Source organism: Argopecten irradians, unplaced genomic scaffold (genome assembly GCF_041381155.1).
Source record: "Argopecten irradians isolate NY unplaced genomic scaffold, Ai_NY scaffold_0017, whole genome shotgun sequence".
NCBI classification, from domain to species: Eukaryota; Metazoa; Mollusca; class Bivalvia; order Pectinida; family Pectinidae; genus Argopecten; species Argopecten irradians.
In genome coordinates, this window is record NW_027187484.1 from 4,684 (window position 1) to 76,351 (window position 71,668).

General features: G+C 36.8%; 2 protein-coding genes and 1 long non-coding RNA gene across 6 annotated transcripts in view; 1 reads left to right on the forward strand and 2 right to left on the reverse strand.

Annotated features, from left to right (window-relative positions):
- The window catches only part of LOC138311329 (uncharacterized), a 10,575-nt gene extending 3,608 nt beyond the window's left edge, over window positions 1-6,967 (forward strand). For 2 of the 4 annotated variants that reach the window (XM_069252752.1, XM_069252755.1), the window contains exons 4-5: window positions 5,668-6,444; window positions 6,678-6,967. In XM_069252752.1, the coding sequence (XP_069108853.1) occupies window positions 5,892-6,444; window positions 6,678-6,790 (666 nt within the window). In that variant the 5' untranslated portion in view covers window positions 5,668-5,891 and the 3' untranslated portion in view covers window positions 6,791-6,967. Of the gene's footprint in view, window positions 1-182; window positions 352-577; window positions 606-5,667; window positions 6,445-6,677 lie in introns of those variants that run through there. The other 2 variants (XM_069252754.1, XM_069252753.1) reach the window with 2 other exon arrangements.
- A 6,659-nt stretch (window positions 6,968-13,626) lies between these two features.
- LOC138311325 (uncharacterized) lies at window positions 13,627-21,935 on the reverse strand. The gene is made up of 4 exons (XR_011206584.1): window positions 21,722-21,935; window positions 20,259-20,419; window positions 19,554-19,676; window positions 13,627-13,795 (listed from the first exon to the last, which is right to left on the reverse strand). It is a non-coding gene; the product is annotated as an uncharacterized lncRNA (long non-coding RNA).
- Window positions 21,936-32,158: 10,223 nt separating this feature from the next.
- Window positions 32,159-35,726, reverse strand: LOC138311338 (uncharacterized). The gene is made up of 3 exons (XM_069252760.1): window positions 35,403-35,726; window positions 34,250-34,407; window positions 32,159-32,774 (listed from the first exon to the last, which is right to left on the reverse strand). The coding sequence occupies exons 1-3, from the start codon at window positions 35,578-35,580 to the stop codon at window positions 32,604-32,606; spliced, it is 507 nt and encodes a 168-aa protein (XP_069108861.1). The 5' UTR covers window positions 35,581-35,726; the 3' UTR covers window positions 32,159-32,603.
- Between the last annotated feature and the right edge of the window lie 35,942 nt (window positions 35,727-71,668).

Below are 71,668 nucleotides of genomic sequence, written 5' to 3' on the forward strand. Positions count from 1 at the left end.
GCAGTTGTTTGATCTATGACCAGGTTATATAAAGGCAATAGTATTCAATATAAATGAAATGAAACATATGAAATGATGTCCTGTTGCGTCTTGTAGAATTCTACTTGCATTTCATATGATGGTTTTACAAACATTTCTTGTTTAACAATTTATTCCGGTTGATATCAATTTGCAGATGTGGGTCTGGGCCTACCGAGGGGATGAACTTACTCTGGTTGTCAATAGCAACAATGGTGTGGAGGCACAGAACAAGGTTTTTAAATATGAATACCTGTCATCTCTCCCTATGAAGACTGTATCAAGCCTCATGACTCTGCTCGTGGAGGACTTCTTTGTGGATTCCTATCGCAAGTATGTTATGATATGAGTATAAAATTTCACACATTTGATTCATTAAGTGAACATAACTGAAATATGGTTTAATATTTTCAAAGATGACATGTGTAAATCAACTTTAAAACATTGCATATATTTCTAAAAAAAAATTTAGTTATTTTGTTATTGATTGGTAAACTGTGGTTTTTCATCATTTTATAAGAATATGAAATAATTTCAAAACTGCTTTCTTCACATTCAGGCTCAAAAATTATTGATTTTATTGGTATGTAAGTATAAGTATTTTGTGTGGCTTGGTGTTGGTGTCAGCTTTGCTTTGATGTCTGGTACAATATTACACTAATATCCATTGCATGATTGTAAATATCATTTCTCCTCTGCATATCCCAATTCCATTATGTCAGCACAATGCATGGTAATTGACATATTGTGTATGACCTATAAAATCCAACTAATGATTTCTAATATGTTCTTCTCCAACTTGCAGCACTCTAGATCTATCCTCTGCACTGTCATAGAAACTCACTAACTATTTAGATTAGATCCCACACCTAAAATCATTTCTTTTTTCTTAATTTTCAAACATATTATTATGTATATCTATGTATTTTTCTCTAACAGGGCTGGGTTGATTTTCAGCAATTTCGTATCCTGTAGGCATGATTGTGACAATGTCATTCGACAAGAATTGGTTAAATTTACTATAATTTTGGTAATATTTTCAGTACATTTTTCTATCATACATATAGATAAATACATACAATAATTGGCTGTTTCATCCAATTATATTTTTCACTAAACAAACGTATAACTTTTATTTTCACAATTTATTTTTCACCCTTATTTAGCCCACCATCATCAGATGGTGGGCTATTCAAATCGCCCTGCGTCCGTGGTCCGTCGTCTGCCGTCCGGCGTCCGGCATCCGGCGTCCGGCGTCTGTCCGTAAACAATACTTGTTATCACTATTTCTTAAAAAACTACTGCAGGGATTTTGTTCAAACTTCACATGGAGGGTCCCCTTGGTCCATATTTGTGCCATACAGATTTTGTGGCTGATCGGAAAAACAAGATGGCCGCCGGGCAGCCATCTTTGATTTTGGCAGTTGAAGTTTGTTATCAATATTTCTTGAGAACTACTGAAGGGATTTTGTTCAAACTTCACATGGAGGTTACCCTTAGTCCCTAGTTGTGCCATACAGATTTTGAGGCTGATCGGAAAAACAAGATGGCCGCCAGGCAGCCATCTTTGATTTTGGCAGTTGAAGTTTGTTATCGATATTTCTTGAGAAATACTGAAGGGATTTTGTTCAAACTTCACATGGAGGTTACCCTTGGTCCCTAGTTGTGCCATACAGATTTTGAGGCTGATCGGAAAAACAAGATGGCCGCCAGGCAGCCATCTTTGATTTTGGCAGTTAAAGTTTATTATCGATATTTCTTGAGAACTACTGGAGGAATTTTGTTCAAACTTCACATGGAGGTTACCCTTGGTCCCTAGTTGTGCCATACAGATTTTGAGGCTGATAGGAAAAACAAGATGGCCGCCAGGTGGCCATCTTGGATTTTGATAGTTAAGGTTTGATATCCCTATTTATCACACTTTTGTCTTTGATAATGAACGTTTTGCCCATTCGATACTAGTGCTGTCCGTGCGGTCATATCAGCGCCCGGGCTGATATCACATTATGACGTCATAATTTGATATCAGCCCGGGCTGACCGGGCTGATATCAGTTATCGGCCCGGGCTGATATCACGTCATCCGGGGTTTTCAGTCCGGATTTTAGAGTTGCTGCTTCCATTCAGTTTCCTACAGACGATAAGTTGAATAACGGATACAATTTTCAATTTCAAAATAACTCTCGGATAAACGTATTGAGAAAGATATCAGAAATCAGAAATGGTCTGTTTCATATTGATTTTACTGGAGATATTGTCTTAACTAAGATCAGGTTGAAATGAGTTAAAAGGTCCACTGTGCCGAAAACAAAGCATCGCAATTCACATAATTATAACACAAAAAGAATGTATTCAGTATAAATAAAATCAACGACATAAATCAACGACATGCGTTTGTCAACAAGAAGAGACACAGGAATAAATTAGACAGTTTAATATGAGTAGTTTAATTTTCCCGTCGAATTCATAATTCCTGTCCGTTGTAAAACTGATCATTCTGAAATGAACCCGCTTTGCCGGAATTTGTTGAACATTATCATTTTGTTTTAAGTGATATAGTTAGCCTTCAATAGGATCTTGTTAATTTTGCTTAAAATTTGTGTTTCAACTCGTTCATTTAACCGGGGATTATGTTTTTGTTAAAAACATATAGATCTACATGTACATGTAATGAAGTTTTCCCACTGTTTCAACATCAAATTGACCTACATTATGACCAGTGGAATATCGGTCACAGTTGTGTAGGAAGATGAAAGGTAATGGGGGGGCAAAGGTCCTCAATATTTTGTAACCCCCCCCCCCCCCCCCCCCCCCCCCCCCCGCCGCACCTACAGGAGGAGATTCATTCAACTCCCAACCATATATGCTTTATGTACATTTTTCATATCTCATTAAATTTAATCCTTGTACACGTTTATAAGCAGTGGGGTCACTAAAAGGAAATTAACGAATATGTAAATTGGCTAAATTGGCGTGTGAGCGTCAAAGGCGTGAGATTTTGGTGTTTTAGGGGTCTGAGGGTGACCCCCGGGAAAAAATATTGAAATTTAGAATGGCTGAGATGAGTTTTACAATGTATTTTGATTTTACGAGTGCCCGAAAGCGTGAGATTTTGGTGTTTGTGGGGTCTGGGGCTTCCCCCGGGAAAATATTACGATTTAGAATAGCTTAAATGAGTTTTGATGAATTTGCGAGCGCCCGAAAGCGTGAGATTTTGATGTTTGGGGGTTTTTAGATTTAGAATGGCTTAGATAAGTTTTACGATGCATTTTGATGAATTTACGAGCGCTCAAAGGCGCGGGAATTTGGTGTTAGGGGGGTCCGGGGGTGGGTCTCCCCCGGCAAAAAAAATTACGATTTGGAATGGCTGAGATGAGTTTTACGAGGTATTTTAATTATTATAAAGCGTTCTTAACATGGTAATTTTTCAATTTAAAGCTACCTGCATTTAGAAATGATAATTGTGTCGCCATAACATTATGCAACCCTACTCGATCTGAATATACCGGCTTCACACCATCGGCACATTGTTGTGTAACATAAAAAAATGAATTAATTGTCTCGACATATAAACAAATTGATCTTTTTCAGAGATATTTTTTTAAATAGTACATATAATCCCTTGATGGACATTTTAGTCTAGTTCGTGTGTATTGAATTTTTACTATTTAAGGTTTGACATTATATGCTTGAACGTTTTAGGAAATGCGCCGCGCAGCGGAAAATTTTCTTGAATGAAGTACGAAAAATGTGCAGGAGGACCCTTTTTTCTTTCAAATAAGCATTTTTAGAAAATTTCAGTCGGCGAAAATGGGGGGGCAAAAAGACATGTTTGCCCCCCCGTCCTGGGGAACGGGGGGGGGGGGGGGGGGGGCCCCCCCTGCCCCCCCCCCCGCTTCCTACGCCCCTGGGTCATTGATCAATACATTTTAATACGTGTATTTAAATTGTTAAAATTTCTTTCTTTTTTTTCCCAAAATGTGTGATAAAAAGGTTATGATATGTCAATTTTGATATCGCACCCTTTATCAGCCCTTGACCCGATATCAGCCCTCGGGCCTGCGGACCTTGGGCTGATATGGCGGTCTCGCGCTGTTAAATGGTGCGATATCAAAATTGTTATATAATAACCTCTAATTCTCAAAAAGTGCTGAAGGGATCTTTCTCAAATTTAATATGTAGGTTCCCCTAGGGCCCTAGTTGTGCATATTGCATTTTTGGACCAATCGGTGAATAAGATGGCCGCCAGGCCGCCATCTTGGATTTTGATAGTTAAAGTTTGTTATCGCTTTTTCTCAGATAGTAATGAAGGGATCTGTCTCAAATTTCATATGTAGGTTCCCCTAGAGACCTTGTTGTGCATATTGCATTTTGGGACCGATCGGTCAATAAGATGGCTGCCAGGCAGCCATCTTGGATTTTGTTGTTCAAAGTTTGTTATCGCTATTTCTCTGAAAGTACTGAAGGGATCTGTCTCAAAATTCATATGTATGTTCCCCTAGGGCCCTAGTTGTGCATATTGTGATTTGGGACCGATCGGTCAACAAGATTGCTGCCAGGCAGCCATCTTGGATTTTGTTATTCAAAGTTTGTTATTGCTATTTCTCAGAAAGTACTGAAGGGATCTGTCTCAAAATTCATATGTAGGTTCCCCTAGGGCCCTAGTTGTGCATATTGCATTTTGGGACCGATCGGTCAACAAGATGGCCGCCAGGCAGCCATCTTGGATTTTGACAGTTAAAGTTTGTTATCGCTATTTCTCAGATAGTACTGAAGGGATCTGTCTCAAATTTCATATGTAGGTTCCCCTAGGGACCTAGTTGTGCATATTGCATTTTGGGACCGATCGGTCAACAAGATGGCCGCCAGGCAGCCATCTTGGATTTTGTTATTCAAAGTTTGTTATTGCTATTTCTCTGAAAGTACTGAAGGGATCTGTCTCAAAATTCATATGTAGGTTCCCCTAGGGCCCTAGTTGTGCATATTGTGATTTGGGACCGATCGGTCAACAAGATTGCTGCCAGGCAGCCATCTTGGATTTTGATATTCAAAGTTTGTTATCGCTATTTCTCAGAAAGTATTGACTGGATCTTTATCAAATTTCACATGTAGGTTCCCCTAGGGCCCTAGTTGTGCATATTGTGATTTGGGACCAATTGATCAACAAGATGGCCGCCAAGGAGTCATCTTGGATTTTGATAGTTGAAGTTTGTTACCGCTATTTCTCAAAAGGTACTGAAGCGATCTGTCTCAAATTTTATATGTAGTATGTTTGAAAAAGTTTAAAAAGTAGAGAAAAGATCCATCTTTCCTTTGTCAGATATAGATCATTCTTTGGTGGGCGCCAAGATCCCTCTGGGATCTCTTGTTATAGTGGGAATGAGTGTATTTAAATGTAAATATAAGCATTGGTTGTCATACTTTTGACATGCATTGGTGTGTAACATACCAATGTTACTAGCATTGGCTATGCTAGAACACCCAATGCATGTCGAAATATGACAACCAATACTTAAATGATTTATATATCATACTTGATGTTTACATTCTATTGTATATAAGGGAGATATTTCGATTCAATCAGTGATGCAATCCACTTTATTTTCAAATTTAACAAATTTTTACTGGTAAATAATTACATTTTCCCCAGGTACCTGGAGAGCAATGTCACAATGTCAGCTGGTTGGAGGGAACCATCAGGCTCTGTTCCAAAAGAGCTTCATAACCGGCCCAAATACCTTGTACAACATATTCGTGAAGCAACGGTTAGATGTTCGGACATCACTTCAGACATGGTCACAATGGTAACTGAGAAAGAGTTTCTAGTGCAGTCATCTAACCGCCAGTCTCACTTCTATCGTATTAACCTAGGTGATGAATCCAGTCACACCATGCCATCTTGTGACTAGGGCATTCAAGAAAACACATTTCCCCTGTAAGCATTTCTGTGCTTTGATATGCCACATCAATAACATCACATGGAACTCTTTGCCAAACTTCTACATGAACAATCCTCATTTTATCATTGATGAGGATTGTGTCAAGCTGCCGAAAGATCAACTTTTTAACATACAAGAAGTGGAGCATTCTACAACATCATGTGCACCTTGTAAAGACCTAGATAACACCATCACAGAGCCACAGCAGCCGCAAGGTCCTTCTCTTTCTGACTCTGCCAGGAAGGTCAGGGAAATCTTGAAAGATTTATACAATCTCACGTACATTGCTGATTCCGTGCAGGCTATGGAAGAGGCAAGAAAACATCTGTCCTCTGCAGCAGAGCAACTCCGAGAAGGTTGCCCTGCCAATGGTTCATTGCTGTTGGAGAATATTCCTCCAAAGAGACCATCCAAAAAACGAAAATTGTCCACTGGACCTCTTCTTAAGAAACTGCCAACAAGAGCCAAGAGGAAACGTACAATCAAACGTAAGGAGTCATTAAAAGTATATTTTCAAGACAACATACACATATATGATATGTTTTGTATAACATAAAAATGCCAGCCATTAACAGTAGGATTAGGATCTGGTAAAAATCCAACCATTAACGAGAATATATACTCCTTTCTACTAACGTGGGAAATATATTGGCGCATTTGCAAACAGTACCAGTTTTATTGCAATTTGTTAATTAATGAATGGGAATTAATCTATTTTCAGACCAATTCCAGAGAATTTCTGTAAATGACGGTGAGTATTTAACATTACATTTTGGAAACTGCTTTCAATACTGTGACATAGGCTCAAGTAAACAAAATGTTATCTGCATATGAAGCATTCAATACTGTAAAATGTATTGGTTTGTTTTTGTGACACACTTTGACCTTGTACTTAAATATATATCTTTAGTGTTAAACAGTTGTCATGCGCATTATTCGGCCATGATAATTGATTATGACTGCATTTTTAGCCCACCATCAACAGATGGTGGGCTATTCAAATCGCTTTTTGTCCGTCCGTCCTTCCGTCCGTCCCTCGTCCGTTAACAATTCTTGTTACCGTTATTTCTCAGAAAGTACTGAAGGGATGTTTCTCAAATTTCATATGTAGGCTCCCCTAGGGCCCTAGTTTTGCATATTGTATTTTGGGACCAATCGGTCAACAAAATGGCCGCCAGGCAGCCATCTTGGATTTTGATAGTTAAAGTTTGTTACCGCTATTTTCAGAATGTATTGGAGGGATCTTTCTCAAATTTCACATGTAAGTTCCCCTAGGGGTCTAGTTGTGCATATTGCATTTTGGGACCAATCGGTTAACAAGATGGCCGACAGGCCGCCATCTTGGATTTTGATAGTTTAAAGTTTGTTACCGCTATTTCTCAGAAAGTACCAAAAGAATTCTTCTTAAATTTCATGTACAAATTTGCCTAGGGCCCTAGTTGTGCATATTGCATTTTGGGACCGATCGATAAACAAGATGGCTGACAGGCCGCCATCTTGGATTTTGACAATTGAAGTTTGTTACAGCTATTTCTCAGAAAGCACTGAAGGGATCTGTCTCAAATTGCATGTGCAGGTTCCCCTAGGGGCCTAGTTATGCATATTGCATTATGGGACCAATTCATGAACAAGATGGCCGACAGGCGGCCATCTTGGATTTTGATAGTTAGAGCTTGTTACCACTATTTCTCAGAAAGTACTCAAGGGATCTGTTGTGTATGTATACGTATCGGGTCCGTATATTCGGTCTGCATCCGGCTCCTATTTAGTCTATGACCTATAGTGGAACTCTTCACTGTTTTACGGTAATAAAATCATTCCAGTGTTGATCTCAATGGCGCCTGATGTGTTGTTCGTCAGCAGACACACACACCACACTACAAACACGACAAATTGGCGACGAGAACTTAAATGAACTGTAGTTTAGTTTGTAATGGATTTTGGAAGAAAATCAAGGTGCTAAAAAACTGTAAGTTGAGATCATTTGTTGGCATAGATGGGCCGCAATTACTTCATTCGATGAAAACACGTGTTCGTGTAAACGCTGGAATCGAGGAACATTGTGAACTGTTAAAACTATCTTTTTAATTCAGCCGATTATTGTGTCAAAGATGGCAGGGCGAATAGGTAGAATTGACACGTTCGATCAGTGTACTGAATCGTGGGATTCTTATAGCGAACGCCTAGTTCAGTATTTTTTATGCAATGACGTCAAGGACGAGAAGAAAGTTCCCGCGCTTTTAAGCCTCGTGGGCGGAAGTACCTACCAACTTCTCAGGGGTCTTACAGCCCCACGGAAACCCTCGGAAGAAACTTTTGATAGATTGTGCGAGCTATTAAAGAGTCACTTCAACCCCAAACCGCTCGTTATTGCAGAACGTTTTCGTTTTCATAAGAGAGAACAGAAGGAAGGGGAGAGTATCCGAGATTACTTAGCATCACTCAGAAAACTGTCGGAACACTGTGACTTTGGTGAATCACTGCAAGACTCACTTCGAGACCGATTAGTATGCGGATTGCGGAGTGAAAACATCCAACGAAAACTATTATCCGAAGAAAGTTTGACGTACGACAAAGCAGTTGAGTTATCTATAGCAATTGAGATGGCCGAAAAAGACTTCACCGAGTTAAGAGGAACTCACAAGGTGAGTGTGAACAAGATTCATGCCCAGAAACCCAATAAACATAAACATTCTTCTCGTGCACCTAAGCAAGGGGGACATGGACAGTGTCATACCAGCACTGGCAGCGCTAGTAAATGTTACAGATGTTTAGGTAACCATCATCCGAATGCATGTACATGGAAAAATGAGACGTGTTTCGCGTGTAACAAAAAGGGTCACATCAAAAAGGCGTGTAAGTCATCGCAACAGAAAAAGGTTCACCACAATGACTGCAAGTATGACTCTGACATTCAGATTGCTAGCCTGGATATTCATTCAACAAGTGTTCTTAAGGAAGGCACTATCTGGCTTTATCCGGAGATTAATGGAATCCGACATAAAATGGAACTAGACACAGGATCTGCTGTATCTGTGGTCACCGAGAAGGTATTTAAAGAACAGTTAGCCGGACGTTTGACAGACTTATCTAATACTCAAGTCTATTTGAGAACTTTCTCAGGTGAAAAGTTAAAACCCACAGGAATTGCTCATGTGAAGGTTGACTATGAGGGACAGTGTAAGGACCTAAAACTGTATATTGTACCCAAAGGAGGAACATCCCTGTTTGGGAGGGATTGGCTAAGAGAAATCACCCTAAACTGGCCAGCCATTAAAGCAATACGAGCACCTGAGTTATCTACCAAGGCGAAAGTAGACAGCATCCTTGACAAACACAAATCGGTGTTTAATGAAGATTGGGGCACCCTCAGGGATATTAAAGCCACGCTGCATTTGAAAGCAGACGCGACTCCAAAGTTTTGTAAGGTGCGTACAGTGCCATATGCAATCAAACCCAAGGTTGGAGAGGAACTAGATAGACTTGAACAGGCAGGTGTTCTGACAAAAGTAAGCCATAGTGAGTGGGCTACACCCCTAGTTCCAGTGATCAAGCGCGATGGATCGGTTCGCATGTGTGGCGATTTTAAAGTGACCGTAAACAAGGCACTTAAGATTGAGCAGTATCCGTTGCCTCGTGTAAATGACATTTTTGCATCACTAGCAGGAGGTCAGATGTTCTCAAAACTAGACCTTCAACATGCATATCTTCAGATGGAAGTCAGCGAGGAGTCGAAGAAACTGTTAACGATAAACACCGAGAAAGGTCTGTATCAGTTTAACAGGTTAGTGTACGGAATTGCGTCAGCACCAGCGATCTGGCAACGCGCGATGGACACGGTTTTGCAGGGCCTACCAGGAGTTAAATGCATCATTGATGACATGCTTGTAACTGGACGCGACGACGAGGATCACTTGAGGAACCTTGAAGCAGTTCTTGGTCGACTTGATGAATATGGACTGCGAGTCAAGAAAGACAAATGTCAATTCTTTATGAAGAAACTTTCGTTTTGTGGTCATGAGATTGACGCTGAGGGATTACATAAATCCGACAAGAAGGTGAAGGCTGTGTTGGAGGCACCAGAGCCTACCAATGTGTCAGAGCTCCGAGCATTCTTAGGTTTAGTAAACTATTATGGCAGGTTTTTGCCAAATTTGTCAGCTACCCTGTTCCCACTACATAAGTTACTAGAAAAGGACAAAACATGGGTGTGGAATGAGAGTCATCGTCAAGCTTTTGAGGAAGTCAAAACACTAGTGACATCTACTGAGGTACTTACTCACTATGATCCGGACAAACCGCTGCGACTTGCTTGTGACGCGTCTCCCCGTGGACTCGGGGCAGTCCTATCCCACATAATGGAGGACAAATCAGAACGACCTATCGCGTATGCCTCAAGGTCTTTGAACGCAGCAGAACGGAACTATTCCCAGATAGACAAGGAAGCCTTAGGGATAGTATGGGGTGTAAAGCACTTCCATGACTACTTGTTCGGACGTAAATTCACATTGATCACCGATCACAAACCACTGGTCGCAATTTTTAGTCCAGAGAAGGGCATACCGTTAACAACAGCTTCGCGTATGCAGCGTTATGCTCTCTATCTGTCTGGTTTGACATATAACATTGAATATAGGAACACTAAAGCTCATGGTAACGCGGATAGTCTGTCACGTTTACCGCTAAAAGATGAAGGTCCAGACGATGAGGAGGAGGACAAGACTATTAATGCTGTCCACGTGTCGCAACTAGGTAAGCTACCAGTTACGGAGGGACAAATCCGTAAAGAGACTGCGCGAGATCCGTTACTCTCAAAAGTGTTTCAGTCGATAATGCATGGCTGGGAAGAATCAGTGGAACCTGAACTAAAACCCTACGCGATACGTCAAAATGAACTTACTACACACCAAGGATGCCTTCTTTGGGGTATACGTGTGATAATACCGCCAAAACTACGTTCTGGGATCCTGAGTGAGCTACATCAAGGCCACATCGGTGTGGTTAAAATGAAGGCCGTGGCGCGCAGCTACATGTGGTGGCCTGGAATAGACCACGATATTGAACATATGTGTAAATCTTGTGTGGGATGTCAGGAGGTGAAAGGAGCGCCCCCTAGTGCACCTATATCTCCATGGGAATGGCCATCACGACCATGGCAGAGAGTTCACATTGACTTTGCCGGACCATTCCTGGACTCCATGTTTCTGATTGCTGTAGACGCACACTCCAAATGGCCAGAGGTAGTGCCAATGAGAACTACATCTTCTGAGAAAACTATTGAAGTATTGAGAACAATTTTAGCGCGCAACGGAGTCCCAAGGCAAATTGTAAGTGACAACGGGCCTCAATTCAAGTCAGAGTTGTTCGGAAATTTCATGGCAGCAAATGGGATTAAGCACATTACTTCGGCGCCATATCACCCTAGTACGAATGGGTTGGCTGAACGTTTTGTTCAATCATTCAAAATGGCTATGAAATCCAGCAGGAAGGATTCAGGGTCGATTCAACAGAAACTCTCAAATTTCTTGCTAGCCTATCGAAATAGTCCACAATCAACCACCAACGAAACGCCAGCGAGATTGTTTATAGGGCGAAATTTTCCCTCACGTCTTGATCTATTACGGTCAAACACAAAGGATCGTGTTGAAAACTTGCAGGAAAAGATGACTGAAAAGAGACACACTCAAACTCGCATTCTCAAGGTCGGTCAGAAGGTCATGATCAGAGACTACAGAGGAGAGAGGAAATGGTTGTCCGGAACCATTCATTCTACGACCGGACCACTGTCATACTGCGTTGAAGTGTTGCCAGGAGTCTACTGGCGACGTCACATTGATCAAATCAGGGATGCAAACATACCAGTCGCTTCAAACATTGAAACACCACTTCCAGTACTCATTCCGAAGCCAGCAGTGTTAAATGTGCCACACAATCGGAACAACTCCAGTAGTTCTGACGGTGACGCTACCAAGTCAACTAATGACACTATCTGCCAACCGGAACCGGAAGTCACACCTACGGTTGTTTCCAAGGCAACAGCGCCCATACCCATGACGACTACAAAGACTGACGCTTGATCTCAAAATTGTGAGTCAAGGTATCCAAAACGGGCATCACGTGCACCCCAGAAATTCAAAGATTATGTTAAATATTGACATTTTAAGTATGTTAAATTTATTGATTATATTAAGTCAGTGATCACACGTGTAAAAGGGCACAATAATCCCTGTGTGTTTCACCAGAGCCACGTAGGTTCTGAATAATGTAAGTTTCAGTATTGTGTTCTTATTGAGTTTAGTATGATTGTTTATTAACAAGTTATGTTCATTCATTTACAAGTTTATTTGAAGTATGTAAAGACAATAAGATATAATCTAGATTTATTCTAGTAGTGAAGAGACTCTTGCCTCAGAGGTATATGAACTTTGATACTGGTCAGGGAGAGATGTTGTGTATGTATACGTATCGGGTCCGTATATTCGGTCTGCATCCGGCTCCTATTTAGTCTATGACCTATAGTGGAACTCTTCACTGTTTTACGGTAATAAAATCATTCCAGTGTTGATCTCAATGGCGCCTGATGTGTTGTTCGTCAGCAGACACACACACCACACTACAAACACGACAGGGATCTGTATCAAATTGCATGTGCAGGTTCCCCTAGGGGTCGGAAAGATAATATATACTAATGAATCTGATCCTGTTTTTGAGAAATTAAAATTACCATGCGTTGGAGGTGAAGAATCTTTAATTCTCCTTTTGTATATATTAGTATGTTTGCTTGTTGTTTTTGTATCTTTAACAGCTTCCAGGTACTTAAGGATTATTCTCAGTATACGTATCTTTTGGGCTTATGAAGTCATAGACAAACAAGAGGCCCAAAGTGTCTGTATCACTCACCTGGTTTAATTTCTAAGGCCAAGTAATGTTCTGAATACAGGATTATTGTTTCTTTTCTGAAGGAATTCAAAGGATTTACCTCTAATTTCCCAAAGGGCCCCACTCTTTCTCCTCAAAACAACATTGGTAAAGTACAATTTACCGTTGTTTAATCCCAACATCAGGTGATTATTACGATACCATTTGATGTGAGTTTCGTGACGTCATAATCACCAGAAGATAGGACTAATCGATGGTAAATTGTACTTTACCCACCTCATTTTGGGATCTTGAAACCCCTGTATTGGAAGAACTCTAGGTACCAAGAGAATCAATATATAAAATTTCAGAGAGAAACTTTCAGTAATTTTTCCAGAAATATTAACAACAAACTTCAATTGTCAAAATCCATGATACCTACTGTTGTACATCTTGTAGAAAGATCAGTCCAAAACGCAATATGAACATCTAGGATACTACACATGAAATTTGAAACTTTAGTACTTTCGGACAAATAGCGGAAACCTTCTTAAAATATTGTAATCCAAAATAACTCCTTATCAGCCATCTTGTTGACTAATCTGTGCCAAAATGCAATATACACAAAAAGGGCCCAAAGGAAGCCTACATATGAGATTTGAGACAGATCCTTTCAATACTTTCTGAGAAGTAGCAATAACAAATTTCTAAGTTGACTGCCTCTTGTTGATTTTCTGGTTCCAAAATGCAATATGCAGAACATGGGTGATGTGGGAAGTTACTTATCCCAAATGTGAGAATAATGATTAGACTTTATTACCTGATCACATAATTTCTTAAAAGCTGTTCTTCAGATCCCTCAAAGAGTCTGGTTTGTCATTTCTGGAGATCCAAGCAAAAAGTTTAGAAATATCAGCAGAGTTGACATGTGATATAATATGGGTATCTGGGAGACTTCCTTCTTGTCTTCAAAGAGGCTGACTGAAATAACAAGGAAAAAATACACATTGTGCAATAAGGTTTTTGAATTGCATTGTCAAACTCAAAATTATAAATAACCCTTTTCATATTAGTCACAAAATAAAAAGAGAACCATGGGCCTTAACATTCAAATCAGGTTTGATACAGAAAGTCACATAGATATGCTTAGACTATTTCGCTCCATGCACCAATCAGCCTCATTTGATGTCATTGAAGATTAATATGAGCGCAATAACGTTTTGTAAAATAATAAAGAGAAAAATGAAAAATTTTATTATCTAGAGAACCACTATAACTGGTTGCATTGACTTGACTTCTCACACTATGAAGAGTACTTTCCATCACATCTGTGAGTTGAGGTGATTCTTGTTATTTAAGTCATTTTGTCATTTTTAGCTCACCTGGCCCGAAGGGCTGGTGAGCTTATGTCATGGCGCGGCGTCCGTCGTCCGTCGGCGTCCGTCTGTCCGTCAACATTTCCTTTAAATCGCTACTTGTCCTAGAGTTCTGCATGGATTGTAACAGAACTTGTATAAATTTTGGCTCTGACCCCCGGGGGCAGGAGGGGCGGGGCCCAATAGGGGAAATAGAGGTAAATCCTATAAATCGCTACTTGTCCTAGAGTTCTGCATTGATTGTAACCAAATTTGGCCACAAACATCCATGGGTGAAGGGGAACAGAACTTGTATATAAATTTTGGCTCTGGTCCCCCGGGGGCAGGAGGGGCGGGGCCCAATAGGGGAAATAGAGGTAAATCCTTTAAATCGCTACTTGTCCTAGAGTTCTACATGGAATGTAACCAAATTTGGCCACAAACATCCTTGGGGGAAGGGGAACAGAACTTGTATAAATTTTGGCTCTGGTCCCCCGGGGGCAGGAGGGGCAGGGTCCAATAGGGGAAATAGAGGTAAATCCTTTAAATCACTAATAGTCATAGAGTTCTGAATGGAATATAACCAAATTTGGCCACAAACATCCTTGGGGGAAGGGGAACAGAACTTGTATAGATTTTGGCTCTGACCCCCGGGGGCAGGAGGGGCGGGGCCCAATAGGGGAAATAGAGATAAATCCTATAAATCGCTACTTGTCCTAGAGTTCTGCATTGATTGTAACCAAATTTGGCCACAAACATCCATGGGGGAAGGGGAACAGAACTTGTATAAGTTTTGGCTCTGGTTCCCCGGGGGCAGGAGGGGCGGGGCCCAATAGGGGAAATAGAGGTAAATCCTTTAAATCGCTACTTGTCCTAGAGTTTTGCATGGAATGTAACCAAATTTGGCCACAAACATCCTTGGGGGAAGGGGAACAGAACTTGTATAAATTTTGGCTCTGGTCCCCCGGGGGCAGGAGGGGCGGGGCCCAATAGGGGAAATAGAGGTAAATCCTTTAAATCGCTACTAGTCATAGAGTTCTGCATAGATTATAACCAAATTTGGCCACAAACATCCTTGGGGGAAGGGGAACAGAACTTGTATAAATTTTGGCTCTGACCCTCTGGGGGCAGGAGGGGTGGGGCCCAATAGGGGATTTAGAGGTTAATAAATTCCTTCAGAAAAGAAACAATGAACCTGTGTGTTCAGAACATTACTTGGCATTACAAACCAGGTGAGCGATACAGGCCCTCTGGGCCTCTTGTTTGTTCGCCCATTAATCCCCTGGGGTTATTTTGGTCCAGTTTGACTATATGTTAAATTTCATTTTACCATGTTCGACATATTTCCTATGGAAATTGAACAAATCATGCATATTGATATGCTTTCCCTATTATAATAAATAATATCCACAGAGAATAAAATATGAGAGATCCCAGGACCATAAAATCCACATTTTTAGGTCATCTGACCCAAAGGGTCAGGATGACCTATAGTCATCATGCACCGTCCGTCGTCGCCGCCGCCGTGCGCCGTTCGTAAACTTTTCATTCAAACAACTTCTTCTCAATAACCGTAAGGCCCACAGTACTCATATTTGGCCTGTAGCATACTTGGATGAAGGGCTATCAAAGTTGTGAAAATAAATGACCTTGGCCTGCTTTCAAGGTCACAGGGGTCAAATAGGCTAAAACCTTTGAACGACTTCTTCTAACTAACCAAAAGGTCCAGGGTACTCATATTTGGCCTGTAGCATGCTGGGATTGAAGGGCTACAAAAGTTTGAAAATTAGTGACCTTGACGTACTGTCAAGGTCACCAGGGGTCAAATAGGCTAAAATTTTTGAACGACTTCTTCTAATTAATCGAAAGGTCCAGGGTGCTCATATTTGGCCTGTAGCATGCTGAGATGAAGGGCTACAAAAGTTGTGAAAATTAGTGACCTTGACGTACTGTCAAGGTCACCAGGGGTCAAATAGGCTAAAATCTTTGAACAACTTCTTCTAACTAACTGAAAGGTCCAGGGTACTCATATTTGGCCTGTAGCATGCTGGAATAAAGGGCTATTAAAGTTGTGAAAATAAATGACCTTGACGTATTGTCAAGGTCACCGGGGGTCAAATAGGCTAAAATCTTTGAACGTATTCTTCTAACTAACCGAAAGGTCCAGGGTACTCATATTTGGCCTGTAGCATGCTGGTATGAAGGGCTACCAAAATTGTGAAAATAAATGACCTTGACCTACTTTCAAGGTCAAAGGGGTCAAATAGGCTGAAATCTTTGAACGACTTCTTCTAACCAACCAAAAGGTCCAGGGTACTCATATTTAGCCAGTAGCATGCTGGGATGAAGGGCTACAAAATTGTGAAAATTAATGACCTTGACGTATTGTCAAGGTCACGGGGGGGTCAAATAGGCTAAAATCTTTGAACGACTTCTTTTAACTAACCAAAAGGTCCAGGGTACTCATATTTGGACTGTAGCATGCTGGGATGAAGGGCTACAAAAGTTGTGAAACTTAATGACCTTGAAATATTGTCAAGGTTACCGAGGGTCAAATAGGCTAAAATCTTTGAACGACTTCTTTTAACTAACCGAAAGATCCAGGGTACTCATATTTGGCCTATAACATGCTGGGATGAAGGGCTACCAAAGTTGTGAAAATGAATGACCTTGACCTACTTTGAAGGTCACAGGGGTCAAATAGGCTAAAATCTTTGAACGATTTTCGTTAACTAACCCAAAAGTCCAGGGTACTCATATTTTGCTGGTGGCATGCTGGGATGAAGGGTTACCATAGTTATAAAAATGAATGACCCTGACCTTCTTTCAAGGTCACAGGGGTCAATTAAGCTAAAATCTTTTAACTACACCTTTTAATTAGCCAAAAGGTCCAGGGTATTCATATTTAGTCAATAGCATGCTGAGATAAAGGGCTATCAAAGTTGTGGAAATGAATAACCTTGACCTACTTTCAAGGTTACGAGAGTCAAATATTCCAAAATCTTGAATTTTGAACTTCTTCTCAAGTTCTAGCAGTGTGATTAAGCTGAAACCTGCATGAAATGATCCTGACATGGTCCCGACCAAGTGTTGTTATATTTTATGTTGATCCAAAATCCAAGATGGCTGCCACAGATGATCCAAGATGGCTGCCACAGATGCCATCTTGAAAACACATTTGAACTTCTTCTCAAGTTCTACCAGTGCAATTTAACTGAAACTTGAAACATGAAATGCGACTGATATGATCTTGTCAAAGTGTTGTTATATCTCTGGTTGATCCCAGATTGGAGATGGCTACCATGACACCATATCTAATTATTTTCCTATACAGCTATTGCCAAGATAGTCAGATGACCGTTAAGGCCCTTGGGCCTCTTGTTTGTAAAGGACCTTAGCTTAATTAGACCAGTCAATTTTTAAACAGTATTGAATTTCATCATATTTGTGAGTTCATAAGAAGAGTTTTGAAAATTTATTCAATTTTATCCCCTTTGGCCCATCTCACAGCTCCATGGGGGTTTGAACCAACTACAGTAATTCAAAATATTGATTGGCTTTTTCTTTATAGAAGGTTTTAGTGAAGTTTAGTGATTTTGCCTCAGTACCTTTGGAGGAGAAGTCGAAACTGTAAATTGTTTACAGACACACAACGGACAACGGATGACCACAAACAAAAGTGATTGTCGACTCAGGCCTACCAATTGCAAGGGTTGCAATATCTTTGACCACTTGACAGATCCATGTTTGATTCTTTTTCTCCCATACTAAGTAGATAAAATATGAAATTTTCATGGCTTTCTAGCTTTTTCATTACGCCATTTTAACAAGAATGTCGTTTAGGTATCAAAATATATGACATCGACAATGCACATCGCATGCTTTGATGACGTCACGTAATTGTCTAGTTATCTTCTTCCAATCAACCATGGGATATCCTTGTGATTTATGCATGGGAGAAATATTTATTCATTATAGATGCAAAATCTCTTGCCATTCATACTCCCATAATAGCCAACTGAATACAGTCCGATACTCATTCAATCCTGAAAGTTCACGAACTGTTTCAGTTTTTTTAATTCAAAGCATTCAAATGTGTCTTCAGTGGTGAATGAGCTAAAAGTCACTTAAGCATTGAACATCTAGTGCTTCATGTTGAATTTGCCTTTGGCCAGTTTCCATTCATATTGGCTATGAACGCAAACTGAAAGACGTTAAATGCTTATATTACATTTGGTTACAATTTATGATGAAATCCCAAGGAATTTTGCATCTTTAATGAAATAATCATTGGTTATTGTCATGGATGGAACAGCCATTTGAACTGCCGTCTTCCATGATCGCTGGCACTGCAATTGTGATGTCACAATGATAATGACGTCATGATTAGCGCTTGAAGTTCATTGTCTATATGACTGCCAACTGCGTTTGGTAAGGTTACATAGTGGGACTGCAGTGAAAATGTAAATATATGGTAATGAACTTCACTTATCTGACTAAACACTGTACTGTATATTTGTACACAGTGATATGGACATATCCTAACTTTAATTGGCATTAAGAAGATCCTCCCCTTAGAGTCGGTAGCTTGACCAGTAACTAGCTTAGGCCTATAGAGCATAGTGTGCCTCAGAAGGAATCAAACCTGTGACCTCCGCCAGGCGTACTGGTTGTTTCTCTACTGACTGAGCTAAAGGAAATTTCCTCCTAGTGAAAAGCTAAAAAGCAACTCTAACCTGTATCTCTACATGCCTATTTACATTTAAAACGTGTTACACTACTTAACAATTTCCCCTTTGAAATGTGTTCACCCTAAAACACACACCAATCCAGGTTATCTCTCTCTTCTTACATCTAATTTGAGTGTTCTACAGCACCCCATGTAACAATGCCAGTTGGGATCAAACCCTGAGCTTAACGGTGGTCTGCTACACTACTAGAACGAAATAGTAACCGGCTTAATATACATTTTGGTCAGACACAAAATGGTGCCTATGTGCCCTAGTGGAGCACTGTCTGACAATCAATTGGGCAATTTCCTATACATTTTGTATAGATTTCCAATTATTTTATGTGTATATATATATGCACATGTATTAATTTTGTACAAAACAAGCATATTGATCATGATTTAATGATATCTACATAACTGATTACAAGATGTCATGTTCACAATTTGTAGACTGTATGATTTTCCTTTATAACATGTGAACTAAATGATGTCTGGCTGTGAACTTGATATATGTACACTATAACTAAATCTACTACTAGCCTTGGGGACTTAAGAAAGAACCTGTATTGATATGTGTACATAGATGAACAATGAAATAACTGATGTGCCCTTCAGTCATGTTAAAATAAATTAATATAATAAATTAACATACCCTGCCTTCACTTTAATTTGTTCATGTGACGAAGATAGGCCAGAAACTATCCATCCATCGTCCAGAACTCCATGTGCATACATTGTTGTCTAAAAATATATTATTGCAGACAGTGGGTAAGTCCTGTAAGTAAAGAATTAAAAACAAGTGCTCATGTTCAATCCATATATAAAAGAATTCGAAGAAATAGAACTGCCTCCAACACATAGATTTTAAGTTTGATTAAATAAAAATAAATGGACAATTTAGTAAGGCTAACTCTGTTATAATAATTACAAGGTTCTACAAAGCAAAATTCAGTAAATCACGGATATAAGGAACTTCTATGGACCAATTAAATAATTCTGTTGTAATTATAAGCACAGTTCGCTATTCTATTACAGACAACAATGAATTTGCTATAAGTGTGTTCATTACATGTTTTACTGTGTGACCAAACCTAATGTTGTACATTTTTTATTGACCTAATTTTAATTAATACTGTGAATATTCCAAAATGTATATCTATAGGTTTATTAATTAACCACTTTCATATTGGTAACAATACAAATATGCACAGCGAGGGCCCTAGGGGAACCTGCATGTGAAATTTGAGACAGATCCCTTGTTGACTTAATTACTGGTTCCAAAATGCAATATGCAGAACATGGGTGATGTGAAAAGTTACTTATCCCAAATGTGAGAATAATGATTAGACTTTATTACCTGATCACATGATTTCTTAAAAGCTGTTCTTCAGATCCCTCAAAGAGTCTGGTTTGTCATTTCTGGAGATCCAAGCAAAAAGTTTAGAAATATCAGCAGTGTTGACATGTGATATAATATGGGTATCTGGGAGACTTCCTCGTTGTCTTCAAAGAGGCTGACTGAAATAACAAGGAAAAAATACACATTGTGCAATAAGGTTTTTGAATTTCATTGTCAAACTCAAAATTATAAATAACCCTTTTCATATTAGTAACAAAATAAAAAGAGAACCATGGGCCTTAACATACAAATCAGGTTTTTATTGACCTAATTTTAATTAATACTGTGAATATTCCAAAATGTATATCTATAGGTTTATTAATTAACCACTTTCATATTGGTAACAATACAAATATGCACAGCGAGGGCCCTAGGGGAACCTGCATGTGAAATTTGAGACAGATCCCTTCAGTACTTTTAAGAAATAGCGGTCACATACTTCAATTATCAAAATTCAAGATGACGGCCTATCGGCCATCTTGTTCATCGATCAGTCCCAAAATGCAATATGCACAACTAGGGCCTTAGGGGAACCTGCACATGAAATTTTAGACAGATCCCTTCAGTGCTTTCTGAGAAATAGTGGTAGCAAACTTCAACTACCGAAATTCAAGATGGCGGTCTGTCGGACATCTTGTTCACATATAGGTCCAAAAATGCAATATTCACAATGCAACTAGGGCCCTTGGAGAACCAACATATGAAATTTGAGACAGATTCCTTCAGTACTTTCTGAGAAATAGCAGTAACAAAACTTTAACTACCAAAATCCAAGATGGTGGCCAGTTGGCCATCTTGGTAACTGAACGTTCCCAAAATGTAATATGCACATCTAGGACCATAGGGGAACCTACATGAAAATTTAGAGACATATCCCTTCAGTACTTTCTGAGAAATAGCGGTAACAAACTTTCACAATCAAAATCCAAGATGGTTGCCTGGCAGCCATCATGTTGACCGATCATTTCCAAAATGCATTATGCACAACGAGGGCCCTAGAGAAACATACATATGAAATTTGAGACAGATCCCTTCAGTACTTTCTGAGAAATAGCAGTAACAAGAATTGTTAACGGACGGACGAAAGGACGACGGACCACGGATCCCCGGACGAAAGGCAATTTGAATGATGATGGTGGGCTAAAAATGTAACAAATGGGACGCTAGGTTTAAAAGGAAACCAAAATGTAAGTTGTGGACGAAATTAATCTCACAAAAGGTCATCCATACATTTATTCTTTCTGTACTCATGGCACATGAATCTGTCACTGTAAACTTGCAAATGCTTTTCATCCCTTGAGATGCATTGGTGAATATGACAAATACCCTGATACAGATGCAGTGATCTTTTTAGCATTTATTCTTTCAGCAAGTGTTTATTTATATACTGTGTGTGTATTTGTATATATCCAGAGGCTTACACAATTAATAGTTGGGTGGCCATCGCTCTACTTGTCGCAGCGGAATTGCCAGGAAAAGTACTAAGCATCCTGTGCCAGAGTTACTTTGCCTGTGCACTGTAATAATGCTCCAGCGTACTCCACACTGTGTCAGTTTCTTCCTCGTTCCTTCACGCTTAGTTTCTATGACGGCGGCAATTCTGTCATCACAAGTGAAATGTGGACCTTTGACACTGAAAATATAAATATGAAACAGTTACCTATGTAATATAAGCTTTCGTTCTTGCTCTTCGATCAATTCCATTGGCTTTAACTGGAAATAAGAGAAAAATAGCAACTACAGGCCTAAGCCTTTATGTAATAAACATTACCCTAAATAATCCACTCTTATATATATGGATGATACAGGCTTGATGTGAAATGTATAAGATACGCATAATTTGATATGCATAATTACATGATAAGAATTATTGGTGTAATCTAATCGATCATATTAAAGCCTTGAAATGACTGAGATTTATGCACATGTAAACTATACACACATAATATAGATTACAATATGATATATATCATAGCTAAATATAGATAATATATGTTTGTTTGTTTGTTTGAGTTTTACGGCCCATGATCCAGACTGAATATAAACAATGATTAGGTACTGATCTACAGGCCCTTACTGGTCAGCGACCATTTCTCGACAAGTACCAATTCTCTCCATCGCATCTGTATCTGTACGATTAGCCTGTCATGCAAATTTACATTGATAAATTAATACGAGTGTAACAAAATATTGGACTATCCATATATTGTGATTGTCTATTCGATTAATCAATGGAAAATTCAATAAGTCGATAACAACAGCTGGAAGTGTGCTAATAAGCTTTCAATAGTTTTAATAGACAGATATTTTCATGTAGCTAGATGAACTCAAGAGATTTGGTAGTCTTCCAGTAACAGGTTAACAGTGTAACAATCACGATAAAATGCATACAATCAAACAGGAAACACGGTTACCGATACTGCTCTCAATCATGATCTATCGCAATAGTGCTTTCCCCAATAGCATTATATTGCAATGGTTAAAATTATAGGCGATAGTAGTCACTCCCATAAATTAACAGGTTCCATCTGAGTAACAGTTTTGCAATTGAGTAAAATGCTGATGTAACCCTGTGAATACTATCTGCAATATACCGCTTTACTAGAGAGTACTTCTCTTTAGCTCAATCTGTTGAGCATCAGACTAGTAACCCTGAGGTCCCGAGTTCAAATCGTGGCAGAGGCATTGGCCGTCAGCTGGCCTTGGCATATGGTTACATACAGAGATGGGGAAAGAGTGTATTGTAACGGGTTGTACAAATGTGTTTTCATATCTGGGTAACTGTTACTCAAATGCAGGATTATATCCATATGCATATGCAGGATTGTGCCCAACCTGAGAAAAGTAATCTTCTAATAGAAGACACTCTAGATCTTCTTCTGTGGCTTTCACGACGCCGTCAATATAATGACGATTAAGTCGAGGTTGATATCAAGGCGTGCAAGACTGTGAATGAAATTAATTGGCGATTTTTTTATTAATAAAGATAAAAGATCAGTGCAAAACCAAGGATGCACGAGAACTTCAATGGTTACTTGAGAAATGATGTGCCTTGAAGTCCTTGAGTGTGGTGCAGTGTACATGCTTTTTCCACTAAACAAATCTGCAAATTTGTGTGCACGTATTGACAAGAAGGTCTACACATGCGATGACGAGAATGGAAATACAGTTGCTAGTAGACTAAAGGTTACACCCTTTTGCACACGGAGTGCACAAGGTTTAGACTACAGGTAGACACGGAGTGCACAAGATTTAGACTACAGGTAGACACAGAGTGCACAAGGTTTAGACTACAGGTAGACACGGAGTGCACAAGATTTAGACTACAGGTAGACACAGAGTGCACAAGGTTTAGACTACAGGTAGACACGGAGTGCACAAGATTTAGACTACAGGTAGACACATAGTGCACAAGATTTAGACTACAGGTAGACACGGAGTGCACTACGTGTGATCACAGTGTCCACGACAAGTGGACATGGTGTCCAGGTACATTCAGACCTAGACAGACATGGTGATACGCTACAGCTAGGGATCGGGGGAAGAATACATTCTTAAATTTGAAATAATACGTAATTATAATTTTTTAGTGTTTAATTTTTTTGATTACAATATCTAATAAGTAAGTGTACAGTACATATAACTATACAGTATTTTTCTTAGTAAATATATCTCTGCTACATAAATAAAACCTTTTCACTGCAAAAGTAACAAAGATTAATTTATTTTCATTAAGTAAATGTCTACTAGTGGGCGACACCTGAAGGAATGTCGCAGATGAAATGAAGAGAATTGCGAACGGGATTTAACTCTAGCTTAGAGAGCAATTTCACTAGCTCAGGAAATAATATCCCACATTTTAAAGTCATTTTACGATTTAAGTCTATTTCACCCTTGTGACTGTGACCTTGAATGAAAGTCAAGGTCATTCATTTGATCAAACTTGGTAGTCCGTCATCTCGGACTACAAACTTATTATCATGGCTACAGATCTGTCAGATATTGATAGAGGAGTCATTTAAAGATTTTAGCCCATTTGACACTGACCTTAAATGAAGGTAATTAGGGGATTTATTTAAACAAATTTGGTAGCCTTCCATTTCAGCATGTTGCAGGCCCAACATCAGTTCTGTTGACAATAACTCACTCATTGCAGCTAGAATAAAACTAGTAGTAATTCTTTTATGACTTAGCCTAATCTTCGGAATTAGTCCGTTTCCTTAATGACTGTCACCTGATATTTCATAAAAATTAGTCATTTACTAGCCAACTGATGTCTTTTGTTCACGAAATAGGAAAATATATCCAATAGGTCTACATACAAAGTTTCATTAAGATTGGTGCATATTAACTCACATTATCGTGTTCACAAGTTCAATAATTATTATCGCAAAGGGCAATAACTCCATAATTAAGTTAAAGTTGAATCAAGCAGATTTTCAAACTCGTCCAAGATTATTCCGATGTTAGTCTACATACAAAGTTTCATTAAGCTCGGTTTATATTTACTCAAGTTATCACGTTCACAAGGTCCAATTACAATTATCAGTGCAAAGGGCAATAACTCCGTAAATAACAAGCAAATCACACTGATTTTTGAACCTGTCTGAGATCTTTCCAATGTTAGTCTACATGCAAAGTTTCATTAAGCTCCATTCATATTTACTCAAGTTACCGCGTTTACAATGTCCAATAATAATTATTAGAACAAAGGGTAATAACTCCGTAAATCACAATCGAATCATGCTACTGTCGAACTTGTCCGAGATCTTTCTAATGTTAGACTACATACAATGTTTCATTAAGATCGGTTTATATTTACTCAAATTGTTGCGTTCACACGGTCCGATAATAATTATTAGTGCAAAGGGCAATTACTCCGTAAATTACAGTCACACTAGGTCACCATAACCTACAGGTGACCTAATAAAAATGTATAGTAATTAAGCTTCTCCAATGAAATAAAGCAAAAAACAATGATTACATAGTATTTAACCCTGACATATGACTTTAATTCATAATCACTTAAAAGTGACAATTCTGAATATGCATTAAATGTTAATTTATATTGGATTAAACCAGTTCTTCTGAAAGGTGAAATTGTAATTGGTATCACTGTGATCTGCCTACAGGCATGTACTGTGGAGTGTTCCGTGTTTGTAGTGCAAAGAAATAAAGAATATAAGCTGGACATAAATTAATCAAACAAACAAGTTCGCCAGCCGAACTTGAACCAAACCACATCAGTGGAGAAAAGTTCAGAACTACTCAAATCACTTTTATTTTGTCTTAAAAGTAACTTTCCCTAATAAAAGTAGCATCAAAATGGCTATCAAATGATTTTATGTATCCCTTGTGAAAATCTGCCTTGGTCTGTGAAATTATTTTTTCATGATTTCTATGAATTTAGGGCCCCTGGGGACAATCCGACATGCATTGTTTATTATACCGAAAATCCGCTAATTTATTTAAGTTATAATTTTACTTAAATCTGTGGTGATCGATTAAATGTTTCCGTGTTAAGTATATAAGCTTTGTCCGTTATCGTTGTGCAATTGGAAGGGGAGATAACTCTGTGTGAAAGATGAACAGTCACTATTGGGACATGCACCTCAGGGAAATATGATGCTTTATTTCTCTCGATGGAAACACAATGTCTTATTTCTCAGCCATGTGATATATTTCAACTAATCACACACTGCTATATATTTAGCATTATACTTTGAGACACTCTATAGCTCAAAAATGACTAAAATAGAAAATTACCTCCCTTTATTCAGTCCCACTGTGATTTCTGTAATAATAAATATGGAACAGCCTACCAGGTAATACTTCAATTATAAATAATAATTAAAGGTACAATTCAGCCTAAGAGTACATTAAAATTTGCACATATACCAGAAACAAACCAGTTCTAATATAAAGATATTACCTGGGTAGATTAGTTGGTTTTACTGTGATATGCCAGAAAAGCCCACTGTAGTGAAATGTATGTAAATGTTCAAACTCGCTTACTGTCCGCCATTACACATATAGTGGTCAGATGTCTTGTATGCAGAACACTGGCCCTTGCCAGTGCAGTAAAGAATTTTTGTCCAGAACTACCCAAATCGCTCGATTTTCAGTAGTGTATTTACTTTATTAGATACATGTTCTTGTCTAAAAATAATTTCATCAACTACACAGTGGTTATGTATTGCATTTGTTTAATGTGCGTGACTTTGGCTCGGGTATGGGTACAGTGTACATGTTGTACCTGCTTAACAATGTCTTGGAATTTGTCGATATTTCTTGTTATATGTTAAATAAGGAATGTTGAACAACACATTTATGTAATAGTGGTTATGTAACAGAATTAGCCTCACTGAATTGTCCATCTCAGAATTTGGTAATTGAAAGCACACCCTTTCAAAGTCAGTTTTCAGTAGTAATGGAGAAATTCATTGTTTTTAATTTCATAATTGAATCAATCTACTTATACCATCTTTTCCTATTAGGGCCAACTTTACATTGCTTTAACAGTACTAATCCATGAAGAATGTTTGTTTTCAGCACTGTAAGTATAGGGCCAAAGTGGCCGACATATTACCACAAGCCCTCCACCTCTGGGATGCGAGTTCAAATCCCATGTGGGGCAGTTGCAAGGTACTGACCACTGGTTGGTGGCTTTTCTCAGAGTACTCCGGCTTTCCTCCACCAACAAACCTGGCATGTCCTTACATGACCCTGGCTGTTAATATGATGTTAAACTAATAAAACCAAAACCATAAATACTCAATGACATCACCAATATCAGCACAAATCCTACTGACACTGTTGTTCTGCAATAGATAAAATGCATGGGGGTAATCGTGGTACATCGGTTTTTTAATTCCGTCAGAGTGGTACAACGGTATTTCAATTCCGTCAGAGTAAAATGGTGGCTACAAATTCCGTCAGAGCAAAATTGCAGGACATGTGTGACTTTTACTACATGTAGAAAGATTACTATTGTGAAAACATGCTGCGATTATTGCGGTATGTCACAACATTACTATTTCGAACACTTTATTATTTCATTTTTGGCGAGTGTGAATATATAACTCCAGATAAATGCATCTTTGTAAAGAAAATGTGTCAATTAGTTGAAATTACGTTTTGGATACATAAAAGAGTTCTGAAAAGTATTTTGTTAAACAAACAATATAAGGATATGATCATTTGATCATTATAACAGATCAAAGCCGGCGAAAAAGAAATTTTATGGCGGTTTGCTTTGATCAAAATAAAGTATTTGAAACAATGATACATTTTCCGTTCACTACTGATACAATTTCCGTTACCTACTGATTGAGACGTGATACAATTTCCGTTCATCTTAAATTAAGAAATAAAAAGTTTTATTACCGTTTCAATCGGGAAAATGTACATAAAGTACGTATGCGAAGCACAATAAACATCCTCACTAGATTAAATATTATTGGTATTCATCAAGAAAGAAGGAATATTCTATTTATTACAAACAAGAGGCTCAGAGGGCCTGTATCGCTCACCTGGTTTGTAATGCCAAGTAATGTTCTGAATACAGGTTCATTGTTTCTTTTCTGAAGGAATTTTAATATTAACCTCTAAATCCCCTATTGGGCCCCATCCCTCCCGCCCCCAGGGGTTCAGAGCCAAAATTTATACAAGTTCTGTTCCCCTTCTTCCAAGCATGTTTATGGCCAAATTTGGTCACAATCCAAACAAAACTCTAGGACAAGAAGTGATTTATAGGATTTACCTCTATTTCCCCTATTGGGCCCCACCCGTCCTGCCCTTGGGGGGCCAGAGTCAAAATTTATACGAGTTCTGTTCCCCTTCCCCCAAGGATGTTTGTGGCCAAATTTGGTTACAATCCATGCAGAACTCTATGACTAGTAGCGATTTAAAGGATTTACCTCTATTTCCCCTATTTGGCCCCGCCCCTCCTGCCCCCGGGGGGTCAGAGCCAAAATTTATACAAGTTCTGTTCCCCTTCCCCAAAGGATGTCTGTGGCCAAATTTGGTTACATTCCATTCAGAACTCTATGACAAGTAGCGATTTAAAGGATTTACCTCTATTACCCCTATTGTGCCCCTCCTGCCCCCGGGGGACCAGAGCCAAAATTTATACAAGTTCTGTTCCCCTTCCCCAAAGGATGTTTGTGGCCAAATTTGGTTACATTCCATTCAGAACTCTATGACAAGTAGTGATTTAAAGGATTTACATCTATTTCCCCTATTGGGCCCCGCCCCTCCTGCCCCTGGGGGATCAGAGCCAAAATTTATACAAGTTCTGTTCCCCACCCCAAAGGATGTTTGTGGTCAAATTTGGTTACAATTGATGTAGAGCTCTAGGACAAGTAGAGATTTAAAGGATTTACCTCTATTTCCCCTATTGGGCCCCGCCCCTCCTGCCCCACGGGGGTCAGAGCCAAAATTTATACAAGGTCTGTTCCCCCTCCCCCAAGGATGTTTGTGGCCAAATTTGGTTACATTCCATTCAGAACTCTATGACTAGTAGCGATTTAAAGGATTTACCTCTATTTCCCCTATTGGGCCCCGCCCCTCCGGCCCCCGGGGGACCAGAGCCAAAATTTATACAAGTTCTGTTCCCCTTCCCCCAAGGATGTTTGTGGCCGAATTTGGTTACAATTCATGTAGAACTCTATGACTAGTAGCGATTTAAAGGATTTACCTCTATTACCCCTATTGGGCCCCGCCCCTCCTGCCCCCTGGGGGTCAGAGCCAAAATTTATACAAGTTCTGTTACCCTTCCCCCAAGGATGTTTGTGGCCAAATTTGGTTACAATCCATGCAGAACTCTATGACTAGTAGCGATTTAAAGGAAATGTTGACGGACGGACGGACGGACGGACGGACGGACGGACGGACGGACGGACGGACGGACGGACGACGGACGCCGCGCCATGACATAAGCTCACCGGCCCTTCGGGCCAGGTGAGCTAAAAAGTATATTTTTTCTCGCTCTCATCTAAAAAAACAATACTACTAGATTCGCCAAAGGTTATTCCGTCATTGAATTAAAACAATTATTTACCTTTTCGATTATTAACTATAAACTAATGACGTAATAATCAATATGGTATTTTCACCGTCAATGCTGCATTCATATTGGTGAAAAGCGAGTGAAAACATAACTATTGATATTTTCACTGGAATGAAGTATATCGTTTTTATGTTCACCTTATATTTTATTGCGGAAAATCCACTAAAATGGTATAATACCTTTTAAATTAAAAGTCAATGAAAAGTATCAATATATGCTGACCAATGGAAATAATAGACATTGCTGTGCAGGAAGAAGAAGTCCAGGTGTGTCAGGATGCATTTAACACAGTACTCTAACAAAGATCATCAGAGAGGCCAAGAAAAGGAAAGGGGATCTGGCTGTTATGTGGTTAAACCTGGAAAATGCATATGGTTCACGCTGTAGAGTTACCATGTGCCGGGGAAGATAAGCTATCTCTGCTTAAGGATTACATTGACAGACTTCAGATGAAGTTTACAGTGCTGGATTACACAACCACCTGGTAGTGTCTAGTAGCTGGAATAGTTACCGAATGTACTGACGTGTCAGTAATTTTGTTCTCTATGAACCTAATGGTTAAATCTTTTGAAAAGATGAGTAGAGGGCCATGGATGAAAGCAGGTATTCGACAACTTCAGTAAAAGTTTTCTTGGGCGACATGCCGGTAAGCACAAAGACGGTAGTCGAAGCTATGTGGAGCATGGTATCGAAAAAAGGAAAAGTTACCAACATACATTTGAGATAGAAGAAGACACTATTCCAACCGTGTCCAAGAAGACAGTGGAATGCCCTGGTAAATAAATACTACAACGGCTCATTGAGTGACACCAAGACCATGAGTGAAACCAAACAGCTGAAGAAGTGGATGGACACAATAGAAAGAATCGGTCTACCTGGGAAATACAAGCCCTGGATTTATCAACACGGCGTGCTACCTCAAATCATTTGGCGTCTACTAGAGTACGAAATGAAAATGACGGCAGTCGAATGGCAGTTCAGAAAAAAAAAATACAACTTCCCCTGATGTCACTAACAGAGGAGTACACGGTCACCAAAGTCAGACAGCTACTAATGTTTAGGGACAGCAGAGATGCTAAGGTGGGAGGAGCGAAGGAGGACATCACATCACATCTGGGAGAAAATGGTTAGCAAAGAGGACAATGAATAGAGTAGAATCATGTTTGAGGCATGGTGACATCGTGTGAAGTGTGGCAGTGGGCAGGCAAGCACTCGATGTAACAACTAGAGCAAGATGGGGAGAAGCTACGGATGAGAAGAGACAACTTATATAGAAGGAAATCCGCCAGATGGAGGAACACACAAGAACGGTCCGGGCAACAAGCTTGACGCAGCAGGGCAGTTGGTTAAATTGGGAAGGTACTGGTCAAAAGAAGTTAGCATTGAGCGATATCTGCTCTATGGACGCGCAGAAACTGCAGTTCCAGCTGATGTCAGTATATGATGTTTTGCCCTCACCAACAAACTTCGTAACATGGGATATAAGAGGAACCAAATTGCAAGCCCTGGGGAAAAACCAGCAAATGAAGAGCACATCCTGTCTTCATGCTCAGTAAGGTTGGCGGATGGACGATATACATGACGTTACAACAAGGTTATATCTGTCCTTGCAAATGCATTAGAGAAGAACAGGAAGAAGCCAGAGAAGGGCAAAAGGGTATGAAACTTGTCACATTTGTCCGAACAGGAGAGCAGATTACGAAAGGCGGTGTGTAAGGAAGTGGGCTTCTTTGCGAGCAAATCTAGAATGTCGAATGCAGTTTCCACCAGAGATAATGTACACGTAACAACGGATATCTGGTTGTATCTGTTGTGGTTTAGTAAATGACAACAGATAGGACCAGAATACAAGGTGTAGAGTGTATATCTGGTTGTATCTGTTGTGGTTTAGTAAATGACAACAGATAGGACCAGAATACAAGGTGTAGAGTGTATATCTGGTTGTATCTGTTGTGGTTTAGTAAATGACAACAGATAGGACCAGAATACAAGGTGTAGAGTGTATATCTGGTTGTATCTGTTGTGGTTTAGTAAATGACAACAGATAGGACCAGAATACAAGGTGTAGAGTGTATATCTGGTTGTATCTGTTGTGGTTTAGTAAATGACAACAGATAGGACCAGAATACAAGGTGTAGAGTGTATATCTGGTTGTATCTGTTGTGGTTTAGTAAATGACAACAGATAGGACCAGAATACAAGGTGTAGAGTGTATATCTGGTTGTATCTGTTGTGGTTTAGTAAATGACAACAGATAGGACCAGAATACAAGGTGTGTAGAGTGTATATCTGGTTGTATCTGTTGTGGTTTAGTAAATGACAACAGATAAGACCAGAATACAAGGTCTTGGGTGTATATCTGGTTGTATCTGTTGTGGTTTAGTAATCGACAACAGATAAGACCAGAATACAAGGTGTTTGGTGTATATCTGGTTGTATCTGTTGTGGTTTAGTAAATGACAACAGATAGGACCAGAATACAAGGTGTAGAGTGTATATCTGGTTGTATCTGTTGTTGTTTAGTAAATGACAACAGATAGGACCAGAATACAAGGTGTTGGGTGTATATCTGGTTGTATCTGTTGTGGTTTAGTAAATGACAACAGATAGGACCAGAATACAAGGTGTAGAGTGTATATCTGGTTGTATCTGTTGTATGGTTTAGTAAATGACAACAGATAGGACCAGAATACAAGGTGTTGTGTATATCTGGTTGTATCTGTTGTGGTTTAGTAAACGACAACAGATAGGACCAGAATACAAGGTGTTTGGTGTATATCTGGTTGTATCTGTTGTGGTTTAGTAAACGACAACAGATAGGACCAGAATACAAGGTGTTGGGTGTATATCTGGTTGTATCTGTTGTGGTTTAGTAAATGACAACAGATAGGACCAGAATACAAGGTGTTGGGTGTATATCTGGTTGTATCTGTTGTGGTTTAGTAAATGACAACAGATAGGACCAGAATACAAGGTGTAGAGTGTATATCTGGTTGTATCTGTTGTGGTTTAGTAAATGACAACAGATAGGACCAGAATATAAGACATAGAGTGTATATCTGGTTGTATCTGTTGTGGTTTAGTAAACGACAACAGATAGGACCAGAATACAAGGTGTAGAGTGTATATCTGGTTGTAAAATGTATCTGTTGTGGTTTAGTAAATGACAACAGATAAGACCAGAATACAAGGTGTTGGGTGTATATCTGGTTGTACAATGTATCTGTTGTGGTTTAGTATGTGATACTTACTATTCCCAATATATGGTTCTGGTGATCCTTTTCTTGAGGCAGACCAATGTAAATGATCTTTCTCTTCTGAATTTCCTCATAGCAGGGAGAAAAAAAGTCGTTCCTCAGCTCTGCCGATTTCACTTCCCTCCAGTATTGTGTGTCACAAGGAATCTACCAATAGAAATACCAAATACTAAACTTATGAAACTACATGAAAAATCTGCAGAGATTGAAATGCAAATATAAATGAGTTTTGAATCACCTGTTGAAATAATAGGGATAGGTATTCTTTCAAGATATTTACACAAAATAAAATGTGTTTCAGGGATCAATCTAGCTCTGATTTATTACCGTTTATTGGTAAATTTCCCCTCAATGAATGAATTCCCCTCTGGTCTAAAATTCCCCTGAAGATTTAAAAATTTCCCATTTAAAGCTAAAAAATGACCGTTTTTGTAACACAATTTCCCCTGTGACTTATTTTTCATTAATTTTTTAAGACTTTTGTTTGCAAATTTTCTTCATATTTATCATACAGCTACTGCATATTTGATGATAAGCTCAAATTTTACATTATTGAGCTTAAAATCTTGCTTTACTAAATCTAAAAATAAAATCAGTTGTTTTACAATTCTTTTTTATGTCAAAATGAATATAATTTTGAACCAAACTAAGAAGATTGACAAAGTCCCCTATATTTCGCCAAACTTTTCCCCTGTTTTGAAAAAGGGTAGTTTCCCCAAAAACCTAGATTGATCCCTGTGTTTATTAGATATGTACCATGAACCAACAATTTGAAAATTGGGAATGGTTGCTTATATGGTAACAAGTATCTCCTATGTTCTAGATATCTTGTATTTTATGCATCAATGGTCCACCACTATTAAATTGGAAGCTTATCAATAATTACCAATATAAATTTTGATATCTACAATACAATTATTCTCTAAGTTTCTGAATTAAAGTTATTCAATAATCTGCATTTAAGTGTGAGATATAAGGATATAAGATCCCACACATCACGCCACCCTTATTTCTTACTACAGGACCATATCTCTTCACAGATTAATCAATCATTCATTCATCATTGGTATTCTTGTATGTAAACATGTTGGAATGAGCACAATATTATTTCAGCAAAGATGACTGATAAGTGTTAAAATTAAAAGGTAAAAAAATAACACAACATATATACAATTGTACATAAATAATGTATTGCTATTATTATTAAGTCCCTGCACAGTGCTCTTCATCCATGTAGATTGACTGGTATCCTATATATATACATAACACAATATCTGCATATATGTGTATTTCAATAATAAATTATCAAAAATTTAATTTCAAGTAAATGTACATCCAAAATAACTAAAATTAATCTTCTCACATTATTCATTTTACAATTTTTTTTTGTGTGTGAATTTTTTTGCAATATATGTATTCACGCAATATATTAAGTTATGAACTGACTTGTAAATTATATTAAAATTAAATATTATATAGATAATACATTTTATAGTTGATTATGATATATAGAAAATACATGGTTAGTATCTTACAATACAAGATTATTTTGGTGCAAGACTTAGGAAAGTCAAGATGGCGAGGCAATTTATGGCAGTTGCAGAATAAATAGTGATTCCCACCTTTGATACTTTGGTCCTATGCTGGGGTCCTTGGTGACACTCCATGAGCTTCAGCCCAACAATCATGAACGGTGCACCATTTGAGGGAATGGTGCACCTTTGTCCAACCTTCCCTTCATCCTTAAACCGGACAGAGTGTTCTCCAGCAGAACTTTGTTCTGTAAGTTAAAAAATCCTTTCAATATTTTTTTCTTAAAAGGACAATTCATAAAATCATTTCATGGAATTTGCTTCTGTCCAGTTTGCATTCATATTGGCTATGAATGCCAACTGAATACTTTCAATGCTTAAGTACATACATTGATAATGTACCTGCTTTAAATTGTATTGATATGGATTTCCAGTTTCAATTTGTCATTGAATTTTTCAAAATAATTTGTTATGTGCTTCATAAGGAATGTAGAACAACACATTTATGGCACATTCTACTTTCGTGGTTAGTCCCTTTAAATTTAAATAATTCTTAATAAGAACTTATAGGCCACAGTGATCATGATCATGAGCACTCGCAAATTACAACTACTTTACTATGTGTACTGCACGACAGGTACATGAATTTGTGTATAGGCCTATGGCGCATCATTTCAACAATTGATAAAACTTTTAAGTAATTTTGTTGATAGTTATGTACCGATGATCATAATTTTCTGCAATCATGGATACTAAGTGGGAAGTATATCTAGTATTTATTGTTTGTCTGATTCTGAAGAATATATATGATCCGTGAAACGTAGAAATGGTAAATAGGCTAGCATTAACACACCTAACTTCAGGCATCTGCATTCTGGTTTGTAGTACTAGTAGAGATGCTGACCTTTTGTCGTGAAGGAACAGCTATTCGTAATTTTGGAAAAAAATGTTAACATCTCATGAAGCACAGCTTTTCCACATGTGACATAAACAAAACAACACTAGTCCTATATAGGTCCTATATCACAAAGATAAGGAATATTCATTTATTGTAAGAATGGAGTTTCCAATCTCTACTGTGATATATGTTTCTGCTGCATGACGTACAGTAGATAAGCTGCTCAAATTGAAATACCGAATACACGATATTCGATAAAAATAAACTAGTTAAGTAAAACTATAGTATATATCACATGTATTCCAATCATAATTGTTGATATTTATCGCATTACTCTTTACTCACCAAGACTAAAGTGTCCAAAATTCTTGGTACACCTTGTAACGGTGTACGTTGTTGAGGTATGATAAGAGAATTCCCTCACAACATCATTTATATCCTCAATGTCGGAAACGAAGCCTCTGTAGGGGTTGGTCTCGTCAACATCGTCAAAATATGACAACCAAGGATGGTCGTCAGCCATTACGACATCTCCGTAGCCGAAAGTGAAAGTTAACAAAATAGCGGGAACTCGGATTCACATTGCGCATGCTTATTATCTCGGCTTCCGGTTTCTGGTGCTATCTGTTGTCATTTTCTCCATGGCGGTGATCGATGTTATTCACAACCGGAAGCGGGTACTGTAGTTTTTTGATTGGCCCACCAATGAGATACAGTCTCTCAAATACTCATTTAAATACTTTTACAAATATGGTCATCCGTGGTTATGCGGAGATATGCAATGTCCCCACAAAATTATGATGCATGATATAATGTATGTCCCCACTAACAGGAGATATGCAATGTCCCAACAAAATTATGGTGCATGATATAATGTATGTCCCCACTAACAGGAGATATTCAATGTCCCCACAAAATTATGATGCACGAGAAATAATATATGCCCCCAAAGATGAGATATTTAAAGTACTAGTGGGCGACACCTGAAGGAATGTCGCAGATGAAATGAGGAGAATTGCGAACGGGATTTAACTCTAGCTTAGAGAGCGATTTCACTAGCTCAGGAAATAATATCCCATATTTTAAAGCCATTTTACGATTTAAGTCTATTTGACCCTTGTGACTGTGACCTTGGATGGAAGTTAAGGTCATTCATTTGATTAAACTTGGTAGTCGTCATCTCGAACTACAAACGTAATACCATGCCTACAGATCTAGACCTGTCAGATATTGATAGAGGTGTCATTTAAAGATTTTAGCCCATTTGACACTGACCTTAAATGAAGGTAATTAGGGCATTTATTTAAACAAATTTGGTAGCCTTCCATTTCAGCATGTTGCACGCCCAACATCAGTTCTGTTGACAATAACTCATTGCAGTTAGAATAAAACTTCAAAACTAGTAGTAATTCTTTTACGACTTAGCCTAATCTTCGGAATTAGTCCGTTTCTTTTACGACTGTCACCTGATCATGATATTTCATAAAAATTAGTCATTTAATAGCCAACTGATGTCTAGATGAAATAGGAAAATAGATCCAATAGGTCTACATACAAAGTTTCATTAAGATTGGTGCATATTAACTCACGTTATCGTGATCACAAAGTTCAATAATTATTATCGCAAAGGGCAATAACTCCGTAATTAAGTTAGAGTCGAATCAAGCGGATTTTCAAACTCGTCCGAGATCATTCCAATGTTAGTCTACATACAAAGTTTCATTAAGCTCAGTTTATATTTACTCATGTTATCGCGTTCACAAGGTCCAATTACAATTATTAGTGCAAAGGGCAATAACTCCGTAAATAACAAGTGAATCACGCTGACTTTCGAACTCGTTCGAGATCTTTCCAATGTTAGTCTACATAAAAAGTTTCATTAAGCTCCATTCATATTTACTCAAGTTACCGCGTTCACAATGTCCAATAATAATTATTAGAACAAAGGGTAATAACTCCGTAAATTACAATCGAATCACGCTGCTGTTGAACTTGTCCGAGATCTTTCCAATGTTAGACTACATACAATGTTTCATTAAGATCAGTTTATATTTACTCAAGTTATCGCGTTCACAAGGTCCAATAATAATTATTAGTGCAAAGGGCAATTACTCCGTAAATTACAGTCGCACGACGGACGACGCACGACGACAGACAAAAGACTATCACAATAGGTCACCATAACCTACAGGTGACCTAATAAAAATGTATAGTAATTAAGCTTCTCCATTGAAATAAAGCAAAAAAACAATGATTACATAGTATTTAACCATGACATATGACTTTAATTCATAATCACTTAAAAGTGACAATTCTGAATATGCATTAAATGTTAATTTATATTGGAATAAAGCAGTTCTTCTGAAAGGTGAAGTTGTAATTGGTATCACTGTGATCTGCCTACAGGCATATAGGATGCTTTATTTCCCTCGAGGGAAACACAATGTCTTATTTCTAAGCCATGTGATATATTTCAGCTAATCACACACTGTTATATATTTAGCATTATACTTGGAGACACTCTATAGCTCAAAAATGACTAAAATAGAAAATTACCTCCCTTTATTCAGTCCCGCTGTGGTTTCTGTAATAATCAATATGGAACAGCTTACCAGGTAATACTTCAATTATAAATAATAATTAAAGGTACAATTCAGCCTAAGAGTACATTAAAATTTGCACATATACCAGAAACAAACCAGTTCTAATATAAAGATATTACCTGGGTAGATTAGTTGGTTTTACTGTGATATGCCAGAAAAGCCCACTGTAGTGAAATGTATGTGAAATGTTCAAACTCGCTTACTGTCCGCTATTACACATATAGTGGTCGGATGTCTTGTATGCCGAACACTGGCCCTTGCCAGTGCAGTAAAGAATTTTTTGTCCAGAACTACCCAAATTGCTCGATTTTCAGTAGTGTATTTACTTTTAATTATTAGATGCATGTTCTTGTCTAAAAATAATTTTGACTTTGGCTCGGGTATGGGTACAGTGTACATGTTGTACCTGCATGCTTAACAATGTCGTGGAATTTGTCGATATTTCTTGTTATATGTTTAATAAGGAATGTAGAACAACACATTTATGTCATAGTGGTTATGTAACAGAATTAGCCTCACTGAATTGTCCATCTCAGAATTTGGTAGTTGAAAGCACACCCTTTCAGTTTTCAGTAGTAATGGAGAAATTCATTGTTTTTAATTTCATAATTGAATCAATCTACTTATACCATCTTTTCCTATTACGGCCAACTTTAGATTGCTTTTACAGTACTGATCCATGAAGAATGTTTGTTTTCGCAGTGTTACAGCACTGTAAGTATAGGGCCAAAGTGGCCGACATATTACCACAAGCCCTCCACCTCTGGGATGCGAGTTCAAATCCAATGTGGGGCAGTTGCAAGGTACTGACCACTGGTTGTTGGCTTTTCTCAGAGTACTCCGGCTTTCCTCCACCAACAAACCTGGCATGTCCTTACATGACCCTGGCTGTTAATATGACGTTAAAATAATAAAACCAAAACCATAAATACATGTACTCAATGACATCACTAATATCAGCACAAATCCTACTGACACTGTTGTTCTGCAGTAGATAAAATGATTCTCAATCTAATAATAATCACATGATATGAAAAATTTGGAAATGTCATGTATATAACATCACAAATTTTGGAATTAATGGAATTAAACAAATTACTGGAAACATGTATTTTTATGAATAATTATGTAAAAGTTTCCGCTAACCCCATTTTATCAAATCGTGACTGTTTTTCCTCAAAATAAAATAAAAAATAAATTGGTTACAGTCGACAATATCATCCTGGCCGAACACTCGATCTCTTACAAATACATACATTGTAGGAAACAAGAAAATTTAAATAGTGTTTTTACAAGAATATCAAAATAACTCTATAGTTTCCATGGATATGAACTGTATGACACTCAATAAGTTATTATATATTGAGTTAGTTTTTCAAACAAAAACAATAATTTTAGCTGAATCATTTAACATTAACCTTGATTAAATACCATGAAAATGTGAAAATAAGCCAATTACCTCCCCATACCCATCCCTGGTTAAAATCTTGGTTTGGACCAACCTGAACAACATCGGGCATTACACATACAACCTGAACGACATCGGGCATTACACATAATACATGTGATTTATCTCCCATCAGTTGCTCCGGTTGGGTTCAGACAAGATTTGGTCAATTTATAGAATATCAAAGGCACATGTCAGACTTAGAAATCTAAATATTATATATATAGAAACACTCCTATATATAAGACTAGGACAGATTTTTGGGATCGATCCCAAAAATTATTTTGGCAGAAACGCTCATGTGACAGAGACAGATTTTGGGATTGATCCCAAGAATTTTTCATTTTGAAAGACATTTTACTGGCTTTCAAAGCATCAGTACAAAAATCATATCTCATATATTAGGAAATACAATGTTATTAAGGTAAAAGTTTTGTCTGTTTAGCATTTTACACAAGCATCAGTCACTTCTTACACATGTATAATCCTTAAAATACACAACGAAAAGAGGAACGCCATAATTTTTTCCTCTTCTAAAAAAATCTTGGTTTATATTCATTCAACTGTTAAACATACCTGTACAAAAGTATATATAATTTATCTGCACAACATATGCAATTGCATTATGATATTCAGATAGTATTTCTCCATTTCCTGTGCTTATTCATGCAAATTAATACATGTATCATTAAAATCTGCCAAATTATCATGACTTTGACCTAAAATTGCAGAAAATTGTGCACAATACATTTCAAAGAATCCTTCAAAAATATTCAGTCTGTGAAGGAATATGTATCTGTTTGTATTTTCTATGGATTTTGTCAGCATGGGGAGATACTTCCATATTGCAGGAAATTTTGAGCAACAGCCATCCCATAAACTTACAAACCTGGTGTTATGTGTTTTGTTATATAAGTAAAGTTGTTATGCATTAAATACATACTGTTTCCTTAAATTAGATAAAAAAACACAATGAATAGAAAAAGATGGATGTAGTGAGCATCGGGTAATGGGTATGTCCAGACCATTGGTCTTTTAATGAAGCAACCCGGCCCCCCTCCACCATCACCACCCTCGGATAAAAAATATGAATGCGGTTTTATTATAATTTAAAAGTCATACATCTAAGATTAGTATTACATGAATATTATTATGTTATCATACCATTTAGTGAGGCGCTATAAACATGCACGTATAACAAAATGCAAGAGAAGAGACATGTTGATTTCAATTCTGAACAAGAGGCCCAGAGGGCCTGTATCGCTCACCTGGTTTTTGTTTTTGTTTTTTGTAATTTATCACAAAGACTCGTACAATTAGAAAAATTAGTAAAATTTGTTTAATTTTGAAACACAACCATATAATGATGCTATAGATACCATACAAATATGCTATCCAATACAAAGGTTCAGAGAGGAAGTAATTTATATATAAAAAATAGCCTAATTGACCTTTTTTGGCCCCGCGTCTAAGGCCCCTAGGGGGTCAGCCCCATCATTTGTACAATGTTAAATCCCCATCCTATAAGGATGCTACCATTGCATTATGAGTGCTCTTCCATGCTGAGTTGCAGAAAAGAAGCCGTTTATATGATAACAGCAAAAATTGCTCCCTTTCGACCCTGCCCCTCAGCCCCCGGGGGGATCAGTCCCATCATTTGTACAATTTTGAATCCCCACCCTATAAGGATGCATTATGAGTGCTCTTCCATGCTTAGTTGCAGAGAAGAAGTCGTTTAAATGGAAATAGCCAAATTGACCCCTTTTGACCCCACCCCTCAGGCCCCCGGGGAATCAGCCCCATCATTTGCTCAATTTTGAATCCCCACCTTATAAGGATGCTACCATTGCATTATGAGCGTAATCCTATGTTTAGTTACAGAGAAGAAGTCGTTTATACGGAAATAGTCATATTGACCACTTTTGACCCCACCCCTCAGGCCCCCGGGAGGGTCAGCCCTATCATTTGCACACTTTTGAATCCTCACCCTATAACGATTATCATTATGGGTGCTATATATATATATCCTGTGCTTAGTTGCAGAGAAGAAGTCATTTATAAGGAAATAGCCAAATTGACCCCTTTTGACCTCGCCCCTCAGGCCCCTAGGGGGTCAGCCCCATCATTTGTACAATTTTAAATCCCCACCCTATAACGATGCTACCATTGCATTATGAGTGCTATCCCATGCTTAGTTTCAGAGAAGAAGTCGTTTATATGGAAAAGCCAAATTGACCCCTTTTGACCCCACCCCTCAGGCCCCCGGGGGGTCAGCCCCATCATTTGTACAATTTTGAATCCCCAACCTATAACGATGCTACCATTGCAGTTTGGGTGCTATCCCAGGCTTAGTTTCAGAGAAGAAGTCGTTTAAATGGAAATAGCCAAATTGACCCCTTTTGATCCCGCCCCTCTGGCCCCCAGGGGGTCAGCCCCATCATTTGTACAATTTTGAATCCCCACCCCATAAGGATGCTACCATTGCATTTTGGGTGCTATCCCATGCTTAGTTTCAGAGAAGAAGTCGTTTATATGGAAAAGCCAAATTGACCCCTTTTGACCCCACCCCTCAGGCCCCCGGGGGGTCAGCCCCATCATTTGTACAATTTTGAATCCCCACCTTATAAAGATGCTACAATTGCATTATGGATGCTATTCCATGCTTAGTTTCAGAGAAAAAGTCGTTTATATGGAAATAGCCAAATTGATCCCTTTTGACCCCGCCCCTCAGGCCCCCGGGGGGTCAGCCCCATCATTTGTACAATTTTGAATCCCCACCCTATAACGATGCTACCATTGCAGTTTGGGTGCTATCCCATGCTTAGTTTCAGAGAAGAAGTCGTTTAAATGGAAATAGCCAAATTGACCCCTTTTGACCCCGCCCCTCCGGCCCCCAGGGGGTCAGCCCCATCATTTGTACAATTTTGAATCCCCACCCCATAAGGATGCTACCATTGCATTTTGGGTGCTATCCCATGCTTAGTTTCAGAGAAGAAGTCGTTTAAATGGAAATAGCCAAATTGACCCCTTTTGGCCCCGCCCCTCAGGCACCTGGGGGGTCAGCCCAATCATTTGTACAATTTTCAGTTAGTAGCCCATAAGGATGCTACCAGTCAAATTTTGTTGAAATCCAACCAGCGGTTATGGAGAAGAAGTCGATTGTTTGACGGACGGACGGACGGACGGACGGACGGATGACGGACGATGGACGCCGGACGCCGGACGCCACGGTATGGCATGAGCTGACCAGGTGAGCTAAAAATACAGCCCCCCCCCCACCTAACACACACTATTCATGATAGGGTGCACATTTATGTATATTGTATGTACATATACATGTGTGCCATTATACATATGTACATGATGCATGTGTACACATGGACTTGCTCATTCCCTAATCCCATTTTATAAAAAATAAACTGTTTCCTTAGATAATATCTCTTAATTATTTAGCATTATGCTGCTAAGTAATTTTGAAAATTTACAAAACAGCAAATTACCTCCCTTTACCAAATCCTGCAAGTGAAAACTTTTCAATGACATGTAGTTCAATAATTAATGGTATGAAGCTATAGTACAGCTAAATAAAGAATAACTAAGCAGTGAATTTGTGCATGCCCTTTCAAAGCCAGTTTTCAACATTTTAAATGGCAAATCATGATCAATTTTTGAAAATAAGGTTTTGACTTATATTTGAACAATGCAGTGTCATTTAGGGATGTGTCAGACATAATAATGGAGAAAGCCTAAATGAAAAAGGTGTAAAAAAACATATCTATGTAATAAACACTCTCAAAGAAAACAAAATTTCCTTTGGTAGATAATTTTGTTTTATTGATCATAAATAAATTAACTGTGTTTAGTGTTGGTTTTTTTTCATGTGTTTGAGGGGGGAGGGGGGGGGGTCTTTGTCTGTATACATCACTTTTAGCTCGAAAACTTAGTAACTGTTTGCCATGTATTAAAATTCAAACATATAATATAGATATCGTTTCCAGTTATTAATTAGGTACAGTTTGAAGTTTGTATCCCACATTTCTTCAGCTTTTTTGTAAAGGCCTTTTACAATGCTCCTCAGTCCAAACGCCAACCCAAAAATCTGAAGAGAGTACTATGTAAATCTAACTTCCAAACTGAAGAAAATGTCACCGTAAGAAAATGTATGGACCCACGATGTGGAACCCGCGACTACATTACAGAAGGTCAATCTTTCAAATTCCACTCCAGAACATTCGTAGTGAATGCAAATATGTGTTGTGATTCGAAAGACCTTATTTATGTAATAACATGCCCCGGATGTAAGGAATTTTACATTGGAGAGACCAGTAATACACTGAGGGCCCGTGTCCGTGTACACAAACAACATATTAATGTACCGGAGTACAGGAAAATAAATTTAAGTGAACATTTGGACATTTGCGGAAAGAAAAGGTTTACTATATTTCCGTTCTATAAAATGTTAAATAATAATGCCATCCAAAGAAAAGAACAAGAAAAGCAATTTATTAGAACTCTGAAACCGAAACTGAATCGTTTGTTGTAATTGTATAAATCAATTGTTATATGTATAATTACCTCCCTTAATATGACGTCACAATACACAATGACTATACTGTCATGACGTCATCTTATGTTGTTAAGCATCTGAAGAACATGATGAAAGCGCTAATGCTAAACTAACAACGTGTTTCTTTTTTTTTTTTATTTCTATATATATATATATATATGTAGATGTAAATGTAGATCTACAATAATATCTTAATCTTTGTTGAGGTTTTATTCAAAGTTTACAAAATGTCATTATTTATTGTACTCCCCAGTACTGTACATGTATGTTTTCCATTTTAAAAATTACGATGCATACCGGTACATTTTGTATGTGCCAGGTTTAGATTGCGGAGAAAAGCAGGAGTACCAGGGGAAAAACCACCAAAAAAAAGTTAGTACCTAGTAACTGCCCCCACATGGGATTCAAACTCACTATCCGACCCAGAGATATATACTTTTTTCACATTTACTTTTTTTAATACATCATTACATATAATCCTTGTACACATCTGTATAGACAGTGGCGTCGCAAACAGGAAATTAATGAGTATGCGCCGAAGGCGAGTATTTCTGAATATTTTGAAGGTTCGGGGGTTCCCCCCGGGAAAAATATATATAGAATGGCCGAGATGAGTTTTACAATGTATTTTAATGATTTTGTGAGCGCTGATGGCACAATATTTTGGTGTTTGGGGGTCTCCCTGGAAAAAAATATTACGATTTAGAATGGCTGAGATGAGTTTTATGATATATTTTGATGATTTTAAAGCGTTCTAACATGGAAATTTTTCTATTTAAAGTTACCTGCATCTAGAAATGATAATTGTGAATGTCGTCATATCATTATGCAACCCTGCTCGATCTGAACATACTGGCTTCACACCATCGGTTCATTGTTGTGTAACTCAAAATAATAATGAATTAATTGTCTTGTCTTACATAGATAATTTATCTCTGCTAAGACGTATAAACAAATTAATCTTTTAAAAGACATTTTTTTTAAATAGTAGAATTTCTTGATGGACATTTTGAGTTTAGTTCATGTGTATTGAATTTTTATCATTAAAGGTTTGAAGATTACATGCTTGAACATTTTAGGCCTAAGCCCTGGGTAAAAATTTGGATTACTCTCAATTTTGTTTATATGTAAGAATGGCGAAATCAGGCATGGATTCAACGTGTCAATCGAGATAATCATAAAACCTCACACAGACGTCATTAATATCTGCGACTTACAAAACATATAACATGGCTGAACAGGTTGACGATCAGTGTGATATTTACATGAATGCAAATTTACATAACGCTGGTCAAGCTGATGATTCCTGCCGGCATCCTAATTACTGCGCAGTAGTTGACTATACACAACACAGCAAAATAGTGAAATTAATCTTCATTATTCACATTATTGACCCCCTCCCCCCACCAGTCTGTACAATAACTTTAGCAATTATTATGTGTCATGTAAAACTGCAGTGCATACAAATGCTTCTGATAATGTTGATCATATCCATTGTCAAACTAACTGGTACATTTTTTCCAGATTTGTCTGGCTTGTTTTCTTTAGTTGTAAAATATTCAGTTTACTGTTTAGTGCTATCCCTTGCCACTGTCACATTTTGTCACTTTTCCTTCTGATCTAATCATGGTTTAGGCCTAAACACCAATTATTAACCTCATGCTTGGTGCTATTTTCAGACAGCAGATCAGACGTAAATTGCTAAAGACCAAACAGGTGTCATCGTATCATGATAGCATCCATGTGCACAGGTTTCGGCACCAAGTAGTTTTGGTACTTCAAAATAAAGTCAGTACCTTCTGAAAGTCGTTTCGGCATTTGCACTTTAGGGTACCGAAACGACTTCAGCAAGTACCGAAACGACATGTAAGATTACATTGTACACAGTGCTGCAACGACCTGCATTAATTTATGGTTTAACTACTAGCAATTTAATCATAATTATCAAACAATACAGATATATTACGAGATACATATATTCAAACGGCATCTGACTCAAAGGCAGCATAATTGTCAGTTTATGTGCTGTTAAGTCATGATTTAGAACGCATGCATGGTTCTGTTGTGCAGGCACTCACGATGATGATAATGAAAAGCCAGACTAGATTTTAAGTATGTTTTTTAGGCCTACACAAACAATAAAACAAATAACGGATAATATGAATATCCATCGATAATGATATTGGTGTCTATAACAAGTAATACGCATCTACTTACCTGATAATGCCGGTTATAACTTGAACACCAAGGCAGCTTCAACGTTTTTACTCAACCGGATACAAACAATACACATTCCTCATAGGGGGCGCACTAGTGAGCGGTATGATTTTGTGTGATCGAGACACTGCAGACAGATCAATTTCACTGTTGCACATTTTGGACGCATTTTGTAATAAAAATGTGATGATCAGTGCATAAATTATTTACGCATTTTATGATTTTTAGTAAGTTCTACAGAAAATTTCATAAATATCACTCATTTTAAAATGGCACATTTGCCGGTCCAATCGTTCAGAATAGCTCCGAAGGAAGGCGCCTGGGACCCCGAAATATCTCGTCTGTTGTGGAAATTTACCGAGAATCTGCGAAATACCACCATTATTCAAGGCTGTATTGTGGCCGTTGTATGTAACATTTCCAAAAATCAGAAATACCGTTTTGTTCATAATTACAAGGACTGTTTATATGTAGAGTCTCAGATTGTTAAGTTTATCAATTATTTCACTAGGATGAATTAAACAGAAACCAGTGGTCAAAATGCCGATTTATGCCTGTTTGACCTAAAAAATATCACCTTTAATGAATTTTCGTAGCTGACACGATTAATTCAGTCGATAGATCACGCTGAGATTAACTTACGTTCATAATTTCAGCAAAATATATCGGTTAGTTTCCTTATTACCCAAATCGCGAAAATAAGCGGGTTGATAGGTTTATTTAGCCGTGTTAACATTTCGTTCTAGAACGAAAACTCTGTTGTAACAGAGTTGTCGTTCTATCTCTTCATTTCATACCCACAGAATTGTAGTGTATTTGATATTTTGTATGTCCCCACTAACATGAGATATTATATGTCCCCACACAATTGTGGTGCGTGAGAAATAATATATGCCCCACAAAGATGAGACATTCTATGTCCCCACAAAATTGTAGTGTATTTGATATTTTGTATGTCCCCACTAACATGAGATATTATATGTCCCCACACAATTGTGGTGCGTGAGAAATAATATATGCCCCACAAAGATGAGACATTCTATGTCCCCACAAAATTGTAGTGTATTTGATGTTTTGTATGTCCCCACTAACATGAGATATTATATGTCCCCACACAATTGTAGTGTATTTGATGTTTTGTATGTCCCCACTAACATGAGATATTCTATGTCCCCACAAAATTGTAGTGTATTTGATGTTTTGTATGTCCCCACTAACATGAGATATTATATGTCCCCACACAATTGTGGTGCGTGAGAAATAATATATGCCCCACAAAGATGAGACATTCTATGTCCCCACAAAATTGTAGTGTATTTGATGTTTTGTATGTCCCCACTAACATGAGATATTATATGTCCCCACACAATTGTAGTGTATTTGATGTTTTGTATGTCCCCACTAACATGAGACATTCTATGTCCCCACAAAATTGTAGTGTATTTGATGTTTTGTATGTCCCCACTAACATGAGATATTATATGTCCCCACACAATTGTGGTGCGTGAGAAATAATATATGCCCCACAAAGATGAGACATTCTATGTCCCCACAAAATTGTAGTGTATTTGATGTTTTGTATGTCCCCACTAACATGAGATATTATATGTCCCCACACAATTGTGGTGCGTGAGAAATAATATATGCCCCACAAAGATGAGACATTCTATGTCCCCACAAAATTGTAGTGTATTTGATGTTTTGTATGTCCCCACTAACATGAGATATTATATGTCCCCACACAATTGTAGTGTATTTGATGTTTTGTATGTCCCCACTAACATGAGACATTCTATGTCCCCACAAAATTGTAGTGTATTTGATGTTTTGTATGTCCCCACTAACATGAGACATTCTATGTCCCCACAAAATTGTAGTGTATTTGATGTTTTGTATGTCCCCACTAACATGAGATATTATATGTCCCCCCCAAAAATTGTAGTGTATTTGATATTTTGTATGTCCCCACTAACATGAGACATTCTATGTCCCCACAAAATTGTAGTGTATTTGATGTTTTGTATGTCCCCACTAACATGAGATATTCTATATGTCCCCACAAAATTGTAGTGTATTTGATGTTTTGTATGTCCCCACTAACATGAGACATTCTATGTCCCCACAAAATTGTAGTGTATTTGATGTTTTGTATGTCCCCACTAACATGAGATATTATATATCCCCACACAATTGTGTGTGATGAATTTTGTATGTCCCCACAAAATGAGACATTCTATGTCCCCACAAAATTGTAGTGTATTTGATGTTTGTTGTCCCCATAACATGGATATGTCCCCACAACATGAGAATTATCAGTGATATTTATGTCCCCACATTATAATTGTGTGTATTTGATGTTTTGTATGTCCCCACTAACATGAGACATTCTATGTCCCCACAAAATTGTAGTGTATTTGATGTTTTGTATGTCCCCACTAACATGAGATATTCTATGTCCCCACAAATTGTAGTGTATTTGATGTTTGTATGTCCCCACAAATGAGATTTATGTCCCCCAAATTGTGTGTATTGATTTTTGTATGTCCCCACTAACATGAGACATTCTATGTCCCCACAAAATTGTAGTGTATTTGATGTTTTGTATGTCCCCACTAACATGAGACATTCTATGTCCCCACAAAATTGTAGTGTATTTGATGTTTTGTATGTCCCCACTAACATGAGATATTTATGTCCCCACAAATTGTGGGATTTATGCCCACAAATGAGATTTTGTATGTCCCCACTAACATGAGATATTATATGTCCCCACACAATTGTAGTGTATTTGATTTTTGTATGTCCCCACAAAGATGAGACATTCTATGTCCCCACAAAATTGTAGTGTATTTGATGTTTTGTATGTCCCCACTAACATGAGATATTATATGTCCCCACACAATTGTAGTGTATTTGATGTTTTGTATGTCCCCACTAACATGAGATATTCTATGTCCCCACAAAATTGTAGTGTATTTGATGTTTTGTATGTCCCCACTAACATGAGATTTATGTCCCCACAAATTGTGTGTATGATTTGTATGTCCCCACAAACATGAGACATTCTATGTCCCCACAAAATTGTAGTGTATTTGATGTTTTGTATGTCCCCACTAACATGAGATATTATATGTCCCCACACAATTGTGGTGCGTGAGAAATAATATATGCCCCACAAAGATGAGACATTCTATGTCCCCACAAAATTGTAGTGTATTTGATGTTTTGTATGTCCCCACTAACATGAGATATTATATGTCCCCACACAATTGTGGTGCGTGAGAAATAATATATGCCCCACAAAGATGAGACATTCTATGTCCCCACAAAATTGTAGTGTATTTGATGTTTTGTATGTCCCCACTAACATGAGATATTATATGTCCCCACACAATTGTAGTGTATTTGATGTTTTGTATGTCCCCACAAACATGAGATATTCTATGTCCCCACAAAATTGTAGTGTATTTGATGTTTTGTATGTCCCCACTAACATGAGATATTATATGTCCCCACACAATTGTAGTGTATTTGATTTTTGTATGTCCCCACTAACATGAGACATTCTATGTCCCCACAAAATTGTAGTGTATTTGATTTTTGTATGTCCCCACTAACATGAGACATTCTATGTCCCCACACAATTGTAGTGTATTTGATGTTTTGTATGTCCCCACTAACATGAGATATTATATGTCCCCACACAATTGTAGTGTATTTGATGTTTTGTATGTCCCCACTAACATGAGACATTCTATGTCCCCACAAAATTGTAGTGTATTTGATGTTTTGTATGTCCCCACTAACATGAGACATTCTATGTCCCCACAAAATTGTAGTGTATTTGATATTTTGTATGTCCCCACTAACATGAGACATTCTATGTCCCCACAAAATTGTAGTGTATTTGATGTTTTGTATGTCCCCACTAACATGAGATATTATATGTCCCCACACAATTGTAGTGTATTTGATGTTTTGTATGTCCCCACTAACATGAGATATTATATGTCCCCACACAATTGTAGTGTATTTGATGTTTTGTATGTCCCCACTAACATGAGATATTATATGTCCCCACACAATTGTAGTGTATTTGATGTTTTGTATGTCCCCACTAACATGAGACATTCTATGTCCCCACAAAATTGTAGTGTATTTGATGTTTTGTATGTCCCCACACAATTGTAGTGTATTTGATGTTTTGTATGTCCCCACTAACATGAGATATTATATGTCCCCACACAATTGTAGTGTATTTGATGTTTTGTATGTCCCCACTAACATGAGACATTCTATGTCCCCACAAAATTGTAGTGTATTTGATGTTTTGTATGTCCCCACTAACATGAGATATTATATGTCCCCACACAATTGTAGTGTATTTGATGTTTTGTATGTCCCCACTAACATGAGATATTATATGTCCCCACACAATTGTAGTGTATTTGATGTTTTGTATGTCCCCACTAACATGAGATATTATATGTCCCCACACAATTGTAGTGTATTTGATGTTTTGTATGTCCCCACTAACATGAGACATTCTATGTCCCCACACAATTGTAGTGTATTTGATGTTTTGTATGTCCCCACTAACATGAGATATTATATGTCCCCACACAATTGTAGTGTATTTGATGTTTTGTATGTCCCCACTAACATGAGAATTTATGTCCCCACAAATTGTGTATTTGATGTTTTGTATGTCCCCACTAACATGAGAATTATATGTCCCCACACAATTGTAGTGTGAGTTTGTATGCCCAATAATATGTCCCAATAATTGTATTATTTGTATGTCCCCACTAACATGAGATATTTATGTCCCCACAAATTGTAGTGTATTTGATGTTTTGTATGTCCCCACTAACATGAGATATTATATGTCCCCACACAATTGTAGTGTATTTGATGTTTTGTATGTCCCCACTAACATGAGATATTATATGTCCCCACACAATTGTAGTGTATTTGATGTTTTGTATGTCCCCACTAACATGAGATATTATATGTCCCCACACAATTGTAGTGTATTTGATGTTTTGTATGTCCCCACTAACATGAGATATTATATGTCCCCACACAATTGTAGTGTATTTGATGTTTTGTATGTCCCCACTAACATGAGATATTATATGTCCCCACACAATTGTAGTGTATTTGATGTTTTGTATGTCCCCACTAACACAATATATTCAATGTCCCCACTATATGTAACATGAGATATTACTAGTTGGGCGACACCTGAAGGAGTGTCGCCGATGAAATGAAGAGAAGAGAAAGGGAAGATAACTCTTGTTGTTACCCTTAAACGGGACCAATTCCATTAGGTTATGAACGAGAGACCGATGGGCCTTAACGGTCATCTGACTATTGGCACAATACAACACCTCAAAGAATAAAGAAGTGGCACACAGTTATAAGGCAATCCAAAAAAACTCATTTATTAGAAGAAGTGCAGGTCCTGATATATTTAATGAATTAGACCATGAATGAAGGTCCCTTGATCCCCACCATGCTGCAAATCCAATTTCCAGTCTCAAGGTAGTCATTCATGTTACAGGCTCAATATCAGGTCTCTATAGGCCTTTAAGTTATTCACACGAAGTCATTAAAATTTTTTAGCCTATTTGACCTGATGAAGGTCAAGATAATTTATTTGAACAAACTTTATAGCCCTTCATCCAAGCATGCCGCAGACCCTATATGAGTACCCTGGGACTTTTGGTTCTTGAGAAGAAGTCATTTAAAGATTTTAACATTTTTGACCCCTGTGACCTTGAGTGAAGGTCAAGGTCCTTCATTTGAACAAACTTGGTAGCCATTCATTCTAGCATGCGTCAGACCCAATATCAGATCTCTAGGCCTCTTGGTTATTCACAAGAGGTCATTTAAAGATTTTACCCTATTTGACCCCTGTGACCTTGAATGAAGGTCCTTGTCCTTCATTTGAACAAAGTTGGTAGCCATTCATCTGTGCATGTCACAGGCCCAATATCAGGTCTCTAGGCTACTTATTTATTCACATGAAGTCGTTTAAAGATTTTAGCCTATTTGACCCCTGTGACCTTGAATGAAAGTCAAGGTCATCTGTTTGAAAAAATTTGGTAGCCATTTATTCTAGCATGCCACAGACCCGATATCAGATCTCTAGGCCTCTTAGTTATTCACAAGAAGTTGTTTAAAATCTTTTAGCCTATTTGACCCCGTGACCTTGAATGAAGGTCAAGGTCATTCATTTGAACAAAGTTGGTAGCCCTTCATCCCAGCATGCTACAGGCCAAATATCAGTACCCTGGGCCTTTCATTTGAATGAAAAAGTTTCGCACTGCAGACTGCAGACGGCGCACGATGACGGACGATGCAAGATGACAATAGATCTTCCTGACCCTTCGGGTCAGATGACCTAAAAATATACCAGAGCTTGAAGTCATTTAAGGATTTTAGTCTATTTGACCCCTGTGACCTTGAATAAAGGTCAAGGTTATTTATTTTAACAACCTTGGTAGTTCATTGTATAATATATACTGGCAGTTAACCTGAAAGATACAATATAATTGATTGTCTATAAAAACACCAATAAAGGAATGTAATTAAAAACTGAAAAAATCCTTTTAAGCTACATCCTCAATACTCCATGGGTAACTATCACTGACGTAATATCCACTCTTGGAATATCTCATAGTAACTTGGAGCCACTTCAGAAGAAACAAACTGACCAATCACAGGCTTGCAGAAATCATTTTTGGCTACATCCTCAATACTCCAGGGGTTACTATCACTGACGTAATATCCACCCATGGACTAATATCTCTTAGTAAAATTGGATGCAGTTCAGAAGAAAACAAGAGGCCCAAGAGGCCTTGATGGTCACCTGAGTGCTGATACAGAAAGAACATTGCAAAGTTGGTTCAAATCTTTAAAAAGCATTTATGAATTAAAAGAAACCCCTTTTGGACCCACTCCTCAGGCCCCTGGGGGTCAGTCATGGAAAATTTGTTAATAGGATTCAATGGCCATATCATACTGATAATTCTGACAACATTTGACTCATTTTCTATTACAAATGACCAAATAATGTTCCAAAATGTGTTTTCCCTATAAAAACTATAGTAAACTTGACCCCTCCCGAGGGGAAAACATGAGACCCCAAGGTTCATATATAATTCATAATTATTGTAAAGGACCTTAAGACCTTTCCATCTATGAAGAGTACAGTAAAACCCCTATAACTCGAACAGCAGGGGACCAGATCAATAATTCGAGGAATACAGGGTATTCGACTCATCCGAGGTTGGTCATGATCGATCGTTGACAGTAAAAATGTCCGGTCTCCCTATGACAAATAATGCATTGCAATGGCATCTTAATTACCATAATTTCAGTATTTTGGATTTTTTTTTTAATGAAATATCAATTTGAAAAAATATGTATTACATAAAATGAGGGTTTGAAAATACTGACGGCAAAGTAAATCAAATGTAAACGATCGTCAAACATGGTACAAAATACCATATTGGTTAAAACAGACAATGTGTACAATTTCGATGATTTAATTATCAAAAATCATTTAACACATTTACAAAATAAATAGACACTTTAAAGTTATTAACCAGCATAGTTACAAACAAACAACGATACTTATGTCTACCTTGTAAAAGCGTTAGGTTACACGAGTTCACGAGGAAAGTTACGAAAATACAATATGCGGGAAAAGATACGGAACGCACTGATAAAAACGAACATGGGTCAATGTGGTTTGTACTTAGCACTATCAAATTTTGGTATCGTTTATATCTTTAAAAAAAACAACACAGAAATAAAAAAAAAATATTGAACTTATACAGGAAGTCGGACATCAGCGATTTCTTCCGACTCTTTTGTCATTTCACAATGCGTACTTTCTATTAATACGAATCAACATCTTCCGTATTTACGTATTTAAGCGAAGATTATTACGAGAGAGACATCGATTATTTAATGCCTTTTCTGAAATATTCAAATAAAGTTTGCATCAAACAACGACTGGCTATCGTGTAGGTAGGTAATACTGACACCGTTAATCCCTTAATTACCGAAAGGCTTGATATGACACCTGTATAAACAACAGGTCGTGAGCTATTATCCGTGACGGTCGGTGCAGTCAGGTGTGACACAGGTAAAAAAGTATCAAGGGCCGAACACCTGTTCGACAAATGCATGGGTAGATACTATGTATTTTCTAAAACGGGGATATATTTCTGTTCGAGGAATAAAGGGTATTCGACGAATAGCTGTTCGAGCTATCCGGGGTTTTGTTACATAGATTATATAGGGACATGGTCGGGACCGTACGACCAGTTCGACGAATAGGGGGTATTCGAGGAATCCGAGTTCGAGTTAGAGGGGTTTTACTGTATTTGATTCTACCATTTCCACAATTTTAGATGAAGGTTTTTGAAGTTTAAGCCTATCCTATTTGACCCATTTTAGCCCCACCCCTCAGGCCCCTGGGGGTCAGTTATGGGAAATATGTTAATATGATTCATTGACCATTTCATACTGATAATTCTGATTCATTTTCTATTACAAATGACCAAATATTTTTTTTTTTTTTTTTTTTTTTTTTTTGTAATTGTTTATTTTTCAAGGCATTTATATATACATGTAGTATAAAACAAAAAGCAATCATTCGTCATCAATCATCATTATCATCATCATTATCATCATCATCATTATCAGCATCTTATCTTATCATCATGATTATCATTATCAATAGTAATATCTTATCATTATCATCATCATCATCATTATCAGCATCTTATCATTATCCTCATGAACATCATTATCGTTAATAATCAGAAGTATTACCATCAAAATCAACATCATCCTTATCGTCATATCATCAACCATCATCATCATTATTGCCTTTCATAAACGTACACATACACCGTTATACACACTCTTATACACACCTTAACACACTTTCACTCACACATACACACAGTCTCTCACCTTCATTCACACACAAGTCACACTCAGATACACACGAGCATACACATGGAGAAACAAGAAAAAAATTTACAAAAAGAAATGGAATACTGTATATGGAAAACAAAAGGAGTTTAGAGAGGGGAGGGGAGAGGAGGTAGGGAGATTCAATCATTGTAGTTTTAATATACTCTAGAGGAAGGAAATTGTATTTAAATATTTTGACTGGAAATTTATATCTTAATTCGGCACTGAAAGGGTCAATGACAAACTTAAACGATCTGTTAATAGTAATATGGTTATTTTGTAGATATAGATATAGATATATGTATAAGTACATGTACATGCATGTAATGTGTATGTAAATATATTTATATATACCTGGTATATATAATAGATTAATTAATAAAATCAAATTGAAAAATGTGTGTACATAAGGAAAAAAAAAAAATTAATGTATTTAAAGTTCTAATAATGGTTTCCATTTCCTTAAATTAATTTCAAACAATTGTTTTTTCCCTTGATTGTTGTTATTGTTTAAAAATTTCAGAGCTGATAATATAAGTGCTCCTTTATAGTATTAATAAGGGCATTTAGGTTTAAAGATTTATTTAAGCATCTAGTCTTATAAATGTAGTGTTTTATTATAGTGATTATTTCGTTATCAATTGGATTAGTATTTGGTGATAGAATTCCGAATAGGTGAGATTCTTTGTTTGTAGAAAAAGGAATAAATAAAATGTCCATTAGAGTTTCAAGTTCCTGTAATAAGTTTTGAACCTCTATACATTCCCATAGACAATGGACTATCGTTTCTGTTGCGTTGTTACAAAATGTACATAAAGGGCTTGTAGCTAGCTTGGCTTTGAATAGGAAATTATTTGTGACTAATATATGGTGGATTATTCTAAGTTGGAACCACTGTAGCTTTGTACTATGGGCGACTAAAAAAGGAATTCTGTATATTTTTTTCCATTTATCCGTGTCATAGTTAAATTGCTGTCCCCACTTCGTTATTCCAGTTGGTACAGTGGTTGGTGTAATAAGACATTTGTAAAAATCTTTTGAGCCTTTTCTATTTCTGAAAAATTTTTCAAAAAGCAGGGGAATAGATGGTTGAACTGCTCGCTGAAATGGTAACAGCGAATTTGATATCTCAAGGAACCGTCGGATAGCTGATAACAGTCCATTATAATGGAGAAAATTTGTGTTAATGTTATGTATGTTCTGAAACTCATCAAGAGAATAAAATGTGAGATTACTGGGGTCTTTAATTAGGTCATTAAATGTAAATATACCAGCATTAAACCAATTTTTGTAAAAAATGACCTTTTTGCCAATTAATAGGTCTCTGTTGTACCATAAAGGGGTTCTCAATATTGAGTTTTGATCGAACAATTTCTTCTTAAACATTTTGGAATCATTCATTTTCACCCAAGCTCGAAAAACATCTTTCCAGAATTTGTTTGAACAGTTAGATATACAAATAGAAATAAAACCAGTTCCACAATTCTGTAATTTTTTCAGATCTACCATGGAGTTCAGTAATGCGGTCCATTTTCCTGATGAATTAAGTAGCCTCCGTACCCAGCTAAGTTTCAACGATTCTATAAAGGCTTGAACATCAATCATCTTTAATCCCCCATCTAGATAGTCTTGAATAGAAACATCTTTTTTTATCTTATGAGGTTTGTCATTCCAGAGAAAGCTAAAAATAGTAGTTAAGTTGGACAATATATTTTTCGGATGGGTTTGGCAGGGTGATAAAAAGATAATTAAACTGGGAGATAAGGAGTGATTTAATAATGTTAATTTTCCCAATAGGTGTTAGATTCCGCCTTTTCCATGATGTAATCAGAGCTTTGAGTTTTACTAATTTCTTATCAAAATTCAGCCTAAGTATTTCTGTTAAGTCAACTGAAAAATCAATGCCTAAAAATGTAAACTTATTTCTACCCCATTGTAAATTCGCATCTGGCAAGAAGGTTTCATCACTATATTTTTTACTACCTAGCCAAATAACATGTGTTTTGTCAGTATTAATATTAAGCCCAGATATCTCAGAAAATTTGTTTAATTCACATATAGATTCCTTTAAGGAAGTCTCAGAGCCATCGAGCACCAGACCAGTATCATCAGCATACTGTAAATTGAGAATATGTGTGTTTTCTATTGCAATACCCTTAATATCTCTATTGGTTCTAAGTTTTGCTGCAAGAACTTCAACACAAAGAATAAAAATGTAAGAAGCGATTGGATCGCCTTGACGACAACCGCGTTGGATGGAGATTGGGGCCGAAATATTACCACCTTGATTTATAGAGGAACTTACATTGCAGTGTAATATTTTTATCCATGCTTTTATGTCATTCCCAAAATTAAAATAGTTCAAGACCTTCTCAATATAAATCCATGATACAGAATCAAAGGCTTTTTCAAAATCAATTGATAGTAACATCCCTGGAATATTTTTATCTTCAGCATAATGCATCACATCATATAAAGTACGGATATTTTCCCCAATGTAACGGTCTGATAAAAAGCCTGTTTGGTCATTACTTATTAACTTATCTAAAACTGATCTAATTCTTTGAGAAATTACTCCAGAAGCTATTTTATATGTGATATTTAGAAGGGATATGGGTCTCCAATTTTTTATTAGATTACGTGGTTTATTTCCCTTAGGGATACATGTAATAATGCCCTGTCGTTGGGTTATGGAAAGCTGCCCAACTGAGAATCCAAAATTTATAGATCTGATTAAAAATTGCTGAAGATTTTTCCAAAAATACTTGAAAAATTCTGCCGTAAAACCATCGGAACCAGGACTTTTATTGTTTTTAATTTTTTTAAGTACATTACCTGCTTCTGCTAGTGTTATAAGACCTTCTATACTATTAGCTTCAGATTCAACTAATTTAGGAACATTACAACCTCGAAGATATTCATCAAGATTAATATTTGTAACTTCTCTGAAGCTGTACAAATCCTTATAAAATGTGTGTATTTCTTTTAAAATTTCTTCCTGGTCCGTTATAATAGCATCATGTTTTTGAAGATTTGGAATTACTTTTGAAATCAAATTGCGGACCAAATAATGCTCAAAAATGTGTTTTACCTAAATAAACTATAGTAAACTTGACCCCCTCCCCACGTGATTCCATCTATGAAGAGTATTTGATTCCACTATTTCTTGAATTTTAGAAGAAGATTGTTGAAGTTTTAGCCTAATTGACCCCTTTTGGCCCCAACCCTCAGGTTCCTAGGGGACCATATAATTCACAATTTTGATTGACCTTTGGCCTTGAAAGGTCTCTGCAAAATTAGATTAGGTCACTGGAGACTTCATCTCAGGTGACCTCAAAACTGAGTCCTGCATAGACTTCCTTTCAAGATTACAGAGAAAGTGACACCCAACTTCAAACCAACCCCTGAGTGATAGTAACCCCTGGCATATGGAGAATGATTAGGCTATTACTCTGCTATTTTCTTAAATAAAGGGAGACTTAAAACTTGAATGTGGCATTTTATAAGTGTCCCTATAACATACAATTAAGCAAGGAGTTCATCATAATTGCTATTGCTGCCTGGAATATGCATTTTCATGAATAATCATGCAAAAGTCTCTGCTAGCTACCCCCATTTTATCGAAAAAAAAAGTAAAAAAATGGTAATAATAGACAATATCGCCTGGCTGGCACTCAATCTCTTACAAATACATACATTTTAGAGAACAAGAAATGTTAAACAGTTTTTTACAGAGAAAAAAAAACAAAATAAAACTACTGCTATAATCAAGTTAAAATAACCAGAAAATGTATAAATCTATGTACATGTAATAGATGTATAAATGTATGTATGTACTTCATATGATTGCAATTACTATACATACATGTATAATGTATATGGTATGTCGGAGTGAATGTGTATATGCCTGTATTATTATGTACTATAAAATGTCTTGAAAAATAAAAAAAAATATAAAAAAAATAAAATAACCAGAATTCATTTAATATGGATTATATCGTTTCATAATGACACGGCATCAAAGATTTGAAAAATATTATGTAATTATACATGTACATCACGAATAATCATGTAAAAGTCTCTGCTAACCCCATTTTATCAATAAGAAACTGTTTTTCCACATGATGTAGATAAAAAAAATGTCAAAATATAGACAATATTGGTCTGACCGAATACTCAATCCAAAACTAAACATACATTTCTCTGTTTTTGCAATTCTTTTAGTGATATTGAGCATTTTGCTAGAAAATATACCTTAAAAAATAATAAGCCAATTACCTCCCTTTATCCAATCCCAATGAAAACTGTTCATATGAACATTTAAAGAATATAAAGTTTTTAATTTAAAACCCACCTACCCTTTTACAAGTAAGTCAGTTGTTTGATGGTATACATGCATCTGATCATACATGTACTTGCATAAGATATTTAGCAATATAGTGCTTTAATCAAGAAATGCCTTGGAAATGTATAATGCTAATTCGAATTTCATGTTGGGCAATTAGGGTAATGAGTTATATTAGGTGCCAATCTTTCTAATTATCATAACATTTATGAGACCTTTTATGAGAACTCTATTCGTGGGGCCACGGTGACCAAGTGGTAAAGTTGTCCCAACATATTACCACAAGCCGTCCACCTCTGGGTCACAAGTTCGAATCCTATGTGGAGAATTTGCCAGGTACTGACAGCTGGTCGGTGATTTTTCTCCGGGTTCTCCGGCTTTCCTCCACCATCAAACCTGGCACGTCCTTAAATGACCCTGCATAGCTGTTAATAGGACGTTAAACTAATAAGAAAAGAGAACTCTATTCTACATCCGAATTGTACATCCTAATTGGAACACATATGGTACCAGGTAATTACATTAAAGGATCTATTTGTAGCTTTTATTCATACGCAGAAATGAATTACTTAATTGGTACATCTTTCATACTTCAGTCTTTTGTTTTATTAATCATATTTAATTTTTATATTGAGGAAGATTACCTACATATATATATATATAGGTACTAGTATTTAAAATAGTTACCGTTTCCAAGTGTTATTCATCACAGATGAAAAAAATGTCAACAGCAAGCAAATCATATATTTAAAAGTCTATACCTTAACCGAAATGGCTTTCAATCTATCAATTTTTTTTTTTAAATTGTTTTTTTGATTTAGAAACATTTTGAAAACCTTTCTCAAGCTGATGAGGCTGTTACAAGTTTGACATTCACTACTGTATAGTGAGTGTTATAACTAGGTCTCCTTTTACCTAGATACTGTATGATATTTTAAAAAAACCCAGAAAACTGTTGTTATTTTGGAAATAAAATGTCAAAATATCCTTAAAGGCTCGTGGTATTTCAAATTTTATATGATGTAGCCATGAGTGTAAGATTCTATTTATCACATAACTAGTATTAATCAAAACATAGTCAAAACTTCAGTGATTCTGACAGGACAGTGGCGTAGGAAGATGAAACGTAGTGGGGGGGCAAAGGTCCTCAATATTTCATAATTTCATAACACCCCCGCGCCCCGCACCCACAGGAGATACTTGACTTACTTTTTTCATATATCATTACATATTTATTGGGGGTCCGAGGGATTTGAACATACCAGATTTACACCATCGGCACATTGTTGTGTAATTCAAAATAATAATCAACTGATTGTCTTTCTAAGACATATAAACAAATAAATCTTTTAAGAAGCATTTTTTGTAATAGTATAATTCCTTGATGGACATTTTTAGTCTAGTTCGTGTGTATTGAATTTTCATTATTAAAGGTTTGAACATTACATGCTTGAATGTTTTAGGAAACGCGCAGCGAAATATTTTCTAAAAAGTTCAAAAATGTGTAGGAGGACCCTTTTTTCTTTCAAATGTGAATTTTTAGAACATTTCACTCGGCGAAAATGGGGGGGGGCAAAAAGACATGTTTTTTGATGATTCCTGTCGGCATCCTAATTATTACACACTTAGTTGTCTATCACTATACACAACACAGCAAAATTGTGAAATGAATTTTCATTAATATTATTGCCCTCACCCACCCAGTCTGTACAGTAACTTAAGCCTAAGCAATTATTATGTGTCATGTAAAACAGCAGTGCATACAAATGTCCATATCTACATGTAATAATGTTGATCATATCCATTGTCAAACTACATGTACATTGTTACCATTTTTTTTCTGGTTTGTTTTCTTTAGTTGTTTAATATTCAGATTACTCAAAGACGTTTCGGTACCTTCTGAAAGTCATTTTGCCCTGTTCACTTTATGATACCGAAAAGACTTCCGCATGTACCGAAATGACATGTAACGAAGCTAACGTTACGTACGTTACATGTGAGCCTACGTACTACCGAAACGATATGTGCATGACTTTATGGTTTAACTACAAGCAATTTAATCATATGCTCAAACAATATATTAGGAGATACATATATTCAAACGGCATCTGCCTCAAAGTCGGTACAGTTGTCAGTTTACGTGCTGTTAAGCCACGATTTAGAACACATGCATGGTTCTGTTGTCAGATAGTCACTCGCGATGGTGATCATAAACAGACTGTAAACAGTACCTAACGTTATATTTGCAGGCCTACAAAAACAATCAATTATATCTGATAATACTAATATCCACCGATAATGATATTGATGTCTATAACAAGTAAAACGAACAATTACTTACCTGATAATGCCGAATTTAACTTGAACATCAAGGCGGCTTCAACGTTTTTACTCAACCGGATACAAACAATACACATGCCCTTATAGGGGGCGCGATAGTCTGCGCCATGATTTTGTGCGTTCGAGACAGTACAAATAGATTCATTTCACTGTTGCACATGTTGGGCGCATTTTGTAACATAAATTTGATGATTAGTGCATACATTATTTACTCATTTTATAATGTTTAGTCACTTCTACAGAAAATTTCAAAAATATCACTCATTTTTAAATGGTACATTTGCCCAGAAACATATATACATAGAGATTGCCGGTCCAATTGTTCAGAATAGCTCAGAAGGAAGGCGCCTGGGACCCCGAAATATCTCGTCTGTTGTGGAAATTTACCGAGAACCTGCGAAATAGAGTTCTACCATCTTTATTCATGGCTGTATTGTGGCCGTTGTATATAACATTTCCAAAAGTAAGAACTACCGTTTTGTTCAGAATTACAAGGACTTTTTTATGTAGAGTTCTAGCTTCTCAGCTTTATTAATTTATTTACTAGGATAGATTAAACAGAAATCAGTGGTCAAAATGCCGATTTTGGGGGTTTTACACCAAAATATCTCGTCGTTTTGAATTTTCACAGCTAAGGTGATTATATCAATCGATAGATCACGCCGTGATTAGCTTACATTCAAAATTTCAGCAAAATATATCGTTGGATTTCCTTATTACTCAAATCGCGGTTATAAGCGGGTTGATAGCTAAAAGTTGTCGTGTTAACATTTCGTTCCGAAGGAACGATAACAGTTGTTGTTATCGTTCCTTACGTCTCTTCATTTCATATTAGAGAGACTATCGTGTATATCCGCATTCCCACGAGGTATTATTATGTCTGTTTGTATGCTCGTTAATATGCAGTCAGCTTATGTTCTGTGGAAATAGTTTGGCATTTCCCGGATTAGACCTAGATTTACATGGCAGGTGTCACCAACAAAACAGAAGACACTTACTCTTCTGGAACACCTGGTTTTGCTCTCCAAGTTACCAATTGTCTCCATGCAAATCCACATTTTGAAAACCTAGTGCGTTATCCTCACAATAATCTTTATAATGATTTTATTGCACGCGTGTTTTAGTGCTGAGGGTCAGGACAGAGAAATAGAAATACTAAGGACACCAAAGTATTTCATCAGGACAGTTAGAGAAAATAAAACAAACATAAACACACTGGATTTTTACTTATTTTTTATTGAAGCTTTCAATGATCAAGCACTGTTTTAAAACATGTAAATAACTCTTAATTTCACTGACTTGAGTTTCTTAAAATACAATCACCTCTTTGGATAAAAGGCTACAAGAAACAGTATTATTTTTCTCCATTGTCTTCATTGGGTAGAACTACCTGAAAGACAATATTTTGGAGTTGGGACAGCAAAAGTAAACAAGAGCACTGTAAACAGACGTTTAATACGCCTCTCTGACCATATCCAATGATTCTTTGTTTGGTATTTAAAATGCCTAATACGAATAATAACATGATCTGAACAGTACACCACTGAAGACACTTGCACCTAGACCTAGAAATTGCACAAGAAAAGTGGCAATTGATATATACAGAAAGTTTCAAGGAGCTGCATCGAACGGTTTGGAGTTAATAGAGCCAGGAAACAAAAAGAAACATTACTTTGATATTTTGACTAATTCTCCATGGTAACAGAAAAAACACGTAACATGGAATAGTAAAAGGCATAACAAGGGCACTTTTCTGATATATTCACAAAGTTTCATGGAGCTGCTTTGCATGGTTTTGGAATTATAGTCCGGAAACAAAAGGAAACAGTTTTTTTTTCTATTTTTGACAAAGTTTCCCTGGTAATAACGGGAAAAAAATCCCAAAATGGAAGGGCCAAAATACTAAAGGCACACCTATAGGGCATAAATTTGTCTGATACATGTGTATATTCAGAAAGTGTCATGGAGTTGTGTTAAACGGTTTTGGAGTTATAGTCCGGAAACAAAAGGAAACAGTTATTTGGTATTTTAACTAAGTTTCCATGGTAACGAAAAAAATGCCCAAAATGGAAAGTCCGTTTTAGCAAAAGGCACAACTACGGCACTAGTCTGATGTAAACAGAATGTCTCAAGGAGCTGCGTTGAACGGCTTTTGAGTTATAGCTCGGACGGACGGACGGAGCCCAAAACAATATCCCCCACAAACGCGATTCGCGGGGGATAGTAAAGGTAATTTTTCTGAAAGATTCGATTATATATACATCATTTGTTCATGGAGCAATGTTAATCCTAATGCAATACAGTGTACATATGGCTTACAATCGGAAATCTTAAAGTTTTTTTATGTTTGTAAGAGAATTCATGTAATGTATGCTTGTGAGATATCTTATAAAATGTAACATATTAATAAAGATGCTCCGCCGCCGACAGAGCATCAATGATATTCATCATTTGAACAATATTTGGTGTTAAGTCGTGTATATATATATGTCTAATTAACACAAAAAAATAATATTTAAAAAAAAATTGCCTTTGGTGCATGCGCAATCAGTACTTCATAGTGCCACGGAATTTTTTCGGGATGCAATTAATTATTTTTCATATTTTTAACTTGACGTAAAATTAGAAGCTTTAACTGTTCAATGGTGGTAAAGGTGTAAATTAAGTAACTTTTGTAACTGAAGAAAAATAGTAAATCGTCTGCTCCTGTTTTTGATAGTGAAAAAATACCATTTGTCAGCTGTGGAACATCTTTTTTTATCATTTTTTTTATTTTATTATTATTTTTTTTTAATTTTGATGTAATTTTGACCTCGCAATGCTCCATGAAGAAATGACAACTTATATTATTACCATCCATAGAAATTGTCAGATCAGCAGTGCCGAAAATGTTTTCGTCAAAATACGCTAATTATAACAACTATATCACTTGCAATATTTACTAATTTTCGGATTAACGGGCCTTCGGACTATTGGGCCTTCGGACTATTGGACCTTTGGACTAATGGGCCTTCGGACTGTTAGGCCGTGGGGATATAAGGGTGTCATTTTTACTGATTGATAAGACATCAAATAACTGATTAGATATATGAGTTTGCTGTTGGGAAACTCTTTTGCTGCGGCCAGCCAAATATGAAAAATTTGCTAAAAAATTAGCATTTGTAAGCTTAAAATCCTATCTTTTTCATTTCCTGCGTAGAAAGTATTACATATATTGGATTATTGGTCCTGATATGTATTTGTTGATCTATTGTTGTCATTTTGATACCTCATTTGTCTGATTCGGTTGAAAATGTCAATGTTATGACTATTTTTACACCTTTTAGCAAATTCGAAATGACGGCCATCTTGGTAACTTCATAACCGGAAGTTCATCCCAATTTATGCAATGTTAGTATTTTTATTTGTGATATAAGTGTTCAGAAAAATATTAGTTCGTAGGTTTGAGGGATACATGTGGGACCCTCCAAGCCCATGGCTTATATCAAATTAACATACGGAAACTTCCGCACGTTTTGTCAAGAAGTAAAGATGACGTAAGAGAATGTTGAATTTTAACTTTAGAATATAATAACGATACGTTTGACTTGACGGAGGGCTATTCTGGAATGTCCAGAATGTATCCGATGTGTTCCGTACAAAGTCGGAGACCTAACTGCTTTACAAATGAAATATTTCATCCTTAAATAATGTACATACAATAAAATTACAGAATTATGATTGACAGATATCGCTCATTGGCAGATTAATCAACCGTGGTCAGTGTCCTTTAGGCAATTAGGATGGCCGTGACATTAATCCGGTTTCGTAATAGAATGGAACTTCAAATCTTTCAGAAAAGGTATCAAAGTAAATTGCCAGAGGATATACACAGTTATCACACATATGGGGTTTTATCTCAAATATCACAAACGTAAATATGATCAAGAATATAACATTAGGAATGTCAAATTACACACAATAGTATTAACTGATAATTGATGTTAAAATTTAGCAACTATTAACGCAAGTTCAAAGCACTTTAAAATTTATCACAAAATTCTTTGTGATAACTTCCTTCCGCTCCGGGAAAGACGCGTCCCGCGTCTTAATTAAACTGTCCTCTGTTTTGATGGAGTCTATTCGCTCGGTTTTCATAGGAAATGTGTGGTCGCTGGCGTCGGGAATTATTTTGTGGTTGGTTTCGTGGTCCGGGAAAAGTATTCGGTCTGGTAGTATTTGGAGCGCTGTAGTAACTAAGTTGTTTTTGGAGGCTTGTGATTATGTTTTGTTTCTGTTTTAATTCCTCGTCCTTCTCCGAAATTTTGAACTTTAAATTCGCAATCTGTCGTTGTGTCTGTTCTTTTTGTTTCGCGGTTGTTTGTAATGTACTGATTGTTTCGTCTTTGCTTTTCATAATTTTCTTTCTGTTGTCCAATGCTTTTTCTAGTTCCTTAATTTGAGACACATAATTGGTTATATTCACATTTTTGGCGCGTGCACATTCCTCTTCTAGAATTTCGTTTGATCTTTGTAATTTTGCACACTTTTCTGATATTTTGGAGATGGTAATTTTGGTACGAACAAGTTTTGACTGTAATGAAATTATCTGGTTGTTGTAGTTAGAGTCTTTCTGGAAATAGTTTTGAAGTTCACTATTTTCAATGTCACTGAATGGAAAAATACACAATACCTTTTTGGTTTCTCGGAATTTCCTGAGACGTTCAGAATCTCGCCGCCGTTTAGATGTTGACTTGGCCTTTTTCTTTGGCCAGATTTCAGATTTCTTTATTACTCTCTGACACACTTACGTGTGTAACAAGAGGTCAAATCAGTATATTACATTTTGACATGACGGAACACATAGCATTAGTATAATACAATCAACACAACATAAGTATAATACAGAATATAATGGACTTAATTGATCTAATTATTATAAATTAATTTCTCTAATTTCTCAATAAACCTGCTAAGTTGCGAAAGAATACGTACATTACACAGTGAGATTAGACCTTTCATTTTTGTTCGATTAGGGTTCGTAAAATAATATTTTGGTATATGCATTTGCCTAATTTGATGAACTGATAGGTGAGTACAATTAAATAAGTAATGAAATTCGTCACCAATACCGTTGGAACAAAGGGGACAAATTCTTTCATTGCGTGGTATATTAGCCCATCGTCCCGTTTCTATGGGCAAATGTAAATTAGAAGTACGAAATTTAACAATATTTTTTCTATCTTTTTCATTCAGTTTCAATAGATAATTCTCCATTTGAAAATCGTTTTTAAAAACTGTATACATTTTACCTTTTGATGACAAATTCATATCATTAAACCACCTTTGAATAAATTGATCCTTAAGTATTTGTTTAATGGTAAATTTTAAATATATTTTGTTCAATGTACAAGATTCCTGTATATTCCATACAAAATTTAAGCCCGTCTCATAAAAAATATTTCGCACAAAATCGATCCATTTAAAACTTATGTTTCCATTTACATGCAATTGGTACATTAGTTTATATATTTTGCTTGACAATTTATCAGTGGAAATTAAATTATACCAAAACATGGCCATTCTACATTTCACTTCAATACTCAACGGATATCTACCCAATTCACCATAGCCCATAAAGTTGGGTGTACTACGTCTCAAACCTAAGATACGTTTACAGAATTGCAAGTGATTTTTTTCAATAATAGTAATATTCTCAAAACCCCATACTTCAACAGAATATAAAAGAATAGGTTGTACCAGAATGTCAAAAATCTTCAGTTGTAAATCAACTGGCAGAGAAATATTTCTAATTTTTTTGTAAACAGCAAATAAAGCTTTTTTCGCCTGTTCCGCTAATTTACTTTTTGCTTTAGCAAATGTACCATTATAGTTAAATAAAATGCCTAAGTATGCAAAAGATTCCAATATTTCTAATTCTTCGTTGCAAAATAAAAAACGCAAACGTGTTTGACACTTCCGTTTTGAGAATATAACAACTTTAGTTTTTTGCGTATTAACCGTAAGTTTCCACTCATTACAGTATATTTCAAACATATTCAATAAATTCTGTAGCCCTTCTGCTGATTCGGAAATAATAACAGTGTCATCAGCATAAAGGATAAGAAACATCTTAATAAACAATCCAACATCATCACTCAAGCTTTTCATAGTTTGGAGGCAACTGACGTCATTTTCATCAAAAAAGTCTTCTAAATCATTTAGATAAATTGCAAATAAAAAAGGTGACAAATTTTCCCCTTGTTTTAGACCAATATTACAATCAAATAATCCTGACAGTTCATTCCCTTTCTTGACACACGCTTTCGTGTTGGCATATAAGTTGATTATGACTTTTAAAATTTTCCCGGTTATGTTACTTTTTTGAACCTTTTTCCATAATCCTATTCTCCAAACAGAGTCGAAAGCTTTTTTGAAATCTACGAAAGAGCAGTATAATTTTTTCTTGAGTGATATATATATAGATATAAGGGTATGTAAAACAAAAATATTATCAACAGTAGAATGTTGCTTTCTAAAGCCAGCTTGAGCACCACTAATGATATGAAGTTCATCAGATAACTTATTAAGTCTGGTATTCAAAATAGATGTGAACACTTTTCCTAGACAAGATACCAGGCTAATCGCTCTATAATTATCTAAGTTCTTCGGATCTCCTTTGTTTTTATACAAAGGTTTTATTACACCTATTTTCCACGATTCTGGGATACATGCCGTATTTAAAACAATATTGAACATTTTATGATAGACATTTAAAAATAGGTCCAATGTGTTTTTTATGTATTCATTTATAATACAGTCTATACCACCTGCCTTATTATTACTAAGATTTTTAACTGCATGCTTTATTTCATCCACAGTAATTACATCATTCAATATATCATCAAACAAACCATTATTTACATCATCGAAGTCAAAATGTTCGTCTGTATTATCTCCCTTGTTAAGATTTTTAAAATAATCATATAGTTCCTCAATTTTAATATCAACGTTTTGTTCGTTTGAATTACCTCCAATATCATTTAATAACCTCCAAAATACTTTGGGGTTAGATTTCGCAGTATGTCTTATTTCATTCTGTTTCTTCTCTTTATGCATCATGAAATGTTTATTTAATGTTTGTCTATACATTTTGCTCGCATGTTTTAACGTTGATTTATTGTCTAAATTTTTACAATGTTTATATTTATTTTTAGCTGCATGAAATTCTTTCCTCCTTTTATGACAATCATTCCCAAACCAAGGTTTATTATTGGTTTGGCTAATATACTTTGCACTATTTTTTTGTACCAAATACCTTTTTAGCAGATGTCTTAAAAAGATCACTGATATTATTTACAACATTATCGATATCCTTAGATGTGATATTGTTATTCTCCTTCTCAGTTAAGGATTCTAACTGTTCATTTATAATATTTAATTGTTCACAGCAGTCTTCTTGTACATAATTATAAAAGGACTGTTGTTTATCTGCTCTCCATTTAATGTAAGCATTATCTTTAGATAAGTTTAGATAATCCTCTCTTGGTGAAGTTTCAGTATTATTTTTACTACTTAAACGAAATACAATTCTACTATGTACATCAGAGAATAAAGGGTCAAAATCCATTACATCAAAATCAGTGATTAATTCAAAGAAATTAGATGATACAACTAAATAGTCTACAACACTTGTGTCATTACAAGTAGTTTTTCCAACAGATTTATCCCTTCCGACTCTTCCATTTGCAATGTACATATTATTTTGTTTACACAATTGCAGTAACTTATAGCCAAAATTGTTAACATTACACTTGCATTGACTTGATCTCAATAAGGGTACATCCTGTTGGGTAAGTTTCTCGAAGTCATACATATAACTAAGAACATCTTCATTTTCTTCAATATCTAACATATTCATTAGAGAATTGTCTGGTTCTATGAAATCTTGTAGAGCTTTGGTTTTAGCATTAAAATCACCAAGTAAAGCTACCTTACATGTCGACTTTTGGAGTTCTTTCATTTCATCCTCTATTTCGTCGAATGCATTTATAGACGAATATTTAGAGTTTTCGGGGGGGATATATGTACATCCTATTATAATATCATTTTCAACACAAAGAACATCTTTGGACAGTTTAACCCACTGTACATACTCAGAATCAGTTTTATAAAAATGTAGAAAAGGTTTCAATTCCTTTTTATACACAACAACTATACCGCCAGACTTTTTTTTCGCTTTTGAGCGATTCTTAGCAACATACTCATACTCAGATGGTATCTGTAATACATCCAACTCATCTGTTTTACTTTCAACAAATACAAGAATATCATGTGATCTTAAGTAGTCAGAAAATTCTGGTAAATTGATCTTCGATTTTATACCACATATATTTAATAACGTAAAGTTTAAGTTGTTCGTTGTATTAAAGTCTCGGTCTCGGTTTCGACCTCTCGTAGCGTTTTCCTACGGTCGGTTGCTGTGACGAGGGCGCGAATCCCATCCGCCAGATGTCGCTGACTGAGTATGGCCCTGGTGAGCTCCATCATCGATCCGTCGCCCAGGAGGCTGATTGGACCATCTTCGGTGCAGTGCGAATAACGGTCTTACTGTCCGAAGAGTTTTTCGGGACAGGAACAGGATGGATAGGCAGTTGTCGCTGACTGGTCCAGGGATAATATCCTGTTGTACCAACATTTGTAGTACAATGTCCGGTTCGATTAAAACACATTCTCGAAAAGTGGCCAATGTTTCCACATCGGAAACAGTAACATCCGTTTGCTGGACAACACATCGGATGGTTTGGGGCGAAGTGGCCTCCACATCTATAGCATAATGCCATCCTGAACAGGGGCGGATTTAGGTTTTGAGGTTAGAGGGGGCGTGGGACAAAGCAAATCAGGCGAGGGGTCTGGGGGCCGCCTAGGCCCCCAGAAGCTCTCGAATAAATGGTGCAAAATCCTGCATTGTGAGGATTTCATGAACACATTTTCCAGAAAATAATTGAAGCCATTTATGGATGTTTATTTATGGTTTTCGTGTCAAGTGTCATATTTTTTATTTGAAGTTTTGATTTATTTTTTTTTTACTTACAGAATTGCAATATCAAAATCTTAATATTTATATGGACTTAAGCGAAGAAGGGCGGGGGTCTGGGTGGGGGCCGCCTAGGCCCCCAGAAGCCCTCAAACAAATGTACACTTTTTCCAAAAAATAATTGAAGCCATGTAAAAATGTTCGTTTATTATTTTTGACGTCTAATGTCATATTTTGAATATAAAGTTACAGAATTGCACTGCCTAAAATCTGAATATCTATTCATAGAGGCACGAAGCAAAGAAAGGGATGGGGGTCTGGGGGCCGCCTAGAACGAATATACGTACCCGGCCTACTATGCCTTTAGGCCGGGTACGAATTGGTCCCTATATGTATCGTAGTGGAGCACTGCCTCCGAAAATCACTCGGGCACAGTTTTTCATACTTTTTTTGAAGGTTTTGAAGTAATAGGGAACAATTGTAGCTCTAAAAAAGACACAATTTTCAGTCTAAAAGTCTTTTGAGCTACAATATTGCAGCTAGGGGTCGCCTATTGAAGGTTTTTATAGGACTAATGAAAGTGTATGTGAACTTTTTAACGATATAAGCTTTTACTTTTATACATTATCTGTCAGATTAGATAATTCATTTTCCCTAACTTACACAATCTTTATAATTCGTGTATTGGACAACGAAAGAAAAGAAGGCTAGTGGTCTTGTCTATGGCCATACGGTGCCAGGAACTATTGCTATCATCCTGTTTTCTAATAGGGAGCCTTTTGTCATGTGCATTAATTTTTTAACATCGTTTGCCTATCTTATAACATTATCGTTTATAAAAAAATATGTTTTTTATTGAAACAAAAAAGGAAGGCATCTGGCCATGGAGTACACCCAGACCCTAGAGGCTCTCATTTTCTGTCGCATTCCACTTTTTTCTTTACACACATTTTCTTAGGACAAATAAAAGGCTTCTAGAAGCATTCGGCGTCAGTAGTGATCTTGTAACTGGCGTTTTGAAAGTACGCACACATTTGTGAATTGATAGTCGGATTTAATACAGGACTTTAATGCTT

Bases quoted from the DNA above. Each gene is read 5' to 3' on its own strand.
- LOC138311338 (XM_069252760.1), bottom strand. From the start codon at position 35,580: ATGGCTGACGACCATCCTTGGTTGTCATATTTTGACGATGTTGACGAG. The intron at 34,408-35,402 runs GTGAGTAAAGAG...TTTAACTTACAG, and splicing joins TTTTGGACACTTTAGTCTTG to AACAAAGTTCTGCTGGAGAA. The intron at 32,775-34,249 runs GTGGGAATCACT...TTCTATTGGTAG, and splicing joins ATAGGACCAAAGTATCAAAG to ATTCCTTGTGACACACAATA.